Raw genomic sequence first — 72089 nt, 5'->3', positions numbered from 1 at the left:
TCTATTTAAACCAAAACCTGAGTAGTCTGGCACACTCTCTAAACCAACACCTGAGTAGTCCGACATTCCATTTTAACCAACACCTGAGTAGTCTGACATTCTATCAAAACCACCATCTGAGTAGTCCTACATACTCTCTAAACCAACACCTGGGTAGTCCGACATCCTATTTAAACCAAAACCTGAGTAATCTGACATTTTTTGAAAACCACCACCTGCGTAGTCCGGCATTATGTCTAAACCAACAACTGTTTTGTCCGACATTCTATTTAAACCAAAACCTGAGTAGTCTGACATTCTATTAAAACCACCATCTGCGTAGTCCGGCATTATCTCTAAACCAACAACTGTTTTGTCCGACATTCTATTTAAACCAAAACCTGAGTAGTCTGACATTCTATTAAAACCACCATCTACGTAGTCCTACATACTCTCTGAGCGGCAGCTTTCAGCAGTGTCAATGTCAATATTTTCAAGTATTGTCGTGTTGTCGTGTGTAATAACGGTTGTAAGCCTTAATAATATCATTGGTGATTACTTTGTTTTCAACTGAAATCAGAATTAAATTTTGAAAGTTCGTTCTGTAAAAAGGCAATGACTCTTCTTCTCCCAGTCACCTCGGGGGCACGTGTGGCCCAGTCGTCTAAGGCGCCGCGATTCGGTGTCCAGAGTTGCGTCCCTTGGACACGCCAGAAACCTATGATTGTGGGTTCGAATCCCGGTTCGCCCCGATTATGTTTCTAGGTTTTTCAGCACCACACCCGTGCTCGTGAGTGTCACCGAAGTGATAAACGTCTGAGACCTGCATCACTTCGGGCTTTCCTCCCACATTTAGCTGACACGCCGCGATATAACTGGAATACTGTTAAAAGCGGCGTTACACCCAACTCACTCACTCACTCACTCACCTCAGAATCCACAGAATCTGTAAATGTCAACTTCATGATTGCTTTGTGTTACACGTAGCATGACCTATAAACTAGAAATGAGCTCAGCGGCAACTGTCGAAAAAAGGTCAGGGATACAGATCACAGTTTTGTCCAAGGACTTTTGATGGACTTGCATTTTGTGTCATTACAATAAGGTGAGGTGAGGTGAAATGGTGTTTAACGTCGCGTCCAATATTATTGCACTTATATAGTGACGTGCATGCATGATTTATAGTGCTAGCTCACTGAGATACCATGCCTTGTTTTAGCCCCTAAATGCCGAGCGCCAGACAGGGTAACAACAAGTACCATCTAGATATTTAGATCTGAAACTGAACTAAGCGGCAACCATCATGTCTAAGGCACTACAGTTATCTGTGGAGAGTAGTTTCCCTTAGTTGAGTCAGGATCCACTGATCGCGGGTTCGTAATCCCGATGCTGCCATTTATTTTCGGTGATGCCGGTGATAGGTTTCACTAAGGTAATAAACTTTAGTCTGCATGTCTTTGGTCCTTCTGCCTTTATTCATATCTCCGAGGCAAGGGTGTTAACTGTCTATAAGAGTTCAGTTTCCTTCCTTGCCGAACTAGCTTGGAATTTCCGGGCTCGATCGTAGCGCCACCAGCGACTATTACCAGTTAAGTCCCTTCTATGTCCCTCCTATTGACCAGGGGCGGTCGGGTAGCCTAGTGGTTAAGCGTTCGCTCGTTACGCTGAAGACCCGGGTTCGATTCCCGACATCGGCACAATGTGTGAAGCCCATTTCTGGTGTTCCCCGCCGTGATATTGCTGGAATATTGCTAAAGGCGTCGTAAAACCATACTCACTCCTATTGACCAATCAGATTCCACCTCTCATATCACTTGCATTTGCTTCAAACAAAATGGCGACGACAAGTCAGTACGATCTGATCGATAATCAGGATACGACTGTCATAAAATAGGTCTTACCTCACGAGGTAAGATCAAATCACTGAAGCACCTTTAATAAAAACATGGAAAGATTTGCAAAATATCTATTGGCGATACACATGTTTTGCAAATCCTGCAGGCGACCGAACTCTGCAATGCGAAATCCAAGTTGTTTACGAACCGGATGTCTAGTTCGTTACGCGATTTTGATTGGACTATGGATAGACTCGTTAGTCCAATCAAAACTCCGGAATTTTAGCCTAGTTCGACAAGGGTGGAAACTGGACTTTTGTAGTCAGTTAACTCCCTTGCGTCGGGAAGATGGCCTATATTAAGCTGTGACAAGACTGAAATACTATGAGAAGCGGCGTTTAAGTTACTCACTCACTCAGTGTCAGTGGAGCGGAGTGGTATCTCAGACTGGGAGTGGAGTACATTACATCGATAGAAGACTTTTTAAAATCTGCCACATAGATGACGAATCCAGAGGAATCTTCTTGTTCCAATACTATATTTTCCCTTCATCTCGGTGCGGCCCCCGAGCCCCGCGTTTGCAAACTCTACTGATATCATTACTGTAAATCGAAGGCGAACGGGACATGAAAAAATCCGGACATTTGAAAACAAGTCTTTTTGTTTTGTTACAGCATCTGAGAGGATTTGATATTCTTTGTCGCCTTATCAAGCGTTTGCATACACAGCCTCTTCGTGCACCGCCATTGATCTCTACTACAGTAGCATACGCGGGCCCTCGGGAGATGCCAAAGACGGCCTCGTTATAATGGGAGTCAGCATCGACAGGGCTGTCGTAGTGGCAACGGTGTCGGACGTCACAGGACTGAAACACGTAAGTGTCCTCGACAGCGAGTCCAACACCTTGGGGCTTCGTCATATTGATTTGATCTTCTTCATGTCGAAATCCATCAAAGACTAATGGAAAAGCATGCACACCGAAGACATCATTGTTGCCCGTAATTGTCTAACTGTACGTGTGTCTGTGACACAGGTTAATGTTATTGTTTTATTAAAGAAGTATGGAGAGGAAGGTCCACAGTGTTGTGCTTCTAACTGAATGTACAAGTCATGGACTCGTGAGTGATTTGTGTTTAACGCCGTTTTTAACAGTATTCCAGTTATATCGCGGCGTGTCAGCTTAGTGTGGGAGGAAATCCCGAAGTGATGCAGGTCTCAGACGTTTACCACTTCGGTGAAACCCACGAGCACGGGTATGGTGCTGACAAACCTAGAAACATAATCGGGGCAAACCGGGATTCGAACCCACAATCATAGGTTTCTGGCGTGTCCAACGGACGCAACTCTGCACAGCGAATCGCGGCGCCTTAGACGACTGGACCACCCGTGCCCCCCATGGACTCGTGAAGATCGGGGTTAGAATAGGTCTTCAGCAACCCATGCTTGCCGTGAAAGGTTGCTCTTTTCTTGCTTGTTTGTTGTTTAACGCCACACTCAGCAATGTTCCCGTTAGTCGCCTCTTACGACAAGCTCAGTCGCCTGTTACACGGATGGGTTGCTGAAAACGTATTCTAACCAGGATCTTCACGGGTCCGAAAAAGGTGACAATGCTTGTCGTAAGAGGCGACTAACGGTTTAGTGTGGTCATGGTCGCTAACTTGGTTGATGCATGTCATCATATCCCACTTGCGTGGATGATTGTCGTTAGAGGCGACTAACGGGATCGGGTGGTCAGGCTCGCTGACGTTTTTGAAGCATGTCATCGGTCCCAATTGCGTGGATCGATGCCTATGATATCAATCACTGGATTGGTCCAGACTCGATTATATACAGACCGCCGTCATACAGCTGGAATATTGCTGAGTGCGGCGTAAAACAAAAAAAACAACACCTAACCAACCATTTGCGTGGATCGATGCTCATGCAATCACTTGAGTTTTTGGTCCAGACTGTTTTTTACAGACCGCCGTCATATACAGTAAACTACGTTTATAACGAACACGCTTATAACGAACTGACGGATATTACGAATTTAATTTTTGGTCCCGGCCATTTGCTGTATAGATGTTGTATATATGCATATAACGAACTACGGTTATAACGAACTAAAACTAGTGGTCCCTTTGAGTTCGTTATAACCGTAGTTTACTGTAGTTGGAATATTGGTGAGTGCGGCGTTAAACACCAAACAAACAAACAAACAATGTCGTAGGAACGTTTACCTTATCACGGCGTGCGGATCACGTCTTAAAGTTTAACGATTGTTACTGGAGTGTGCGACTCCCAAGTGCTTTAACGTAGTGGCTGGCTCGCCGTGCAATTAGTTTGTTAATCTGGTAATCACGATTAGTTGTAGAGTTTCAGATCGCGAGAGTACAGTGGGTTCTGGATGCACCTGTTGTATACTGAGGTCAACGAGGGTGGACTCCACACAACGGCAGAGTGTTGGGAATCAAACCCACGACGGGGAATCTACGACTCTCTGTCACAGCAAAAAAAGTGTAGGTTTCCGTCTGCCGGAAACCTTCCGGAAACCTTCCGGATACCTTCCCATTTTGGATCCGGCCCGGATACCTTCCGGAAACCTTCCGGAAACCTTCCAAAAAAAATGTCAAAATTTGGGGGGTGCATTTTGTTCACTTAAGTGTGAAACACATAAAAAAATTAACTTGAAAATACCAAGCAATTTGAAGGTTGTTGAAGGCATCTGGAAGGTTTCCGGAAGGTTTCCGGAAGGTATCCGGATGCAAATTTTCTTCATGACTTGCTTCTGGTAAATAATGTTAGCCTGTGCATTACAGGTACCTGTTGTAATATTCTGTGTTATTTTAATGGTAAATATCCTCCTAAAACATTTTTGGAGAAGAAAATTGTTCAATTTCATATTTTGTCCTTTTTGGATGTTAATGGTATTTAATGAACAAACATCAGTTCTTGTATAATGATATCCTTAAATTTCATGTCCAGACTTCCAGTTTGTACTGAGAAAAAGAAAAAGTTACAGGTACCTGTTGTAATATTCTGTGTTATTTTAATGGTAAATATCCTCCTCAAACTGAGACATGTGGGCATGCATTGTTCACAAGTTGTTTTGCGACATGGGTCCAATGTGTGAAGCTTATTGCTGGTGTCCGCCACCATGATATTGTTGCAATATTGCTAAAAGTGGCAAAACAGCATTCTCACTCAGAAAAAAATGGAAAGTCATTGGCTATGTGATTTGGCATTTGGCCCTGGTGAGATTAACAGATTAGTTTGGAACGGTATCAGTACTTGTTATATCGGGACAGTGTAGTTTCATGGGAATATAAAACAGAATACAATTGTCCCAAATTGGTGCATAAGACTAATGGCATCCATAGAAAACACCTAAATAAAGTACAGAAAAAATATCAATGTCATTTGTCTACTATGGTGGAACTACAACTTTTGTTAAGTATTTATAGTAAGAAAACATTCAGGGCATTAGCACATTTTATATTTGTTCAGCACCTATGTTATGGCTGATCAGTATTATATATCTTTATGCTAATGAAGCAAAACAAATCATGTTTTTGGAAAAAAATCTTATTTATTGATTATATGGCATTTCATTGGTACATATCACAAATTGAAATTTGATCAAGCAAGAAGAGGAACTAGCATAAAGTAACCAGTGGTGTTTGCAAGGCCTTACAGAACAGACGCTTCAATGCCATTTTCTAAATAAACAAATTAGTCAAATCTCAGAAGAATTTTATTGAAGAAGAATATCTAAAGTCAATTATGTTTCTGCAGTAAACCACAAAAGTCATTCAGATTTGTATGGTCAGCATCGGTGTACACAACCTGGACATAGTCACAGTGCTTTGGCATAAATTCATTCAGACTTCATTAGTGTCATAATAAAACCACCTACAGTCACATTAGTGGCATTATTCATTCAGAATCATCACTTTCTCAGGTGAATCTGTTGGTTGTTATCAGGAGTACTGTTCATCTTCCGGCGAGTCCCTTGTCTGAATTGTGTGAGCAAGATCTTCTTAAATGTAGCTGGTGTCAGATTGTGAAATCCAGGTACCTGAAACATTTCATAACATCTTTAGAAACTTGTTAGTCAAAAGTTATGAAACACACACATATAAATTTACAAATGTTTAAAGTTGTTTTCTCAAACAGTGAGGTATTGACAATTTATCTTGCAACTGATATTTAACCAATCTTTGAACATGTAAATAAGCCATTGCAAACAGAAAAGTGTTCAGAAAATACAAAAATGTATGCGGTCTTCGAAAACAATACCACAAGGTTCACCTGAATTTTGCTTAGAGTGTTTGCATTACATCAAAATGTAAGGAAGGGTAAACAAGACTATGCAAAACTAAGTTACATAGGTTCTTATACATAAATACATAAATGCAACTATTCATAATTATCAAAACACATGTCATGTAAGTGATCTCAAAATACAACACAATGAGCGAGTGAGTTGGTATAGTTTCATGCAGCTTGTTAGCAATATTCCAGCTATGGGCTTCACACACTGTACCCATGTGGTGAACTGAACCCGGGTTTCAGAGACTGTTTCACCCACTAGGCTACCCTTGCACACCAAATACAAAAGAAAGTAAATTAGGAATTCAGACAATAGATATTCTCACCAAATTCATTAATTCATTAATGGAAGCTATATTGAAATTCAAATTTTGACAAATTAGGATGAGACTGTAGAAGCATTTATCTAAGTTATTATGGATATTAAATATCTACCGTTAATTGGTAGTCCATCATAGACAGTGATAAGAAATTCAACTGAAAAGTACAACCTGAACCATCAACTAAAAACTATGTATATTACATTAAAGGGGCCGGTCATGTATTACCGGTATGTTCTCATTCATTTTTGACACAACCCTCACTGAAAGAAAATGCAAAGCACTTTATATTTTATTGTCCGTTTTGTCAAAAGTCTCCCCTAGAGACTCTCACATTTTGGGGTGACCCTCCCTGTTTGTTCTGATCTGAATTCAAATATTCATGACTCATTATCATATTTTATCATTCATCCTATCTATTTTGAAAATTAACTAAATGAAGATTAACAATAACATGCAAATCTGCCAAAAAATTAGCCTGGCAAAGTTTAAATTAATCATAATTACTGTTATAAAGTTTTGGATCCATCGTCTGTTTCTAAATACAGTGAAACCCAACTTTGACTTGTGTGGCATTGTTGAATCATCTACCCAATGTTCTTTATGCATTGATATGCATCTGCACAGAGTGGTCAAAGTCTGTGTCTGACACATAGTGTGCTACAAGGGAGACATCAGTTTGTGTCTAGCCAAACTGTCTGATAATCTCAAGGGCTGCCTTGGTAGCATCAAGGGATGTAGCTAATCCTAAATAAACATAAAACAAGTGACATCATCTCTTCTACAGAACACATGATCAAAGCCTGCCCCACCTTTGATGTTTATTACCTTGCTACTCTAAAAACAGCTAATTAGCAAAATGAACTCAATGTCAACTCATTGTGGACTAGGGATTAACAGGGCAATTAGTGTCGGGTGGGTATTAGTACTTGCAATTGTCTGTTAATTACTTAATTGAGTAGTGACGGCTTAGTCAGTTGTGCCTTTACAACTGCTATTCAATTATCGAGTCAGTTTACTATGTAACATGCTTCTTGGGACCAAGGAAATTTATCTTGCTGGATAACAGTTTTTTTCTAATTTATCAGAGATCAGAAATAATAATAATGACGTATTTGATGTGCATTTCTTTGTTGTGTTCACTAGGATGATGGTGATGGTGTTTGAATTATTAGACACTATTTATTCCAAAAGAGGAATAGGGTTGGTGAAGAGGCAAAGCTTATTTGAACAAAATATATATTGAATAAACAGAAACTGTACAAAAAACAGATTAACTGTATCTACAGTTGAAACTATCATGATGCAAATTTTCACTGAATCAAAGTCATATCTTTTCAAGACTCAGATCAGGTTGTAGTGATTGAAGGTCACATTAAACTTGCTAATTTCAAATCATTCATCCCACACTTATGATTTGGTTTGCTGTTTTATGCCGCACTCAAGCAATATTCCGGCTATATGTAAATAATCGAGTCTGGACCAGACAGTACAGTGATTGACATCATGAGCATCAACCCACACAATTGGGATCAATGACATACATCAACCAAGTCACCGAGCCTGATCGCCACCTGATGGCGTTAGTCAACTCTTTAGACGAGCATTGTCGCCCGTTACGGAAAGTATTGGGTTACAAATATCCCTTGTAAAACCTTTCAACATGTTCAAATGACACATCGAAAGGCCATTGTGAAAAATTGCACCATGTTAGGATTCTTAAATACAGTTTCAGCTTGACATTGAGTACTTTAAACTTTAAAGTGAAAAATACATTCACAACAAGTGAGCTGTGTCTGCCAATCAGAGTCGGTGAGTAAATTGGAGTAGGGGACTAATTTCGAAGGTAAACTTGTTTCAACGTTTAACAACTACATGCATTTGTGTTTGTGTGAGACGATGTGTGTTTAATTCCATATATTTTACTTCAAAGCATGTTATCACAATAAACTGAGTCGGGTATAGGATAAGTTGGAGTAGAGGCTAATTTCTATTGTAAACTTGTTTTAACATTTCACAATTATTGGTCTTTGCAAGTTATCAATCCTAGTTTAATTTCATTTATTTTACCAAGGTTAAAAAAAAAATAAGGTGTCATTTTCGTCAAGTAGTAATCGCCGTTTTCGCTTTCGGCGAGTATTTCGCCAGTCAGTGCTGTTTTGCTAAGGTGTCGTTTCAGCTATAACCCGCTTATTGCACATTATTAGTTTCAATTTATATTTATAATCATTTTAACCACTGTAATAAGTAAAAAATGAAATAAAAGTATATAGAAAATAAACAAGCACTTGTTATAAAATGTGCATCCGCAGGCAATATTTATAAGATAATCCTGCATGTAGCTGTGGCCATCACACTGAAGATGCACTTCACTTCTTTCTCATATGTCCAAATTACAATGATTTAAGACAGAATATGTACTATTATGTTAAGGGATATGATCTAAATTCAATTCTATTAGGTAATCCTGAAAGGACGTCAAAAATAAACTTAGAAATTCTTAAATCAGTAGAAGACTACATTCGGCTATCCAATAGGTTTTGTGATTGTACATAGCATCTTAAATTTATAATACTATTCCTTGCCGTATATTGCAGTACACTATTACTACTAAAAATGCGACCTGACAGCGCCGACAACGTAGTTTCTATAATAAGAACATGTATATAATTGTATTCCTTGACTGTACTTTTGTCATATCATATTGTATTCTAATTCTGGAGCGGTATTCAAATAAGTTTTTGCTTGTTTACCCATCCAGTTCACATATAAATGTTTAAAACAATATTTAGTAAACAAATAATTTAAACTCATGCAACAACATAGTGTGTGGAGACGATAGACCACTGAAAAGAGCATATATATGCACATCCAATGACCCCTGACATCACAATGCATTGTTTTGCCAGTGTGCCAGGCAACAGAATACTACGAATTACATCACAGGATACTGTGACCTGTTTGAAAAGTTAGGTACTGTATTCTAAGGTAGGCCCAAAATTCTACACAATCCAGTGATTGATCTTGTGAACATCAATCCACACTGTTAGATGGTCACTGTCAGATGCCATGAACCAGGTCACTGAGCCTGATCACCTGATCTATTAGGTTATCTCTTATGGGTGAGGCTAAAACGGCACCTCATCAAAATGTCACCGATTTCTCCAACGAAAACAGCACCTTGATTTGGCAAAAAAGGCTACTAATTGTTGTCTGTTATCTGGAGAGACATGTTGATTCCTGGCCGAAATATATATAAATGAAATTTCTATAAAATTACTATTTATTTCCTACTTACTAAAATAAATATGACATATATAGTATACCTGTTGTCCAGTTTCTTGACATTTTCGCCAGACTCAGGTTCAGCTTGACATTGAGCTAATCTGAGTAAAGCTACTTAAAACTTCAAAGCATGTGATCTTTCAATGATAAGTTTAGTTGCACCTCCCAATCAGAATCATGAGTAAATTTGAGCAGAGGCTAATTTCTATTATATTATATTTTCACAATAAGTTTAGTTGCATCTCCAAATCAGAGTCGGCAAGTAGATGCTAGTTTTTAATGTAAACCTTTTTGAACATTTCTCAGTTATTTGTGTTTACAAGTGACCATGCAAGTTTAATTTCATGTATTCGGGCATATTCAGACCCAAGGTAAAAAAATAACAAGGTGCTGTTTTCACCAGGCAATAGTAGGCGAGGTACTATTTCCCTTTATAGTATAACCCTCTCTTACAACTAGCATAGGTTGATGGGGACCAATTCCAACCCGGAATCCCCAAATGAGTGGGTATGGTTTTACGCTGTTTTTAGCAATACCACAGCAAGGGACACCTGACATAGACTTCACACATTGTACCCATGACAAGAATCGAACCTTGGTCTTCAGCATTTCAACCACTAGGCTACCCCACCGCCAAAATTCCCAACATGATAAAGTTGTCATCACGGTATTCTTCAACAAGTTCAAGTGAAAATATCCATACCTTTCAAATGTCTTATCTTCCACTTCACAATGTTCACTGTTGCAAAACTCCTGTCATTTAATTTGTTCTTGATTATTCACACCTGCAAAAGTAAGTTTAGTCGGTACGGTATGAACTAAAAAAATGAGTCACTATAGAGTATCTAGATAAAGGAATATAAATAAGCAAACATATTTCTACATAATATACATTAGCAAGGATTAACATAAGTTAGGTAGATTGCTTATCCTACAAAAATTAAATCACACATTTACTAACATATATAAAACAGAATAAGTGGCTTACAGAAGATAAATAACTTAAATACGTGATCAATATTATTAACATATTCCTTACCTGAATCAGAGACCATATAACAGTCTATGTATTATGGTCTCTGTCTGAATATGTCACATCTTCAGCTCCCTGCAATCGAGGTTGTGAAACATTTCTGCTGTGGGAATATTACATCCGCTGGGATATCCCTTGTCACACTGCCTGGCATGGTAGGCAAACGCATATTCCATACACCACATAGGTATACTTCCTAATACACACTGTCGAAATCCCCGCGGCTCCCAATATGGCCTGTATGAACTGTAATCGGCCAACCTCGTCTCTTTCCGTAACTGCTGCAGAAATGACCGCTCGTCATTCGTGACCAACTCGTGTTATTCCGGGACAAGCAAGTCTACCCATAATTCCCTGTATGGCCGAGGGCGCCATTTTGGAACACAAATGTAAACAAACACTCAAACCTCGTGTAATCGATGTACACCGTGATGCTTGATTGCGATATGCTTACCTCGTGTATCGATACATTGTTCTCAATCACCTCTAACTCGGAAATCCCGGTCGAAATCCACCTGAGCCATCCACAACGAGGACGTCAAGTATTTCGAAAACTCGATTGACAGCCGAAGGAAGGAAGAGCAGCTTGCAGATGCCAGGTACGTAGCAGGGCTTCGAGACATAATGTTCCATGATTTCTATACAGAGATCTTATGGAATGGATTGATTTAGATATTTTCCTGATCTCAATGTTACTACTGTAAACGTCAAGGGCCCTTTTAGTTTTGTTGTTTTCGGAAATCCTTTGTTATTAATATGATCAAGTGTTTGTTGTGACATGATATTTCTATTTGGGATTGCATAAGAGCTACAGGTGCAGGACTTTTAAGGGTCGTGTCCTTATTCTCAACATAACGCTGGGATTTGATGATGAGGGTTAGTTACCAAGGGTATAAATCTGGCAAAGTGCATGTAAAACAAAACGTGGCATTCAATTCCAATCATGTGTTGCCACCTGAACCACCTGAAAGTGAGATATGGATTACAATGAATAATGACAGCTTATCAATCTTTAACAAATTCACACTGAAACATTGAAAGGATAAAGACAAGTTAGTTGTTTTCTGTTTCAGCATGTTCAGGGTTTGTGGGGAGGTTCACAGACATTCTCAGGGAGGATACCAAGTATTGAGTGAGTATTTTTGTTTGTGATAAATACAAACTACATGTATTCATCATGGTATATTTCAATGTAATGTGAAACATCACACTCACAATAGTCCAGCTCTGTGATGGCAGCCTGTAAATAATTGAACATGGACCAGGCAATCTAGTGATTGTTATTTTCAGCAAAGATCCATGCCCTCAGAGTATGATGACAACCTAGTCTGACCACTCAATTCATTAGTTGATTAGTGTTTGCACTTTCAGTCCACTAGTCCTAAAATGATAGCATATAGCAAGACCTTTAAAATGTCAAAATGACTAGTGCCAATTTCTAACCCTGGTGTTTGGATGTTGTGTTTGTGTGTGTATGTATGAGTGTATTTAGGTTGGTTTGTTGTTTAACGCCGCACTCAGCTATATGACGGCGGTCTGTAAATAATCGAGTCTGGACCAGACAACCCAGTTATTCATATCATGGGCATCGAGCCACGGAATTTAGATCAATGACATGCATCAACCAAGTCAGAGAGTCTGATCACCCGATCCTGTTAGTCGCCTTTTACGACAAGCATAATGGCCTTTTACGGCAAGCATTGGTTGCTGAAGACCTAGTCTACCCCGGAATCTTCACGGGTCGAGTGTATTTAACTTAAATCATGAATCTTATACTTGTTTCTCTGTGCTTTTACTATGTAACCCAAATTTTCTCTGGAATAATAAAGTATTCTCTTATTTATATCATTTCTGAACAAAGTGTCATATCAAGGTTAGATCTCTGTCAAAACAGTGCCATGGAAAAGCCAAACAAATAGCCGAGAAATAAAAGTAAATACTGCATTGCATTAATCTGCATTTCAAGAAAATGTGGCAATAATTCATGGAATGATATTCACCTCGGTGAGGATCTCTCTGCATTGTCGAACAAGTTATTTCCTATGTAATGTATGTGTTGAATGACCCTGACTTTGTTGTCAAAATATTGTTTTAACATTTGTTAAATATGGGGATAAATGTCATCTCTGAATGTTTGACATGAATTATTATGATTAGGGTAGTTCTAAGTCGGAATCACAACCGGGGTTTTTTCATTTGAATCAAATGTACAACATGTACAGTTTGGACATTTCTGTGATGTGAATGCTACTTATGTTTGTAGAATGTCCGGATGAATAAAAGAGACAGTCATCCGTGCAGCATCAATGCAAAGAAAGACCATAGAAGAGCAACAGTGAGTGGTAAATATTTGAAATTATTCTGTTTGGTTCATATGGTTATTTTGCAAATATGTCTTCAGTTTGTTCCTTATCGCTGTAGGCACGGATGTCCTATTATCTAAGGCACTACAATTTTCTGTGCAGAGTTGCATCTCTTGGGCTTAGCAGAAACCTATAGTCATGGGTTCAAATCCTGGTTCTCCCCGATTATGTTGCTAGGTTTGTCAGCATTATACACATACTCGTGGGATTCATCAAAGACCTGCATCACTTAGGACTTTCTTCCCACATCAAACTCACATGCGGTGATATATCTGGAATACTGTTCAAAGCAGTGTTAAAGCCAAATCATTTATTTAACACTGCATCCAGCAATAGTTTGGCTATATGACAAGGATTGTGAATATATATTTTTCCATGTTGATGAGTTGAAACAATCACTAAATGACATCTCTTTAAAAGATTCCAAGCATTCCAAGCCTCATTAATAGATAAGGTTGTGATTGAGTAGGCTCATTGATCACATGTAATCATACCACAGTGATGTGGGATATTGTCCATAATAGTTATCATCGGTTTGTCTGGACCGAGTTCATAACATTAGTCACTGGTTTGTCTGGTTGAGATTTGAGATGTGATTATCTTAAATGTTTAGCATATAACAAGACTCACATATGACAACTTAAGTGATTTTGCTGCCTTCTATCTGTAAGTACATGTGGCAACAATTCTTTTTGATTGCTAAAATCTTTTTACATAATGCTGCAGAAACTGAAGTCCTGCTTGAGATCCCTGGATGAGTACTCCAGGTGGACAGTCTGGAAGGACCAGACAAGGGAGTCCTAAACAGAGGCTGCACCCCTTCAGATATCAGAGGTGATTTGCAGACAGCGATGATGAGGGTCCTGTTATTTCAATGGAGGCCGACTGAGAAATTGTATGCCAAATGGTACTGGGACACACAAAGGCTGGTCTGGCTAATGTGAGAAGACCAACCAATGCCAAGCTTGAGTGTAATTCTTCCAGGACATTCAGGAAATTCTTGTAAACACTTGAAAGGAATGATAAATGGGACTTATTGTCTTTAAATGTGGACCCAAACACCAAATGGAAAGTTCACAATTCTACTAACACAATGCAGCAGAGATAGAGTCTAACTGTTATCCCCTCATCCTGGTTCCTGTTCATCCATGGCAATATAGAAAGAAAAGGAGGATTGAGGGAAAGTAAGTTATCTGAACTGGTGAACATAATCCGTAGGTACTGTCAAGCGAACAGTTATCACACTCTGTTATGAGTATTGAAGAATAGGATGAAATTGCATACTGCATCAGGAACCATCATGTGAACACTGTTCAATGTGCGATATACTATAGGCATATGAATAAAAGAAATTGATAATTTGATTGTTGCTTATGTTTCATTTACCAGCTGTGTAATTGGGGATGTTTCATGATTTTGCCTCAGTTTAATAGCCACACTTATCTTATGAAACCATGCATTGCTTGGGCATCTCAAGATAAATAACACATGTTTCCTTTGCTCTGAAAACGTCTGATGACATATTGATCTGTTATGTCAAAGGTTAAAGTCACAACCAGACAAAAAGTTTGTTTGTGGTCTAACTCTTCCTTTGGGCAGGGGTCGAAGTTGGAAAAAGGTCGTGTGTGATCTATATATACTACATTTTCCCTTAAATTGCCTTTTCTACAGAAGTCTTAGTAACTCTTATACATATACTGGTTACATTACTTCCATATTTTGGTCAATGATATGTTGAATTCTACCAAAGGACTGCATATTTGGTTTATGTGCCGGATAGCTCTTTGAAATGTTTTTGAAATATTTATCACTGATATTGAAGGTCAAATTCACACTCAAAAGTGATAACTCAGTTGAAGTGTAAGATCAAGGCAACAGTGAAGGGGTCATTCATAAAGTATTTCTGCAATTATAACTAAAATGCCTATTTCTGGAGATATTTGTGAAGTATTAAGCACATCGTTGTTATATTATTTGAATACACATATATGTGCAGTGGTTACAACTCCAGTGTCAAATTAACTGTCAATCCCTTTTAATAAAATAATTCACAGTAACTGAGGAAGAGCTTACTGTAGTACCATAAAACTAGGGTGAGGCAGATGTCAATGAAGTTAGTATTTTGGATATAACAAGTACATGTACCGTTACAAATAGTCTTATTATCATCTCACTAGGACCAAAGGCCCAAGTGAGCACATTGTCAATGACTTTTTCTTTTTCTCAGTACAAACTGGAAGTCTGGACATGAAATTTAAGGATATCATTATACAAGAACTGATGTTTGTTCATTAAATACCATTAACATCCAAAAAGGACAAAATATGAAATTGAACAATTTTCTTCTCCAAAAATGTTTTAGGAGGATATTTACCATTAAAATAACACAGAATATTACAACAGGTATCTGTAATGCACAGGCTAACATTATTTACCAGAAGCAAGTCATGAAGAAAATTTGCATCCGGATACCTTCCGGAAACCTTCCGGAAACCTTCCGGAAACCTTCCAGATGCCTTCAACAACCTTCAAATTGCTTGGTATTTTCAAGTTAATTTTTTTATGTGTTTCACACTTAAGTGAACAAAATGCACCCCCCAAATTTTGACATTTTTTTTGGAAGGTTTCCGGAAGGTTTCCGGAAGGTATCCGGGCCGGATCCAAAATGGGAAGGTATCCGGAAGGTTTCCGGAAGGTTTCCGGCAGACGGAAACCTACACTTTTTTTGCTGTGTGTAGTAAACGACGCCAGCTCATTAATAGTCAGAGGATGCGAACCAAGACAGTGCTAGACGGAGATGTTACACGTGCGAGTATAGACTGACAGTAGACGAGGATGAAACATGTGGACGAAGAGCTACACGTGCGAGTATAAACTGACTGTCGACGACAATGCAACACGTGCTGGACGAAGGCGCTACACGTGCGAGTATAGACTGACAGTAGACAACGATGAAACATGTGGACGAAGAGCTACACGTGCGAGTGTAGACTGACAGTAGACGACGATGAAACACGTGGATGAAGACGCTACACGTGCCAGTATAGACTGACTGTAGACGACGATGAAACACGTGGGCGAAGACGATACACGCCCGAGTATAGACTGACTAGACGCGACAATGCAACACGTGCTGGACGAAGACGCTACACGTGCTAGTATAGACTGACAGTAGACGACAATGCAACACGTGCTGGATGAAGAAGCTTCTCGTCCGAGTATAAACTGACTGTAGACGACACTGCAACACGTGCTGGATGAAGACGCTTCTCGTCCGAGTATAAACTGACTGTAGACGACAATGCAACACGTGCTGGATGAAGACGCTTCTCGTCCGAGTATAAACTGACTGTAGACGACAATGCAACACGTGCTGGATGAAGACGCTTCTCGTCCGAATATAAACTGACAGTAGACGACTATGAAAGGCGTGCAGGACATAGACGCTACACGTGCGAGTATAAACTTACACTAGACGTTGATGAAACACGTTGGCGAAGACGCTTCACGTTCGAGTATAAACTGACAGTAGACGACGAAGCAACACGTGCAGGACGAAGAGCTACACGTGCGAGTATAAACTTACAGTAGATGACCATTAAACACGTGCAGGACATATACGCTACACGTGCGAGTATAAACTTACACTAGACGTTGATTAAACACGTTGACGAAGATGCATCACGTGCGAGTATAAACCGACAGTAGACGACGATGCGAGACACTATTTAGAGTACATCAGCAATAAGGTTGTGTCTGCTGTTTGAAGTACATACACCTACATGTATGTCTACTTCCTAGAGAACATCTATCATTTGAAGTACATCATTTTGGAGTTCACATAAATTGAGTACATCCGCTGATTTTGGTACATGGGTATTTCAGAAACCATTTGATATTTACAAGTTTATTTTGATCACACCTCTTTGTACGGTATAGGCATGTCGTTCCCCAACACGAAGTATACAGTGATTGGTCCATGATTTGGAAGGCGGACATTAAACTGTCGTGTTTCTGCCCGCTGTGAGATCTCGATACGTCATTAATCTAGTGAGTGTTTCCATGGCTCGCATGCAATTTGAAAAGAAGTCCGGTAGTCCTTTGTGCCCGTGTTTTATGGCTGGCGAAGCCTCCATTGTGAGTGTAACACTACAATAAAACCGCCGTCAAATAACGGGCACCAGCCTCTCTAAGATGTGAAATAATGGAATTACTAAGTCCTAAAACGGAATCCTTTATAACGGCGGTAGTATTTACATTGAGAACACGGTGAACCGTTCAGACCCGCTGTGTAATGTTGTAACGCGATATCAAAATCATTATCAATCATAGATAAGCTTTAACCTATGAAAAACTGTTCCAAATTAATACCGACATGACATTACGTTATATTTGTTCTCCGATTCAAAGGCTATTTCCTTGGTAAGCAGACAGAGAGCATTTACACGGAACTCCCAGGGGTCTCGTTACTCGGGATGACTGCTGCCGAGCTACAGGCGATCACTGGAGGGCGATCAGACACGGGTCAGACACAGTCATTGGAAGGAGATCAGACATGGGTCAGACACAATCACTGGAAGGAGATCAGACATGGATCAGACACAATCACTGGAAGGAGATCAGACACGGGTCAGACACAATCACTGGAAGGAGATCAGACACGGGTCAGACACAATCACTGGAGGGAAATCAGACATGGGTCAGACACAATCACTGGAAGGAGATCAGACATGGGTCAGACACAATCACTGGAAGGAGATCAGTCATGGACCAGACACAATCACTGGGAGGAGATCAGACACGGGTCAGACACAATCACTGGAGAGAGATCAGACATGGATCAGACACAATCACTAGAAGGAGATCAGACATGGGTCAGACACAATCACTGGAAGGAGATCAGACACGGGTCAGACACAATCACTGGAGAGAGATCAGACATGGATCAGACACAATCACTAGAAGGAGATCAGACATGGGTCAGACACAATCACTGGAAGGAGATCAGACACGGGTCAGACACAATCACTGGAAGGAAATCAGGCATGGATTAGACACAATCACTGGAGGGGAATCAGGCATGGATTAGACACAATCACTGGAGGGATATTAGAATGGATCAGACACACATCAGATACAATAACTGGAAGATCAGACATGGATGACTCACTCACTCACGCTATAACTCTGGTTGATAGATGAGGTGATTTTACTTATATAGATTGGCATTATTAAAAGAAATGATGTCATCAATATACTTGACACCAAGGCTTAACTTCTAGACAATGTGTCCTTTCTTTGATGTCACTGTCACTAGAGTAGTAACCCAATCCGATTCGTATGCAAAGACAAGAAAATCTTTTGAAAATTTCAAGATCCACATGTGATGAACTCCACTTGTCTCATACATTCTCTGATAGTGTTGAATTAGGTCTCGCTTGATTGTTGTCAGAATCTGTGTTTGGTAGTTTTGACAAGGACTTACTGAACCCTGCGATCTCTGTATGGCTTCTGACATCCCGAGGCAAGAGCGTTAACTGACTTTGGGGACCCTTAGGGAACTAGGCTGAAATTTCGTGGCCGGATGGTAGCGGCACCAGTGGTTATTGCGAGTTATATCCCTTCTTTGTCCCTTCTATTGACCAATCAGATTCAAACTCCCATATCACATGCATTGAACAAACAGCTTGGACGCCTTGACTGAAAAATAAATATTTGGAAAATATGAGACACGGTCACCGGAAGACCAAGTATATCCTGGTCACAGTAACACAAAAGGGCAGATGATCGTTAAAATGTTACATACATATGAATAAAATAATTACTCAAAGGGTAGCCCCGAGGTGGAAGCTGTTTGCTCGCCAGGTCTGAGATCCGTGTTCGACTCACTCACTCACTCACTCACTCACTCACTCACTCACTCACAACAATTTATGTTTCGTGAAAACGTACTCCCGATTAGATTAGAAATATATACACTCCGTTACAGCAAACTCAAAATTATTTTTTCCCCTGTCGGCAAAGATGGCGACGTACAGAATAAAGTAGATGAGCTCTGTGTCAGATGCCATTCCTCGACTCGACCTAGATACATTCCGAGAGTGGAAGACGATCTCCTATGTCTCATGGTGCATTGCAAGGCCACATGACAACATGGTCGTTTGATCGCCATCGAGATGACCCTGGTTCCCAAGGGAAGATATTCTAATTCCTTTATTGAAAAGTGATTTGTTAGCCGATGTCCCAATGATTGGCAGGGGCCACCAGCATGGCATTGATGGCCTTTGAAGATCCCCTGTACATAGTACAACCAGCTAGCACTACTTTACAGTGGAGAAACAATAAACATCGCTTGGCCATCTAGCCCGGCTGGTGGTGGGTATTGTACATGTAATATAGTTCATTGAAACCTGTGCCTTTATGCTCATCGTCTGTAGGGCGGCTGTGATATACACATCACCACGGAGCACTGTAGATCATGTCGGTCAGTGTAGGAGATCACGTATATCAGTGGTGGAGATTATGCTGGTCAGTGGAAGAAATCACATAGATCAGTGTAGGAGAGCATGGAGGTCAGTGTAGGAGATCATGCAGGTCAGTGTAGGAGATCATGGAAGTCAGTGTAGGAGATCATGCAGGTCCGTGTAGGAGATCATGCAGTTAGTGTAGGAGATCGCGGAAGTCAGTGTAGAGGATCATGGAGGTCAATGTAGGAGATCATGCAGGTCTGTGTAGGAGATCATGGAGGTCAGTGTAGGAGATCATTCAGGTCAGTGTGTGAGATTATGCAGGTCAGTGTAGGAGAGCATGCAGGTCAGTGTAGGAGATCATGGAGGTCAGTGTAGGAGATCATGCAGTGAGTGTAGGTGATCATGGAGGTCAGTGTGGGAGATCATGCAGGTCAGTGTAGGAGATCATGCAGGTCAGTGTAGGAGATCATGCAGGTCTCTGTAGGAGATCATGGAGGTCAGTGTAGGAGATCATGCAGTGAGTGTAGGAGATCATGGAGGTCAGTGTGGGAGATCATGCAGGTCAGTGTAGGAGATCAGGCAGTAAGTGTAGGAGATCATGGAGGTCAGTGTAGGAGATCATGCAGTAAGTGTAGGAGATCATGGAGGTCAGTGTAGGAGATCATTCAGGTCAGTGTGTGAGATTATGCAGGTCAGTGTAGGAGAGCATGCAGGTCAGTGTAGGAGATCATGGAGGTCAGTGTAGGAGATCATGCAGTGAGTGTAGGAGATCATGGAGGTCAGTGTGGGAGATCATGCAGGTCAGTGTAGGAGATCAGACAGTAAGTGTAGGAGATCATGGAGGTCAGTGTAGGAGATCATGCAGTAAGTGTAGGAGATCATGGAGGTCAGTGTAGGAGATCATTCAGGTCAGTGTGTGAGATCATGGAGGTCAGTGTGTGAGATCATGGAGGTTAGTGTAGGAGATCATGCAGGTCAGTGTAGGAGATCATGGAGGTCAGTGTAGGAGATCATGCAGAGGATGCACACAGGGCATTGAAGGAAAAACCTCTAATGAATCCCTTCTTCGTTTCACACATTCAACAGTTAGACTTTGGAGAATAAAACCTGTTTTCAAAAACATGTCTTTATGTGATTTCTGAAAACAAGGAAAATAAGTATATAAGTGTTACCAGACGATCTGATCAAGATCCATATTGCAACAAAATGCGTCTTACCTCGCGAGGTGCATCAAATCACTTGAGCCAATGATTGAAACATGAAAATATTTGGAAAATATCTATGGAGGCCCAGTTGACGGTATGCATTCTTTGCAAGTCCTGAAGTCGACCGAAATCTGCACGTTGAAATCCAAGTTGTTTAGGAACCGGATGTCTTGTTTCTTTACGCGATTTTGATTGGACAATGACACGTTGATGCAGCAAGAATATAACTCCGGAATTTTGCCTTGTGCGGCAAGGTTGGAAACTGGACTTTTAAATTCAGTTAACTCCCTTGCCTCAGGAAGATGAGCTGCTTATGAAATAGAAATCCAGTGTACGGTTGGAATAGATTTATTCTCAGATGTTACAGACAAATCATGATTGTCGTGTATGCAAAGATCAGTTACAATAATGCTGGACATTTAGGAAAGAAAGTTTGTTTTTTTAAAATAGGTGGGTACATTGTGTTCTGCCCATTTCTGGTTTCACCCGCCGTGTTTTCGCTGGAATGTTGCCCAAAGCGGCGTAAAACCATACTCACTCACTTTTAAAATAGGTTCCGGATCTCCTTGCGGAAAAACTGTCTTGAAGGAAAAATGTTATCACGACCTTACAATACTATTTTAAATATAACTTTATACAATTTGAAATTGCTTGGTAACAAAGGATTTAGAAATAACATTGGATTAACGGAATCTCACTTAAAGATAATTATCAATATATATTATTCGCATATATGGAACCTAGATTTCATTGACTGATATTTAGAAAATCTTAATATTGTTATCAATCATTTAGATAAAAGGTTTTACCGGAGCTATCAACGTCTTCTGCAGCATGTGACTGTCTGATAAAACCTTCAGCTTGTGTCAAGTTGATTTCTAAAAGACACCCCGGCTTCTCGACCAAGCCAATATTTACCATGTCTACATCTTGTGCCTAATGTTATCATATTGTTGGATATGTTACAGCGGATTTCATTAACGTTAGAATAAGTAACTTTGACCGTGTACGTAGGTGTGCAATACTTCCTGCGTCTCGTAACCTGAAAGGAAATCCTAAAACCACCTTTGAACTACGTAAACCAATCAAAAGGAGGGGATCTCACGTTTACCAATCACATTCCTTTAATCAGAATCTACCAGCAGTGCGTAATCTTACTATCATCAAACACACTCGGGCAAGTGGTCTGAACGCCGTGCTGCAGTCGTAGATAGTCGCCGAGCTGCACGTTATTTCAATACATCGGTCTTTGACTTCCACAAAGAGATTGACTTCAAAGACATTGTCCCTTGGCACTGCATTCGGCCAACAGATTGAATTGAACTTCAAACAATTCATTGGAAGATATGAGGTTGTTTAGCTTGACTATATGCGTGACCTAGCATGCCGTGCCATCGCCTGCCTCTGTGGTCTCGCTAGATCTCGCTTCATCTCGCGTGAACATGTTTCTGGGTGTATGCAGAGGCAGAGGTGCATCTTGATGGTGTATATCAACAAAGCCCCGATCAAGCAGTGTTAGTTTCAGTGCGAGATGTGTCGGAGCGAGCACACAACAATTACAGTCGGTGGCTTCATGGCTAACTTAGCCATCTGTGTTATTGCATCATGAACGTTTAGGCGTCTCTGGTGAGTTATATTTATTTACTGTGATTGATGGGAGCCAAGGGCCCTCGTAGCCATCATATCAGGCTAGGAATGGCATTATTGATAAAAAGACGCGGTTTAGGTGGAAGATCATAGTTATTATCCCATAACACAAATGAGTTCGGAGACATCCCTCTTGTCAGCTCAGTGTACCTGTTACTCACAGTACTACGACAGGTTACAAGAAACGGTTAATCTGATCCACATCAAAAGTCAAATGGAATTACGAAGCTGGCCGTAGATCGGGCACAGCTGCTCGCAGGAACTTGGCTTTGAGACATACCTGGCTTTAGTCGACTGTCTAGCTTGTTGGGCCATTGTCTGGCGGTGTCAGTGAGTGAAATAACCCTGGTAAGGCAGAAGACAGCAATGTTACAGATATATACGGAGACATGTAAACAATCTGCACCATACAAACCATTAGTTCACATTTTATAAGGATTGTTTGGTTTGTTGTTTAACGCCGCACTCAGCAATATTCCAGCTATATGACGGCGGTCTGTAAATAATCGAGTCTGGACCAGACAATCCAGTGATTAATATCATGAGCATCGATCCGCGCAATTAGGATACGATGGCATGCATCAACCAAGTCAGCGAGCCTGACCACCCGATCCCGTTAGTCGCCTCTTACGACAAGCATAGTCACCTTTTACGGCAAGCATTGGTTGCTGAAGACCTATTCTACCCCGGATCTTCACGGGTATTTTAAGGATTGACTTTCACTTAGTGAGAGCTCCGATGTCATTCAGTTTGGCCCTTACACTATGAAGTTTCACACTCAAATGAGTGAGTGAGTGAGTGAGTGAGTTTGGTTTTACGCCACTTTTAACAATATTCTAGCAATATCACGGCGGGGGACACCAGAAATGGGCTTCACACAATGTACCCATGTCGGGAATCGAACCCGGGTCTTCGGTGTGACGAGCGAACGCTTTAACCACAAGGCTACCCGACCGCCCCACACTCAAATGAACTCTCACAAAGTGAAATTCAATTCTTATCACTTTTGTCAGTTTATTTTAAATCAAAGGATGTAGGTCTAAATCTATACACACGTTTCTTTATATTATGTGCGACTTCATGGTTACACTGACAGACATACAACAACCAGCTATATCGCGGAATAAGATAGTTCCTAAAAAAGAAAGGTGACATGAGCGTATGTATACACAACTTGCTCTTCAGAGACATCTGACTCAACACATGCATTCAAATAATATCACCGTTAGATGAGAAAGGTATGTTACGAACTACCCCAGTAAGTCAGTCACCATGACAACGCGTCGTAATACATTTACATCAAATACACGTCAAAATGGCCGACAAGATAAACGTGACGGGAGAGGTTTCGGAAGTTGTTAATGAACCCGTGGCGGTGACATCTTTTCGTCATCATTGATCAGTTTGGTCGATCATTGAAAGTTGATTAAAGATTTATCAAAGAGACATAAAGGGAAATTCATAGGCTACACTCAGACTAGACACGGATCGAGTCAAAACTACCATAGTATGAATGTGAATTTCTTCGTTTTGTTCAATAGGATGGGTCGCAGCGATGATATATAATGTATCACGCAGTCAAATTCTCTGACGTTTCTGAATGTAAACTAAAACGCTGAGTTCAAGATTAAAGCGTCTAAATGATCAGAAAGAACTCTTGTGTATGTATTCGTGCCAGGGAATTCCCACGGGTTCCTCTGGGAAGTCTGTCAGTGTTTACATTATTTCGAGAACACGGTCTCTATACTACTACAACTACTACTACTTCTACTACTACTACTACTACAACTACTACTACCACTACTACTACTATTACCACTACTACTACCACTACTACTACCACTACTACTACTATTACCACTACTACTACCACTACTACTACTATTACCACTACTACTACCACTACTACTACCACTACTACTACCACTACCACTACTACTATTACCACTACTACTACTATTACCACTACTACTACTATTACCACTACTACTACTACTACTTCTACTACTACTACTACTACTACTACTACTACTACTACTACTACTACTACTACTACTACTACTACCACTACTACTATTATCTATATTATACTATTATCAAACTCACTCACTCACTACTACAACTACTATTACCACTAAACGTACATCGCCCAGTTAGGGATAACCCCTCGAAGCTGGTTCACTATTAGGTTGAAGATCAACTTGAAGGAAATGGCGAAACCGCATTATCGGTGGTTCGAGAAGGGAGCTAACTCCGCTTGCCTAATCGAAAGTTCCAGGTGGGTCGACATTCGAAACGAAACGCACTAGTTGTACAGAATATGTTCTACGTTAAAAAAACAAACACGTATTACGAACTACTCTTTTGTCTATTTAAAATGAGTATTGTGACTTTTAATTGGATTGGAATGTACAAATACGAAGAAACTACAGCATGACTCACTTCTACCAACATCGCAAAAGTAGGTCGTGTGGTCATTAATATTCATGAGTTATTCCTTTTATGGAACAAGTACCCGCAAATTATTTGAGGTCAAAGGCTTCTGTCATGACTGAGTTCGATTCAATTACAGACATCATTTTTTAGGTTTATATCGCCACCGACAATTATGATTTGATTAATGTGTTATACTGGAAAAAGCAGATTGAGTGATATTGCCTCTCAAATTTAATTTGAAGTACGTTTCTTGCGTTGTAACTATTTTTGCAAATATCTGTTTTGGAACGCGAGTGATCAGTTATAATGACGTTATTCAAACTTCATAGACTTTGTGTATTTCGTTTCCCATCAATATAACAAAATGAGAATAATATATATTGTGACATATCCATGCAACTGTGAGCCCACTAAATGACTTAGTCAACCTAATGAAGCCTAGCCATTTACAAATGTGACCCCACATCTTTGAACATTATATATACGGCGGGAGAAGTTGGCCCAAATGTCATAAAATGGTTTTAAGTAAGCCAACCTAATGAGTGAGTGAGTGAGTTGAGTTTAACGCCGCTTTAAACAATATTTCAGTTATATCGCGGTGTGTAAGCTTAATGTGGGAGGAAAGCCAGTCGTCTAAGGCGCCGCGATTCGCTGTGCAGAGTTGCGTTCCTTGGGCACGCCAGAAACCTATGATTGTGGGTTCGAGTCACGGTTCGCCCCGATTATGTTTCTAGGTTTGTTAGCACCATACCCGTGCTCGTGGGTTTCACCGAAGTGGTAAACGTCTAAGACCTGCATCACTTCGGGCTTTCCTACCACATTAAGCTGACACGCCGCGATATAACTGGAATACTGTTAAAAGCGGCGTTAAACCCAACTCACTCACTCTTGTGGATAGGGGGATGTTCCGCCTTGGTTGTGCAAAGGTCGAACAATACTTCCCCCAAAGAAAGGTGATTTGAGTGACCATAAAAACGTCCTAGAACTTGTCTGAATACACAGTACAAAATATTTACAGGGTGTCTTATAGATCCTGTGTCATCATACTGCACTTCCAATGACATTGTTTATATGCAGCAGAAAGGAGCCAGAAAGGGATTATGGGGTTGTAAGGAACAATTGCTGGTTCAGAAAATGATCCTTGAAGAGGCTAAAACTTACCACCTAACCACCCAGTATGTTGGGAAGAGTGAGTGAGTGAGTGAGTATGGTTTTACGCCGCTTTTAGCAATATTCCAGCAATATCATGGCGGGGGACACCAGAAATGGGCTTCACACATTGTACCCATGTCGGGAATCGAACCCGGGTCTTCGGCGTGACGAGCGAACGCTTTAACCACTAGGCTACCCGACCGCCCCTGTTGGGAAGAGTACAGAAAAGCCTATGATTCTGTACCTCAATAATGGATTTTGTCACTGGAATGCATTAACCTCACCGAGCGGCTACATGTTTTACTTAAGTCTTTAATGAATTGCTGGTCAACTCAACTTGAGATGTAGTTGCAGGTACAGGTTCAGATTCAGAAAAAAACATGGCAAATATGCGGACCTCGCTTTCGAAGTGTCACGCTTGCATCCCAAATACCAAGTTGTCCGACTTCCCATTGTTCTCCGTGCCTCAGGTTTGACTGACATTTGGAGAGTACCCAGGTTTGCAACCAAGAATACAGCCCTTCTGACAATCTGGGTAATGAAGAAGGCTGCAGTGTTGGGGAGTCTTTCCATTCTCCCAAACGTTCTGGGTGGGTTTGACTAGGCTGCGCTTCCTGGAAGAAGTCCCATTCGCTGTCAGGGATGCATGTAGAGGGGGCAAGGGCCCTGAGCTGATGATGTGGCTAACCAGCCAGGTTGTGCCAGTATCACCAAACCCTCTTTCCTGCATTTATTTATCTTAATCTGTATATTATAATAATAGCAACAATATCAATAACACTAATAACAGATCATGTGTAAAGCATATAGTTCTAAACGCAATGTATGATCGAAAATAATTGGAGCATGAACATATTTGTTTTGTGAGTCTAATATTGATTGCATTACCACTGATAGAAAAGCTTTTAATGCCTTTGGCGCAGCAGGAGAATGGCCAAAGGTTACAATGCTCGTTGACCTAATCGGTAGTTATTGATGTCATGGCGCTGTGAAATAGTTTCTGAGTTATTCTTTTCCCACTAATGGTAATACAATTTGATCGTAATCTCCAGCTGATTTCGCTTTATGAACTCGTACCCTGTCTATGAACAAGTGCGCGGTGGACAAGATAACTGTCCATGCGCAGTGTACTGCGAGTTCCAGTTTGGCTTCAGGAGCATCACTGAGAGGTCACGGAAATACTGCCAGCAGGACGCACTGTCACAGAATGATATTTATATGGAATGATAGGATATGTGTCACGTACACTTCATCGGGTGTTACCTGAATACACGGCTAGTCCCTGTACGGTAACGTTGTAGACGTAGCCTGTTTGAAATTAAGCTCAATTAATTTGTAATTTAGCATGTTAGTGAGTGAGTGAGTATGGTTTTACGCCGCTTTTAGCAATAATCCAGCAATATCACGGCGGGGGACACCAGAAATGGGCTTCACACATTGTACCCATTTCGGGAATCGAACCCGGGTCTTCGGCGTGACGAGCGAACGCTTTAACCACGAGGCTACCCGACCGCCCCTCATTTAGCATGTGTACAGTTCAGTGCCATCAGATGTTTCAGGTAGGGTGAGGTGAAATGGTGTCTAACGTCATTGCACTTATATAGCGAAGTGCATACCTGTCCGGACTGATGCCGGTTTGATGAGTGCCACGCCGCAGTTTAACATGGGCACCCAGCTTACACTCTTTATACTGAACCTTAATGTCAAGTGAGTGAGTGAAAGAGTTTGGTTTAACGCCGCTTTTAACAGTATTCCAGTTATATCGCGGCGTGTCAGCTTTATGTGGGAGGAAAGCCCGAAGTGATGCAGGTCTCAGACGTTTACCACTTCGGTGAAACCCACGAGCACGGGTATGGTGCTGACAAACCTAGAAACATAATCGGGGCGAACCGGGATTCGAACCCACAATCATAGGTTTCTGGCGTGCCTAAGGGACGCAACTCTGCACAGGGAATCGCGGCGCCTTAGACGACTGGGGCACCCGTGCTCCCCCCCCCCCTTCCCTCCCCCCTTCCCTCCCCCCTTCCCTCCCCTCCCCCCTTCCCCTCCCCTCCCCCCCTCTTCCCCTTCCCTCCCCTCCCCCCCCCACCTCTTCCCCTCCCCTCCCCTTCCCTCCCCTTCCCTCCCCTTCCCTCCCCTCCCCTTCCCTCCCCTTCCCTCCCCTTCCCCCCTTACCCCCTTAATGTCAAGCGCAAGGCAGGGTTAAAACAAATTCAATCTTTCAACGCCCTTCTTATGACTCTCATGGGAATCGAACCACCGACCTTTCGTTCTCTGGGCTGACGCTCTATCCACTAGACCACGGAGGCGGTCTTTAGATAGGTCTTTCTCTAAATTAGATACTGAATGATTTTTAACCAAACCAAAATGTCGATGGATGAAACAATAATGTAATTAAAAGCAATTTTTCCTTGTCACTTGGAAGAGCCGTTGTTCGGATAGTTTGAAGAAAAGTATTCTGGAAAGTCAATTATTAAAAAAAGTCTTAGATTCGGCGGAAAGAAGTTGCACTCACAATAATGAATCTACATTTTTGAAAGGTTGTGTATGCATGTCCCTAGACCAAGAGATAAAGACAATGCCTTCCTAACCAGTGTGTAACAAACTATTCCCTGCCTTACCAGTTTGCCGCAATGTCTGCAGATTATGCAGAATATCGACTTGAACAACTCATGCTCCGGCATATTTACTCGATTTTGCTTGCCCAAATAACACCGATTATCCCAATATTTGTTTTAGGATTATAGTTATTTTATTTATTTCTATGGCGGTTAATGTTTAACGATAAAGTCCGGTTAAACAGAAATTCAATGAATAAATCTATAAGAAGTTACAGAACAACAACAGTTCTGGAACCCATTGTCGTCAAGATACAGACCTGTCTGTGTCCCTTCGTGTACAATTTATAATACAAAGTCATCAAAGTTTTATGACATTCTCATACTGACTAGATGTCATGCGACCCTACCAACATCATGCACAAACACACACACGTGCACAATACACACACTCAAGCGCGCAGCACACGCACGCACGCACGCAGCAGACTCACTAACTCGCCCGTCCGCCCGCCCGCCCGCCCGCCCCACTCACTCACTCACTCACTCACTCACTCACTCACTCACTCACTCACTCACTCACTCACTCACTCACTCACTCACTCACTCACTCACTCACTCACTCACTCACTCACTCATATCATGACTCAGAAACAAAACACAGTATGACGAACAGTCCCTGCAGTATGTTCAGAATGATCAGTTTGGTGCGGCAAAAACAACAGAATGAAAATGTTTACAACTCTCAGGCGAAAATAACTGTATAATGATTAAAGTTAAATAACTAAGTACCAAATGTTACACATTCCTCATATCAGTTAAAGATCCTGTTTGGGAAATTACGCACTCGACATTGACAATATAACCAAATGAAATATGTCTTGCCATCATCTGTTGTGCATAAGACGAGGGTTATGATCTGAAATGTTGTAACGTTAGATTAGGAAGGAGAAAAAATAAAGTGTTTTATGATACACGAGATTTGGGAACACCACATGAACAAGAGGATTAAACAACATAAACATGCATAAAAGGGTATAGAGAAAATGGTTGAAACATATTTAAAATAGATTTTGATGAAATGTTATTGAGATGAACAACTGGCCTGTGCACAAGCGGTTCCCAATGAAAAGGATATTGCATCGACAACACAAACTTGTTTGACTGTTATGTGTCGTTGTAGACTGACGAATAGCAAGTGTCTTTCATACTGCAGATATGCGCATGCTACTGCTACAAACTACAGACTGCCTCTGTGGTCTAGTGGTAGAGCGTCCGCCCGGAGAGCTGCCGGTTAGGGGTTTGATACCCGGTCGCGTCATCAAAAAAGACGTTAAAACATGGTACACACGGAAACAATGCAAATATTGTGTGGATGCCCTTTCCTCAAAATAAATTTAAAAGAAACACTAAAGTAAATTTATTTTAAATTTTAGTAAATATAGTCATGAATAAATCTTGGTAACTCAAAGTTACTTGGGTGTCTCCGATGGATATATTTTCACTTTATTGACAGCTTTGATTAATAGGGATTATAAGTCTCTTCTGTTATTCACATGCCAATTGGAAATTTAAGCGCGTTTCGATAACTATGTTTAATGACTTGTACATGTAGTAGCACTGTTAATCGAATATTTTATATATGGACTGACTGTATATAATTGATTAATCTATGTAGAGTCGGAGATAATAACTTTTTCGATACTTACACGTACCTCGGTCAACTGATTGCTAATGAAAGCGCACTAATGAATGATATCCCATATACCCGGTAGTGATTAAAGTAGCTAATTATAAATGGGTCGATATTTAGCTGTATCCATAATGCATCCATAATGCTACAAGCACGCACGCACCCATGCACACACGCACACACGCACTCTAGCACGCACACACACACACAGACACACACGCACATACGCACATACGCACACACACATACACAGACACATACAGACACACACATACATACACACATACACATACACAAACACACACATATACACACATACACACAGACATACAGACACACATACACACACATACACACACATACACATACACAAACACACACACACATACTCACACACAACTATTTAACGAGCAACCTACGCTCATATTAGCTACTTGCCTTCAGCTTATCTAGTAGACACACTACAGTCATATTAGCTGCATGCCTTCAGCTTACTTAGTAAACACACTACATTCATATTAGCTGCATGCCTTCAGCTTACCTATTAGACACACTACAGTCATGTTAGCTGCATGCCCTCAGCTTATCTAGTAGAGACACTACAGTCATATTAGCTACTTGCCTTAAGCTTACCCAGTAGACACACTACAGTCATATTAGATGCATGCCTTCAGCTTACTTAGTAGACACACTACAGTCATATTAGCTACTTGCCTTCAGCTTATCTAGTAGACACACTACAGTCATATTAGCTACTTGCCTTAAGCTTATCTAGTAGACACACTACAGTCATATTAGATGCATGCCTTCAGCTTACTTAGTAGACACACTACAGTCATATTAGCTACTTGCCTTAAGCTTATCCAGTAGACACACTACAGTCATATTAGATGCATGCCTTCAGCTTATCCAGTAGACACACTACAGTCATATTAGCTACTTGCCTTAAGCTTATCTAGTAGACACACTACAGTCATATTAGATGCATGCCTTCAGCTTATCTAGTAGACACACTACAGTCATATAAGATGCATGCCTTCAGCTTATCTAGTAGACACACTACAGTCATATTAGATGCATGCCTTCAGCTTATCTAGTAAACACACCCCAGTCATATTAGCTACTTGCTTTCAGCTTATCCAGTAGACACACTACAATCATATTAGCTGCATGCCTTCAGCTTACTTAGTAGACACTACAGTCATATTAGCTTCAGCCTTCAGCTTATCTAGTAGACACACTACAGTCATATTAGCTGCATGCCTTCAGCTTACCCAGTAAACACACTACAGTCATATTAGCTGCATGCCTTAAGCCTACCTAGTAGACACACTATAGTCATATTAGCTGCTTGCCTTCAGCTTACCCACTTGACACACTACAGTCATATTAGCTGCATGCCTTCAGCTTCCCCAGTAGACACACTACAGTCATATTAGCTACAGCCTTCAGCTTACCCAGTAGACACACTACAGTCATATTAGATGCATGCCTTCAGCTTATCTAGTAGACACACTACAGTCATATTAGCTGCATGCCTTCAGCTTACCCAGTAGACACACTACAGTCATATTAGCTGCATGCCTTCAGCTTATCTAGTAGACACGCTACAGCCATATTAGCTGCATGCCTTCAGCTTACCTAGTAGACACACTACAGTCATATTAGCTGCATGCCTTCAGCTTACCCAATAGACACACTACAGTCATATTATATGCATGCAATCAGCTTACCCAGTAGACACACTACAGTCATATTAGATCCATGCCTTCAGCTTATCTAGTAGAAACACTAAAGTCATATTAGATGCATGCCTTCAGCTTACCTAGTAGACACACTAGAGTCATATTAGCTGCCTGCTTTCAGCTTACCCACTAGACACACTACAGTCATATTAGATGTATGCCTTCAGCTTACCTAGTAGACACTACAGTCATGTTAGCTACATGCCTTCAGCTTACCCAGTAGACAGACTACATTCATATTAGCTGCATGCCTTTAGCTTACTTAGTAGACACACTACAGTTATGTTAGCTACAGCCTTCAGCTTACCCAGTAGACACACTACAGTCATATTACCTGCATGCCTTCAGCTTATCTAGTAAACACACTACAGTCATATTAGATGCATGCCTTCAGCTTATCTAGTAGACACACTACAGTCATATTACCTGCATGCCTTAAGCTTACCCAGTAGACACACTACAGTCATATTAGCTGCATACCTTAAGCCTACCAAGTAGACACACTACAGTCATATTAGCTGCATGCCTTAAGCCTACCTAGTAGACACACTACAGTCATATTAGCTGCATGCCTTAAGCCTACCTACTAGACACACTGCAGTCATATTAGCTGCATGCCTTAAGCCTACCTAGTAGACACACTGCAGTCATATTAGCTGCATGCCGTAAGCTTACCTAGTAGACACTACAGTCATACTAGCTGCATGCCTTAAGCCTACCTAGTAGACACACTACAGTCCTATTAGCTGCATGCCTTAAGCCTACCTAGTAGACACACTGCAGTCATATTAGCTGCATGCCTTAAGCCTACCTAGTAGACACACTGCAGTCATATTAGCTGCATGCCGTAAGCTTACCTAGTAGACACTACAGTCATACTAGCTGCATGCCTTAAGCCTACCTAGTAGACACACTGCAGTCATATTAGCTACAGCCTTCAGCTTACCCAGTAGACACACTACAGTCATATTAGATGCATGCCTTCAGCTTATCTAGTAGACACACTACAGTCATATTAGCTGCATGCCTTCAGCTTACCCAGTAGACACACTACAGTCATATTAGCTGCATGCCTTCAGCTTATCTAGTAGACACGCTACAGCCATATTAGCTGCATGCCTTCAGCTTACCTAGTAGACACACTACAGTCATATTAGCTGCATGCCTTCAGCTTACCCAATAGACACACTACAGTCATATTATATGCATGCAATCAGCTTACCCAGTAGACACACTACAGTCATATTAGATCCATGCCTTCAGCTTATCTAGTAGAAACACTAAAGTCATATTAGATGCATGCCTTCAGCTTACCTAGTAGACACACTAGAGTCATATTAGCTGCCTGCTTTCAGCTTACCCACTAGACACACTACAGTCATATTAGATGTATGCCTTCAGCTTACCTAGTAGACACTACAGTCATGTTAGCTACATGCCTTCAGCTTACCCAGTAGACAGACTACATTCATATTAGCTGCATGCCTTTAGCTTACTTAGTAGACACACTACAGTTATGTTAGCTACAGCCTTCAGCTTACCCAGTAGACACACTACAGTCATATTACCTGCATGCCTTCAGCTTATCTAGTAAACACACTACAGTCATATTAGATGCATGCCTTCAGCTTATCTAGTAGACACACTACAGTCATATTACCTGCATGCCTTAAGCTTACCCAGTAGACACACTACAGTCATATTAGCTGCATACCTTAAGCCTACCAAGTAGACACACTACAGTCATATTAGCTGCATGCCTTAAGCCTACCTAGTAGACACACTGCAGTCATATTAGCTGCATGCCGTAAGCTTACCTAGTAGACACTACAGTCATACTAGCTGCATGCCTTAAGCCTACCTAGTAGACACACTGCAGTCATATTAGCTGCATGCCTTCAGCTTACCCAGTAGACACACTACAGTCATATTAGCTGCATGCCTTCAGCTTATCTAGTAGACACGCTACAGCCATATTAGCTGCATGCCTTCAGCTTACCTAGTAGACACACTACAGTCATATTAGCTGCATGCCTTCAGCTTACCCAATAGACACACTACAGTCATATTATATGCATGCAATCAGCTTACCCAGTAGACACACTACAGTCATATTAGATCCATGCCTTCAGCTTATCTAGTAGAAACACTAAAGTCATATTAGATGCATGCCTTCAGCTTACCTAGTAGACACACTAGAGTCATATTAGCTGCCTGCTTTCAGCTTACCCACTAGACACACTACAGTCATATTAGATGTATGCCTTCAGCTTACCTAGTAGACACTACAGTCATGTTAGCTACATGCCTTCAGCTTACCCAGTAGACAGACTACATTCATATTAGCTGCATGCCTTTAGCTTACTTAGTAGACACACTACAGTTATGTTAGCTACAGCCTTCAGCTTACCCAGTAGACACACTACAGTCATATTACCTGCATGCCTTCAGCTTATCTAGTAAACACACTACAGTCATATTAGATGCATGCCTTCAGCTTATCTAGTAGACACACTACAGTCATATTACCTGCATGCCTTAAGCTTACCCAGTAGACACACTACAGTCATATTACCTGCATGCCTTAAGCCTACCAAGTAGACACACTACAGTCATATTAGCTGCATGCCTTAAGCCTACCTAGTAGACACACTACAGTCATATTAGCTGCATGCCTTAAGCCTACCTAGTAGACACACTGCAGTCATATTAGCTGCATGCCTTAAGCCTACCTAGTAGACACACTGCAGTCATATTAGCTGCATGCCGTAAGCTTACCTAGTAGACACTACAGTCATACTAGCTGCATGCCTTAAGCCTACCTAGTAGACACACTGCAGTCATATTAGCTGCATGCCCTAAGCTTACCTAGTAGACACTACAGTCATATAAGCTGTATACCGTTAGCTTACCCAGTAGACACATTACAGTCATATCACCTGCATGCCCTCAGCTTACCCAGTAGACACACTACAGTCATATTAACTGCATGCCTTCGCTTAAACCCGTATGGCATCATCGTCATATTACAAACGTGTCGGAACCAATTTGTTGAAACGACGTAGTTGTCTTCTTTTAAACAAAATCAACCTGTAAATACATGTTTTTATGACACTCATTTCTCAGTGGCAATATTGGCAATTCGCCGCTTAAGCTATGTGTATTCTGGAATCTCATAACCACGAGTGTTTTATGCGGGCGTTCCAGCGGCGTTTAGTGACAACCGGGGAGGCTGAGCGGCCTCTGTTTATTGTCCGGCACCGACCTCAGCCGCGCTCACCACCACAACTAATCACGCGTAATCGACGAGGAAATGTACCGACTGCTTTAAACACATTTGTCCAGCCCGTTCCATCTGAGGCAGCCCTTATGACTGAACGTAAATCAATTCCGGTGAAATTGAATACAGAACATTTTTTTTCAATTTTAGACTAGTTTCTATGATACATCGTTGTCCTCGTGTGTTTTTTTTATCGAAGCATCATTCTTGCAGCATAGTGGTGGAAACAGTTTCTTAATAGCGATGGAATTACGAACAATTTGCCTCATATTAAACAGCATCTTCTGGTTTAGGACTCAGGAAGGAGCCTTCAAGGCTTTGAATCGCCATGGTGATGGGTTGTGTCTTTAAAAGGCTGTATTTCTTTATTAGATATTGACCATTTGCGTGGACGTTGGTGTGTCCCCCGTGCCGGTTCAAGGATAGATTTGGACCCAAGCAACCAAGACTTAATGTAAGATGCAGTTGAATAGATCGGGTGGTCGGAATAGGTAATGGTTAATCGAGTGTCCTCGTACCAATGGCGTTGGCACTTGCTCATAAAAATAATCACTGGATTGTCTGACTCCATTATGTACAGTCGCCGTCATATAGCTAGGATATTGCCGAGCGCGGCGTTGAAGGAAACAAACGTACGGGCTGTCAGATAAATGATCACACAGCTGGAACAACAGTCGACATACAAGCAACGCATACATTGTCGTGCCCCTGTTCAGAGAGGCTGTATAACTGAGGCTGAATAAAGTACAGGGATTGTCTCATTATGCTACTGTTCAGAGAGGTAATTAACACTAACACAAAATACCCCAGCAGAGCGTCGTGTTAAAGTAAGCAGTTTGTATAGAAACAAGTGGGCACGCTTTCTGCCAGATATCACTGTGAGTGAGTGAATATCGTTTTACGTTGCTTTTAGCAATATTCCAGCAATATCACGACGGGGGACAACAGATATGGGCTTCAAACATTTTTCCCCTGTCAGATACAACAGACTGAACACAATTTTCGTAAAAAACGGTAAGCAGCTAGTCACACACACACGGATGGAGTCGACACTCCACAGTCTGGTTTGCTGGAGCAGCTGAGTTTCTACCCTGTTTTAACCGTTTTGGGAAAAAAATAATTTTATCATCAAAGAAATGTTTGTCCTTTACGTCCTAGAAGCGTAAAAACTAAATATAGCTTGGATATATTGTGTCCACCACCGCTTGAAATGAAGTTCAAGGTCATCACATATCTGCATTAACCATATCCTTATCAATTCATTGTTGAACATCAGGGTCGCTATATAAGTGCAATAATCTTGGACGCGACGTTCAACCCAATTTCACCTCACCTCACCTCACATCATGACCCAAGATCAAAAGAAAACATTGTTTTCTCAAAACTTGAACCGTTTTTTTTATTCCATCCTCATTCAAAGCTTACTTTCGATATTTGTTTGGTTGTTGTTTTATCCAACACTCAGTAATATTCTAGTTATATGACGGCGTTCTGTAAATAATCGAGTCTGGACCAGACAATCCAGTGATTGATATCACGAACATCGATCCACGCAATTGGGATACGAAGACATCCATCAATCAAGTCAGCGAACCTGACCACCCGATCCCGATAGTCGACAAGCATTGTCGGTAACCGTAGCTAGGTAATCGATTATTATCGTGGTGAATACACTGCCTTTTACGAAAGAGATCCTGCACATAATAACGTAACTGTTGTTTTTCACCGAAAACTGAGTTGAGGTGAAGTGAAATGTTTTTATATAACGAGATTCTTGCATTTACACGTGCCGGTTTTATAGTGCTATCCCACTGAGATACCATACCGCAGTTTAACTTGGATTCCTTACTAAGACACAATATACCGACCCCGAGCCGACCCCGAGCCGACCCTGAGCCGATCAGTCCTTGTTTTATCCCTCTAATGCGGAGCGCCAGACAAGGTAACAACAAGTACCAACTTTTAACGTCTTTTTGTATGACCGGCTGAAATGTCCGCCCGAGCGATTCTTTCGAGAACACGCGAAGAGACGGTGTAAAACTCAATGGAGACGCGAGGATCAGTCTTGGCAACCAGTGGGCATATAACGTGCAAATATCTCTATACTGGCTTGATTTTAGCCACGTTGAGTTTTTCACATTAAATTGAATTGCAATTTACCCCGGTGGTTACATTAGGATCCGCCTCAGAGATCTACTTCTGGATCTACACATAGACATGTGGCTCGGTCCTACACTATGTGTAGTGGATTCCCGCCAGTGTGGGGCGTCGTGATATAGCTTTATACAGGATAAAACACCCATTGTCAGATGGTCTCTGGAACAGCATCAGGCACCACGACAGAAAGAGAGGATGAAACAGCATCAGGCACCACGACAGAAAGAGAGGGTGAAACAGCATCAGGCACCACGACAGAAAGAGAGGATGAAACAGCATCAGGCACCACGACAGAAAGAGAGGATGAAACAGCATCAGGCACCACGACAGAAAGAGAGGGTGAAACACCATCAGGCACCACGACAGAAAGAGAGGGTGAAACACCATCAGGCACCACGACAGAAAGAGAGGGTGAAACAGCATCAGGCACCACGACAGAAAGAGAGGATGAAACAGCATCAGGCACCACGACAGAAAGAGAGGATGAAACAGCATCAGGCACCACGGCAGAAAGAGAGGGTGAAACAGCATCAGGCATCACGGCAGAAAGAGAGCGTGACACAGCATCAGGCACCGCGACAGAAAGAGAGGGTGAAACAGCATCAGGCACCGCGGCAGAAAGAGAGGGTGACACTTCAGCAGGTAGACACTGAAACAGCATCAGGCATGACGGCAGATAGAAAGGGTGACACTTCAGCAGGTAGACACTGAAACAGCATCAGGCATGACGGCAGAAAGAGAGGGTGAAACAGTATCAGTCACCGCGGCAGAAAGAGAGGGTGAAACAGCATCAGGCATCACGGCAGAAAGAGAGGGTGAAACAGCATCATGCACCACGGCAGAACAAGAGGGTGAAACAGCATCAGGCATCACGGCAGAAAGAGAGGGTGAAACAGCATCAGGCACCACGGCAGAACAAGAGGGTGAAACAGCATCAGTCACCGCGGCAGAAAGAGAGGGTGAAACAGCATCAGTCACCGCGGCAGAAAAAGAGGGTGAAACAGCATCAGTCACCGCGGCAGAAAAAGAGGGTGACACAGCATCAGGCACCACGGCAGAAAGAGAGGGTGAAACAGCATCAGGCACCACGGCAGAAAGAGAGGGTGAAACAGCATCAGTCACCACGACAGAAAGAGAGGATGAAACAGCATCAGGCACCGCGGCAGAAAGAGAGGGTGACACTTCAGCAGGTAGACACTGAAACAGCATCAGGCACCGCGGCAGATAGAGAGGGTGACACTTCAGCAGGTAGACACTGAAACAGCATCAGGCACCACGGCAGATAGAGAGGGTGACACTTCAGCAGGTAGACACTGAAACAGCATCAGGCACCGCGGCAGATAGAGAGGGTGATACTTCAGCAGGTAGACACTGAAACAGCATCAGGCACCGCAGCAGATAGAGAGGGTGAAACAGCATCAGGCACCACCGCAGATAGAGAGGGTGACACAGTATCAGGCACCACGGCAGATAGAGAGGGTGATACTTCAGCAGGTAGACACTGAAACAGCATCAGGCATCACGGCAGAAAGAGAGGGTGACACAGCATCAGGCACCACGGCAGATAGAGAGGGTGACACTTCAGCAGGTAGACACTGAAACAGCATCAGGCACCGCGGCAGATAGAGAGGGTGAAACAGCATCAGGCACCACGGCAGATAGAGAGGGTGACACAGCATCAGGCACCACGGCAGATAGAGAGGGTGATACTTCAGCAGGTAGACACTGAAACAGCATCAGGCATCACGACAGAAAGAGAGGGTGACATAGCATCAGGCATCACGGCAGATAGAGAGGGTGATACTTCAGCAGGTAGACACTGAAACAGCATCAGGCATCACGGCAGAAAGAGAGGGTGAAACAGCATCAGTAATCGCGGCAGAAAGAGAGGGTGAAACAGCATCAGGCACCACGGCAGAAAAAGAGGGTGAAACAGCATCTGTCAGCGCGGCAGAAAGAGAGGGTGAAACAGCATCAAGCACCACGGCAGAAAAAGAGGGTGAAACAGCATCAGTCACCGCGGCAGAAAGAGAGGGTGAAACAGCATCAGGCACCACGGCAGAAAAAGAGGGTGAAACAACATCAGGCACCACGGCAGAAAGAGAGGGTGACACAGCATCAGGCACCACGGCAGAAAAAGAGGGTGAAACAGCATCAGTCACCGCGGCAGAAAGAGAGGGTGAAACAGCATCAGGCACCACGGCAGAAAAAGAGGGTGAAACAGCATCAGTCACCGCGGCAGAAAGAGAGGGTGAAACAGCATCAGGCACCACGGCAGATAGAGAGGGTGACACAGCATCAGGCGCCACGGCAGATAGAGAGGGTGACACTTCAGCAGGTAGACACTGAAACAGCATCAGGCATCACGGCAGAAAAAGAGGGATAAACAGCATCAGGCACCACCGCAGATAGAGAGGGTGACACTTCAGCAGGTAGACACTGCAACAGCATCAGGCCCCACGGCAGATAGAGAGGGTGAAACAGCATCAGGCACCACCGCAGATAGAGAGGGTGACACTTCAGCAGGTAGACACTGAAACAGCATCAGGCATCACGGCAGAAAGAGAGGGTGAAACAGCATCAGTCACCGCGGCAGAAAGAGAGGGTGAAACAGCATCAGGCACCACGGCAGAAAGAGAGGGTGACACAGCATCAGGCACCACGGCAGATAGAGAGGGTGACACAGCATCAGGCACCACGGCAGAGAGGGTGACGCTTCAGCAGGTAGACACTGAAACAGCATCAGGCACCGCGGCAGAAAGAGAGGGTGAAACAGCATCAGGCACCACGGCAGATAGAGAGGGTGACACTTCAGCAGGTAGACACTGAAACAGCATCAGGCACCGTGGCAAATAGAGAGTAACACTTCAGCAGGTAGACACTGAAACAGCATCAGGCACCACGGCAGATAGAGAGGGTGACACTTCAGGAGGTAGACAACATTTGCTCTAAAGCATTCCGCTGAACTGAACATTAAAGTTTCACTTTCATTACTCAAAAGTGCAAAAACTTAAACTTACCATCTTCTCCTTTTTGCATTTGATATATTAATCTTACTGCCATTGTTATATGGGTGTGACATCTAGGGATTGAGAAATGTCAGCTGACGGAACGTGTACATCTCATGTGTCTGAAACGTGCTCATGGCTTACGAAACAGCACACTTAATTTCATGGCTCACGGATACCTTGGTAAGGTATTCAGATTATAATATCTACGTCTGGTGTCCTATTGATATTAATTATTTTTTTCTAACCAAATAATAAAGTTGCATGTGCTGTGCTTGACTATATAACTCAATGCGACAAAGCACGTCCCCTGGTCGAACCCTATACAATATAGTCTTTGTAAATGCGGTTAACCTGGTCTTTTAGTTTAGGACAAGTAATCATGGACTCCTTATAGAAACTGGAAGACAGAACGTCCCAAGGGAACAGAGATTACGCACTTCATAGGTGAGGTGAAATGGGGTTTAACGTCGCGTCCAAGATTATTGCACTTATATAGCGACGTGCATGCACGTGTGTGTGTGTGTCTGCTTGTACTAGACTGGACTGATGCCGATTTATAGTGCTAGCCCACTGAGATACCATGCCGCAGTTTAACATGAATACCCCACTCAGACACAGTATACTGACTCCGAGCCGACCAGTCCTTGTTTTAGCCCCTTAATGCCGAGCGCCAGACAGAGTAACAACAAGTACCATCTTTTAACGTCTTTTGGTATGACGCGGTCGGGGATCGAACCCCGGACCTTCCGCTCTCCGGGCGGACGCTCTACCACTAGACCACAGAGGCGGCCACGCACTTCATAAGTCTCGCAAGCGACCGGAGTGAGTTTCGCCCTTATATACATGTCCACAATATATACTCACCGCCAAAAGAAACGCGAATACCATACGTGTTGGTATGACATGAAGACTTACTCATATTCAAGAGATATCATATTGGTTCGATGCACAAACGGACATACTTGTATAATGTGTGACCCGATGCTCATGAACGCATCACATGTGACGTCATAGATCCATGACTCGACATGCGCCATTTTTCTCGTGCAGGATTAGCGTGTACAGTTTTGAAATCGTGCAACATATCGTGATAAGAATAAAGACACTCTGCGGTAACACTTGACTGGTTGTTAGTGTTGTCATTATGTGGTACATGTTGGAAACATCCCTTCTTAACGTACATGGGCGGTCGGGTAGCCCAGTGGTTAAAGCGTTCGCTCGTCACGCCGAAGACCCGGGTTCGATTCCCGACATGGGTATAATGTGTGAAGCCCATTTCTTGCGTCCCCCGTCGTGATATTGCTGGAATATTGCTAAACGCGGCGTAAAACCATACTCACTCACTCACTTTAACGTACATACTTCTCTATATGTTTCTATGGTTCGCGTTTTTGGCTGTTAGTATATATACGGTCGTACATCACTTTTAAAATAATATTACAGGAAATGGCCTAGACTTGTAAAATATCGTTCTTAAATACAAAATTCATTCACAAAGAACTTTAAAACAAGGTCTAAACTGTATTAACAACCAATTTAATACACTGTAGTGTTGCTGTCAACTACTATTCAATACATTATTTTATTTGTACTGATGTATCTCCGACGGTGGTTTGTTTACTTGAGTGATAATGTATTGCTATTGCAGTAACTGGACAATGATTATCAACCGGCATCTGGCAGAAAAAGAGGATGATCTTTCTCACATGCCAACAGGTGAACGTTTAAATACATATTTGGACTCGACTATATATATTAGGTACAAGACGACACCTGGAGACTGATTCAAGCATGTGTAGTAGACCCTCATCACGGATGCTGCGGGACCTCTGGATGAGGAGCCATCTCTGAGAGGACATGCCAGGCGTACGTACTCTGTGTTGTTCTGAGTGAGTGAGTTGGGTTTAACGCCGCTTTTAACAGTATTCCAGTTATATCACGGCGTGTCAGCTTAATGTGGGAGGAAAGCCCGAAGTGATGCAGGTCTAAGACGTTTACCACTTCGGTGAAACCCACGAGCACGGGCATGGTGCTGACACACCTAGAAACATAATTGGGGCGAACCGGGATTCGAACCCACAATCATAGGTTTCTGGCGTGCCCAAGGGACGCAACTCTGCACAGCGAATCGCGGCGCCTTAGACGACTGGGCCACCCGTGCCCCCTCTGTTGTTCTGAAGCGAGTAAGCGCAGGAAAACTAACGCAATTGAGATCAGCAAACCGCTTTCTCGAAATTCATGAAATTAGATAAATGTGGATAATCGTTGGCTTTAGTCTCCAGAGAGTATTGATTGAGAGTGACGGCTGATACAGAAAGGAGATGCCATCAAACGCGAATGCAGCCATAATTACGACTTGAGATATCCTACACGACAAGCCGAAGGGAAAAGGTAATGGGCTGTCCAGCCATTTATCAAATATTAAGTTGTGATCAGTTTTATCATAATGTCGATGTGAAATGAGAGTAATTAGACGCTTTATCGATTAGTTTTGCCTTCTTTCCAAAAAGCAGGTTAGGATAAAAACTATTACTTCATTAAAAGAGCAATTCTGAAAAATCGATGACATTACGGGAGAAGCGAATGGTTAAACGCCTTCATATATTGATATATCTTAAGAAGGAATTGTATCTGCGAAACTAAGTGCGTTTTTATTTGCATCAATATCACGCGTTCTTCATAAGTTGGTTATATGTTATGGAAGTCTATCAGCGTAGGGGATGAGGCATCGGGTTAGCAATGAAAGGGAGGTAACTCGTGCAGTCGCGGTTTTGAGAATAACCAGGTTATGACAAAAGACTGGTGCAGTTCAAAGCCTAATGTAAAAGACAGAATGTTAAGGAATATTTGCTTTACATTATCTTTATCGTTTGTCAAAAACTGGTACAAGGACAGATTGTGTAAAAGTCATTAAACATACAAACGGATGTTTCAAGTGAATTGCAAAGTGGAAACTTGTTGCGCACTTTTACAAACGTTCTAAGTCGTAGATCTGTAGGGGACGTTCTTTGAAATGCTCTCTGTGCGTGATGTGCACTCGTGGATGCTGTAACGTACTGACAACGCTGGTGCGGATCAGTGTCAGCCACTAGAGTCGTGTACCCGTGAAGGTCCGGGGTAGAATAGGTCTTCAGATACCCGTGCTTGCTGTATAGGGAGACCATGCTTGTAAGAGACGACTAACGGGATCTGGTGGTCAGGCTCGCAGACGTGGTTGATGCAAGTCATCGTATCCCAATTGCGTAGATCGATGGTCATGATATCAATCACTGGATTGTCTGGTCCAGATTCGATTTTTTACAGACCGCCGTCATATAACTGGGATATTTCTGAGTGTGGCGTTAAACAACAAACAAACAAACAAACAGTAGAGTCGTGACACACTGATGTAGTTAATGTTGCACACAGAAGCAGTTGCACACTGAAGCGGTACAAGTCGGTCGTTGATGCAGTAGGCGTGTATAGTGCATGTTTCAAGCTTTCACAGATGTAGATGTTGCATGCTGATACTCTATATTTTTGCACACTAGTGTATTACTAATGTGGGGCACGTGTGTGTGTGTTGGGGGGGGAGGTGGGGGGCAGAGCACGTTGGAGGTCGTAGTCATGATCGACGTTATACTTACACGGTGGTTAACACACTGGAGGGCGTGGTCGTACGTTATACATACACCGTATTTCACACATTGGAGGGCGTGGTCATACGTTATACTTACATCATGGTATTTCACACATTGGAGGGCGTGGTCGTACGTTATACATACACCGTATTTTACACATTGGAGGGCGTGGTCGTACGCTATACACACACACTATTTCACACATAGGCGGGCGTGGTCGTACGTTATACATACACCGTATTTCATACATTGGAGGGCGTGGTCGTACCGTTATACATACACCGTATTTCACACATTGGAGGGCGTGGTCGTACGTTATACATACACCGTATTTCACACATTGGAGGGCGTGGTCGTACGTTATACATACACCGTATTTCACACATTGGAGGGCGTGGTCGTACGTTATACATACACCGTATTTCACACATTGGAGGGCGTGGTCGTACGCTATACTTACACCGTTTATCACACATTGGTAGGCGTGGTCGTACGTCATGCATACACCGTATTTCACACATTGGAGGGCGTGGTCGTACGTTATACATACGCCGTATTTCACTTATTGGAGGGCGTGGTCGTACGCTATACTTACACCGTTTATCACACTTTGGTAGGCGTGGTCGTACGTTATACATACACCGTATTTCACACACTGGAGGGCGTGGTCGTACGTTATACATACACCGTATTTCACACATTGGAGGGCGTGGTCGTACGTTATACATACACCGTATTTCACACATTGGAGGGCGTGGTCGTACGTTATATATACACCGTATTTCACACATTGGAGGGCGTGGTCGTACGTTATACATACACCGTATTTCACACATTGGAGGGCCTGGTCGTACGTTATACATACACCGTATTTCACACATGGGAGGGCGTGGTCGTACGTTATACGTACACCGTATTTCACACATTGGAGGGCGTGGTCGTACGTTATACATACACCGTATTTCACACATGGGAGGGCGTGGTCGTACGTTATACGTACACCGTATTTCACACATTGGAGGGCCTGGTCGTACGTTATACATACACCGTATTTCACACATGGGAGGGCGTGGTCGTACGTTATACGTACACCGTATTTCACACATTGGAGGGCGTGGTCATACGTTATACTTGCATGGTATTTTACTTATTGGAGGGCTGGTCGTACGTTGTAATATTATATTCAAAGTTTAACTTGTGAGGAAGAGATGTGATTCTGGAACAACATAGCTGGAATATTACTGAGTGCGGCGTTAAACAAACAAACAAACAAACAAACAAACAAACAATTATATGTCAAGAGCACTGTAACACAGGTCTCCATCTGTTGTATAACTTTAATGGCCCTTGTCTATTGCACTGTTTGCATGTCATTGATCAGTACATAACATACATGAAGCTAAAGTTTCACAGTGTCGTCAGTGCTCAGTGCTCTGATCTCTTGCAACTCGCAAAAACTCAAGACCTCCCTTAATGCCCGATATATGAAACACCAAAAATCACACTGCTTTATCTTTCAATTAAAGTTCCTTGTTCTCTTGTTAAGATCAGGGCCCGGAGCTGACCCGGGAGCTCTTAATGGCCATAGCTCGCACGGTAGTCGCCATTTTGACTACGAGCGTACTCGGAGCGAGTTTGGTAATCCGGGTACCGTGGCTTGCCCGTAGATGTCTCACTGCGCACGCGTGGATTTGTTCTCCGGGAATCCGTGCTAGCTCCGCAGCGGGCGAAACAGACACCCATGATCTCCACGAAAAACTGTCCGATCTCAAAGATACTGATCACAGACAAGCCGATCCACAGCCCGAGCGTACCACCGATGTCGGACAAGAACTGTGCTTCCTGAAAACAAAGTGATGATATGAGAAGCATGGAACGCCAACCTTTGTATGGTGTTCTGAGACGTATGGCGTGAAATTGGGGTTAAACTCCATCACCTAATATTTTCATTAAAGCCGATCTAACTTTACGGTTCCAACATAGTCCATATTGGCGAAATGGTAACTTGGCGCTCCTTTCACAGACACTACCCGGGCTTTTGGGCTACTACATACAGTACCCGATCTTGGCTACTACAGACACTACCTTGGCTACGACAGACACTGCCTGGGTTACAAAGACTACGGGTCAATACCGAGATTACTAAGACTAGGGGACAATACCGAGATTACTAAGACTACGGGGACAATACCGAGATTACTAAGAATACGGGGACAATACCGAGATTACTAAGACTAGGGGGACAATACCGGTATTATTAAGACCACGGGGACAATACCGGTATTATTAAGACCACGGGGACAATACCGAGATTACTTAGACTACGGGGACAATACCGAGATTACTTAGACCACGGGGCAATACCAATATTACTGAGACTGCGGGGACAATACCGGGATAACTAAGACTACGGGGACAATACCGGGATTACTAACACTACTGGGACAATACCGGTATTATTAAGACCACGGGGACAATACCGAGATTACTAAGATTAGGGGTAAAATACCGAGATTACTAAGACTAGGGGGACAGTACCGAGATTACTTAGACTACGGGGACAATACCGAGGTTACTAAGACTAGGGGGACAATACCGAGATTACTAAGACTGTGGGGACAATACCGAGGTTACTAAGACAAGAGAACGATACCGAGATTACTTAGACTAGGGGGACAATACCAAATTTACTAAGACTACGGGGACAATGCCGAGATTATTAAGACTAGGGTGACAATACCGAGATTACTAAGAAAACGGGGACAATACCAAGATTACTAAGACTGCGGGGACAATACCGAGATTACTAAGACTGCGGGGACAACACCGAGATTACTAAGACTGCGGGGACAATACCGAGATTACTAAGACTGCGGGGACAATACCGAGATTACTAAGACTACCGACTACCGACTACCGATACTATCGTGTGTAATAGTATTATCGATGTGGTTGTTAATGAGAATGTGAAAGAGCATGTCAAAGACTTTCAATGTGATGATCGGCCCGTGAAGATCCGGGGTAGAATAGCTATAGGTCTTCAGCAACCCATGCTTGTCGTAAAAGGCGACTAACGGGATCGGGTGGCCATGCTCGCTGATTTGGTTGATGCATGTCATCGATTCCAATTGCGTGGATCGATGCTCATGATATCAATCGATGGATTGTCTGGTCCAGACTCGATTATTTACAGACCGACGTCATATAGCTGGAATATTGCAAAGTGCGGCGTTAAACAACAAACAAACAAACAAACATACAATGTGATGATCGGCCCGTGAAGATCCGGGGTAGAATAGCTATAGGTCTTCAGCAACCCATGCTTGTCGTAAAAGGCGACTAACGGGATCGGGTGGCCATGCTCGCTGATTTGGTTGATGCATGTCATCGATTCCAATTGCGTGGATCGATGCTCATGATATCAATCGATGGATTGTCTGGTCCAGACTCGATTATTTACAGACCGACGTCATATAGCTGGAATATTGCAAAGTGCGGCGTTAAACAACAAACAAACAAACAAACATACAATTTGATGAGCGATGTCTTCATAATTCTCATTAACAAACACTTACCGCATAATCCGCTTCCTCCGTGATATTTTCATAGTTCAGATCTTCGTAAAATATGTTTAGTTTTATGAAGTTTTGTCTGTAAATATAGATATGAGGTTTGTAAACATTCCAATCCATCAATAATTTACTGAACGTAATCAGGTAAGACAAGACGAATGACAACCATTAAATGGTTCCTTCATGGAATAATTCTCCCACTGTGACTCCGTGCACTAAATGTCACGTTTCTAGAAATATTATAATTTAATATTGACATCCCGCTTCTCAGCAGGTTCACATGGTCAGTAAGTGAATATAGTCACGCCAGGAGCATGTTCAGACCAGGGTTGTAATCACATAATGCATTTGGGGGGTGTGGGGGGTGGGGGGGGGGGGGGGGGGGTGGGGGGGGTGGGGGGGGGGGGGGTGGGTGGGGTGGAGGCCCCGGGTGGCCCAGTCGTCGTCTAAGGCGTCGCGATTCGCTGTGCAGAGTTGCGTCCCTTGGGCACGCCAGAAACATATGATTGTGGGTTCGAATCCCGGTTCGCCCCGATAATGTCTCTAGGTTTGTCAGCACCATACCCGTGCTCGTGGGTGTCACCGAAGTGATAAACGTCTGAGACCTGCATCACTTCGGGCTTTCCTCCCACATCAGGCTGACACGCCGTTATATAACTGGAATACTGTTAAAAGCGGCGTTAAACCCAACTCACTCACTCACTCATAAGACATGTTTGTCCCATTTAGTACGTTATATCTCCGCTGACTGAATATGTACCACTCGACCTTTCTTTGACATTTGTGTTTTGTTTGTACGTTTGTTGTTTAACGCCGCACTCAGCAATATCCCAGCTATATGACGGCAGTCTGTAAATAATCGAGTCTGGACCAGACAATCCAGTGATTGATATCATGAGCATCGATCCACGCAATTGGGATCGATGACATTAATCAACCAAGTCAGCGAGTCGGACCACCCGATCCCGTTAGTCGCTTCGTACGACAAGCATAGTCGCCTTTTACGGCAAGCATGGGTTGCTGAAGTCCTACTCTAACCCGGATTGGACTTTTGTGAGTATACAGGGCTGGGACCTTAGATTGATTGGCGATGGTGCCATACGATTGCGTAAGATATTAAAATGGACCTGACGAATTTTCAGTTACTGTAAGTCAATACATTAACATAAATTGTTTCTGTTTCGTTACAGAATAAACCTTATCATTATTCCTATAAGAAGTTGGGTCGTATATTCCCTATCACACTGAGGTGCACGAGGTTGAACTCACGACAACTGGAAGCCATCGTATTGCCGGAGTTTCCTGCAGTGTTCGGCGTCCGACCTGGCGCATATCGCCTCCACCAGTACTTTCTGAAACAAACGACAAGCTATCAGTGTGACCCGTGAAGATCCCATGCTTGCCATAAAAGGCGACTATGCTTGTCATAAGAGGCGACTAACGGGATTGGGTGGTCAGACTCGCTGACTTGGTTGATACATCACATCGTATTTCAATTGCGTTGATCGATGCTCACGACGTCAATCCCTGGATTGTCTGGTCCAGACTCGATTGTTTACAGACCGCCGTCATAGAGTTAGAATATTGCTGCGTGCAGCGTAAAACAAGAAACAAACAAACAAATACCTTAGCAAACTTTTGATCACGAGCGGTTGTAAGTCCCAACCAACGTGTCATGGCAAGGCAAAGACCACACCTATGCAGTACAAGCTACATCGGAAATGTTGTCCGAGATGAGGATGAATGGGTATATTAAGTAAGTGTTATATCGTGGATGTACACAATGTCGTAAGGGATGCAGGCATCTTCACGAGTCAAGGAAGTTAACCGACTGTAAAAAGTCCAGTTTCCACCCTTGCCTATCTAGACTATTTCTGGACTCGATCGTAGCGTCACTAGTGGCTATTACGAGTTATCCCTCCTATGTCTCTCCTATTGACCAATCGGATTCCACCTCTCATTTCACTTACAGTTGTTTCAAACAAAATGGCGGCGCCCAGTCAAGGCGATCTGATCGATAATCACGATCTATAGTGTAATAAAACGGGTCTTATTTTGCGAAGTGCATCAACTCACGTCAGCACCTTGATTAAAAACATGAACAGATTTGGAAAATTTCTGTTGACGCTGAGTTGGCGGAACCGTGCTTGGCAAATCCTCCAATCGACCGAAATCTGAACGGCAGTTTACGAACCGGTTGTCGATTTCGTTACACGATTTTGATTGGACCATGCATAGACTCGTTAGTCCAGCCATTTTGTAACTCCATAATCCCAGCCTTGTTCGGCAAGGGTGGAAACTGGACATATATAATCAATTAACTCCCGTTCCACGGGAAGATGACATGAAAAGGCCATCTGTTGTGAAGAGGTGATGGACGCTTACCCCATATTCCACGGACGGCCATTGTCGGCTAGAGATGCTTTTCTCGAACAAGGATTCACTGGAAGAGGATCATATGGCAAATTGTCAATCGCGAAAACATTGAATGTACATTTCATACAATTTTCAGGGCTGGCTATACTTAATCACCGTGTGTTTTACTGAACCAAGCACATTTCTTGACACACTTGACACAAGACCCGTGAAGATTCGGGGGAGGAATAGGTCTTCAGCAACCCATGCTTGCCGTAAAAGGTGACTATGCTTGTCGTAAAAGGCGACTAACGGGATCGGGTGTCAGGCACCCTGACTTGGTTGATGCATGTCATCGATCCCAATTGCTTGGATCGGCGTTCATGATATCAATCACTGGATTGTTTGGTCCAGACTCGATTATGTACAGACCGCCGTTATATAGCTGGAATATTGCTGAGTGCGGCGTTTAAAAACCAACCAACCAACCAACTTGACACTAAATTTAGCGTGTCACAGTGAGCGAAGCTCTCCTCGAGATACATGGAGATTGTTACATGGTTTTATTGTCAGTTTGTGTATAATCGTCAAATATTTCCTGTCGTGTTTCGGTAACCCAAAAACTTGACAGTAATTGTGTTTTCAGATAAAGGAATGTGTACATTGAAGCTACATACACTGATATAAGTATATGCAGGCAAATGGAAGAGAACTACTCACACACAGGGGCTGTAGCACGTGCACTGGGAGGACAGGCGACCGAACTCGAAGTCCTTCTCAATCTTGATGACGCACTGAATCTCTGTTTGAATCATCATATTAGAAGTCAGTGTTGAATACAAACAGGGTAAGAATTTCTTGAAAGAATACAAGCATGAGGAAATGTTGACAGATGATATGTCACACAGAAGTACTGCATAGATCGCTCTGTCGGAGGACAATACACTACCTCCTTCACCGGCCCCTCTGTCTGAGGACAATACAATACCACCTTCACAAGTCCCTCTGTCTGAGGACAATACACTACCACCTTCACAGACCCCTCTGTCTGAGGACAATACACTACCTCCTTCACAGGCTCCTCAGTCTGAGGACAATACACTACCTCCTTCACAGGCCCCTCTGTCTGAGGACAATACAATACCACCTTCACAAGTCCCTCTGTCTGAGGACAATACACTACCACCTTCACAAGTCCCTCTGTCTGAGGACAATACACTACCTCCTTCACAGGCCCCTCTGTCTGAGGACAATACATTACCACCTTCAAAGGTCCCTCTGTCTGAGGACAATACCATACCACCTTCCCAGATCCCTCTGTCTGAGGACAATACACTACCTCCTTCACAGGCCCCTCTGTCTGAGGACAATACACTACCTCCTTCATAGGCCCCTCTGTCTGAGGACAATACACTACCACCTTCACAGACCACTCTGTTTCAGGACAATACACTACCTCCTTCACAGGCCCCTCTGTCTGAGGACAATACACTACCACCTTCATAGGCCCCTCTGTCTGAGGCCAAAACACTACCACCTTCCCAGGCCCCTCTGTCTGAGGACAATACACTACCACCTTCATAGGCCCCTCTGTCTGAGGACAATACACTACCACCTTCACAGGCCCCTCTGTCTGAGGACAATACACTACCACCTTCACAGACCCCTCTGTTTCAGGACAATACACTACCTCCTTCACAGGCCCCTCTGTCTGAGGACAATACACTACCACCTTCATAGGCCCCTCTGTCTGAGGCCAAAACACTACCACCTTCCCCGGCCCCTCTGTCTGAGGACAATACAGTACCACCTTCATAGGCACCTCTGTCTGAGGACAATACACTACCACCTTCACAGGCCCCTCTGTCTGAGGACAATACACTACCACCTTCACAGGCCCCTCTGTCTGAGGACAATACACTACCACCTTCACAGACCCCTCTGTCTGAGGTCAATACACTACCTCCTTCTAAGGTCCCTCTGTCTGAGGACAATACAATACCACCTTCACAGACCCGTCTGTCTGAGGACAATACACTACCTCCTTCACAGGCCCCTCTGTCTGAGGACAATACACTACCTTCTTCAAAGGTCCCTCTGTCTGAGGACAATACACTACCACCTTCAAAGGTCCCTCTGTCTGAGGACAATACAATACCACCTTCACAGACCCCTCTGTCTGAGGACAATACACTACCTCCTTCACAGACCCCTCTGTCTGAGGACAATACACTACCACCTTCAAAGGTCCCTCTGTCTGAGGACAATACACTACCTCCTTCACAAGCCCCTTTGTCTGAGGACAATACACTGCCTCCTTCACAGGCCCCTCTATCTGAGGACAATACACTACCACCTTCAAAGGCTCCTCTATCTGAGGACATAACACTACAACCTTCAAAGGCCCCTCTATCTGAGGACAATACACTACCACCTTCAAAGGCCCCTCTATCTGAGGACAATACACTACCACCTTCAAAGGCCCCTCTGTCTGAGGACAATACACTACCACCTTCACAGACCCCTCTGTCTGAGGACAATACACTACCACTTTCACAGACCCCTCTGTCTGAGGACAATACACTACCACCTTCACAGACCCCTCTGTCTGAGGACAATACACTACCTCCATCACAGACCCCTCTGAGGACAATACACTACCACCTTCACAGACCCCTCTGTCTGAGGACAATACACTACTACCTTCACAGACCCTTCATAGTCTACTAATGAACAAGCGGTGTTCGTATTTGCGACCCTTATAATCGTGCCAATGCATAGGTAGTCTTTCATGTTTGCAACTCATATTTCTCTCGGGTCCAGATTTGACATAGTTACAATAACCGCGGCATAAAACATACTTCACGTCAGTTCAATTTTACCTGTCTGAGTCGTACAGTCGTGAACATCTGAGATGCGGAATATCATGTTGATTTCTCCTTGACGACCATCGTAGCATCCGCACGAGTCCACGATGAAGCGCACGAGACAGTAGTCCTGACACGCCTAAAACATGAGTAGAAATACAGCTGCGGGATGCAGCGATCAACATTCTCAAGGGATGCAACAGCATTTGGTCACATGTATCCTTTCCAGACTGGGAGCGTTTGATCAGATCACATAACGGTACTTTCACTAATTGCTGTGCCTCACCAAGAATAGTTTATGACAAGCTTTGCCGTAGAAATATTTATGACGTTTTTAATGGGATTGGCCTGTTTGTCTCACCTGCCGTGTGTATGTGATGTTGAACCTACTCCTGAACTCTGCGCCGTCGTCACATAAGCCGTAGGGTGTGTGGAGGCGTTCGATGTTCACCTGTACACAGAAAGTATTGCTATGTTCATGACTTCTGGTGTATATTTGGAAATGAAACTGTCTGGCAGTTGTCCGAGTTTGTCCGAGAGCGGACTGAGCTTTAAAGAAAAAGACAAAGACAAAAATATGCACAGAATATTACAAATATATCTTTAGCATCTGTGCAAGAGGGCGCATGAAATTAACGTACCAAGCACTGAGGTGTGTTCACTGACATGTATGTACAGGTGTGTTCACTGACGTGTATATGCAGATGTGTTCACTGACGTGTATGTGATATGTGTTCACTAACGTGTATGCGATGTGTGTTCACAGACGTGTATGTGCACGTTTGGTCGAGTCTGGACCAAACAATCCAGTGATCGATATCATGAGCATCGATCCACACAATAGGGATACGATGACATGCATCAACCAAGTCAACGAGCCTGACCACCCGATCCCGTTAGTCGCCTCTTACGACAAGCATAGTCACCTTTTACGGCAAGCATGGGTTGCGGAAGACCAATTCTACCCCGGATCTTCACGGGTCACGCTGATTCCCTCTCGTTTGCTTCAGAAAGTACTGTTGGAGGCGATATGCGTCAGGTCGGACGCCGAGACCTTTTCTAACCCGGATCTTCACGGGTGACGTCAGTGTAAAGACATGTTCACTGACGTGTATGTGCAGGTCTGTTCACTGACGTCTATGTTCACGTGAGCTTCACTCATGAACTGAACAAAAACCAAACGTGAAAATTTCTCGTTTATGTAGACGTAGAATACGTCGGATCAGTATGACGTGGCTTGTTGTATGGAGACTGATAACGACAGTCAGCGTTAGACACAGAGCCCCGCAGTGCTATCCTACCCTTGCCCCTTAAGCCAAACCCAGTTCAGAAAATAATTTAAGTATTATTAAAGTACTTTCTGTTGAAGTATAGAGAGTATTGTTGGTTACCCTCTTGAGGCCGATGAAGGTCTCCGTTCCCCCCGAGATTGCCACGCCATCCTGCTCCACGAGGGGCACGGTGCTTCTGTCGTGGACAACGAGGTGAGCACCATTGCCGTTGGTCCAGCCACGAAGATACTCATAGTTCTCAAGGAACAACACCATCTCGACGCCTAGGGGAGAAAAGTCAGTGTCACATCACTCGCACTGTCACCTTAATACTACTTGATATGAAAGGAGTCTCACACTGCCATCTTTATACTATTGGATATGAGAAGGGTCTCACTCACTTACGCTGCCACCTTAATCCTATAGGCATGATAGGGGTATCTCTCACTCACTCACTCACTGCCATTTTAACAGTGTTACTAATATACATGAAATATGTCTCACTCACTCACTTACGCTGCCACCTTTATACTATAGGCATGATAGGGGTATCTCTCACTCACTCACTCACTCACTGCCATTTTAACAGTGTTACTAATATATATGAAATATGTCTCACTCACTCACTCACACAGCCATCTTAATACTAATATATATGAACTACATGTCTCATTCACTACATCACACTGCCATCTTAATACTAATATTCATGAAATATGTCTCACTCACTCACTCACCCACTCACACAGCCACCTTAATACTCATATACATGAAATATGTCTCACTCACACTGCCATCTAAATACTCATATACATGAAATATGTCTCACTCACACTGCCATCTAAATACTAATATACACGAAATTCATGTCTCACTCACTCACACAGCCACCTAATACTCATATACATGAGATATGTCTCACTCACACTGCCATCTAAATACTAATATTCATGAAATATGTCTCACTCACTCACTCACCCACTCACACAGCCACCTTAATACTCATATACATGAAATATGTCTCACTCACACTGCCATCTAAATACTCATATACATGAAATATGTCTCACTCACACTGCCATCTAAATACTAATATACACGAAATTCATGTCTCACTCACTCACACAGCCACCTAATACTCATATACATGAGATATGTCTCACTCACACTGCCATCTAAATACTAATATACACGAAATTCATGTCTCACTCACTCACACAGCCACCTAATACTCATATACATGAGATATGTCTCACTCACACTGCCATCTAAATACTAATATACACGAAATTCATGTCTCACTCACTCACACAGCCATCTTAATACTCATATACATGAAATATGTCTCACTCACACTGCCATCTAAATACTCATATACATGAAATATGTCTCACTCACACTGCCATCTAAATACTCATATACATGAAATATGTCTCACTCACACTACCATCTTAATACTCATATACATGAAATATGTCTCACTCACACTGCCATCTAAATACTAATATACACGAAATTCATGTCTCACTCACTCACACAGCCATCTAAATATTATTACTAATATACATGAAATATGTCTCACTCACTCACTTACTTACACAGCCACCTTAATACTATTATATCTCGCTCACTCACACTAGATATGTCTCGCTCACTCACACTGCCATCTAAACACTAATATACACGAAATACATGTTTCACTCACTCATTGAAATTGCCATCTTAATAGTATTACTAATATACATGAGATATGTCTCACTCACTCACTCACTCACACTGCCATCTTAATAGTATTACTAATATAAATGAAAAAAGTCTCGCTCACTCACACTGCCATCTAAACACTAATATACACGAAATACATGTTTCTTGTCACTCATTCACATAGCCATCTTAATAGTATTACTAATATACATAAGATATGTCTCACTCACTCACACTGCCATCTAAATGCTAATATACACGAAATACATGTTTCACTCACTCTGATACCATCTTAATAGTATTACTAATATACATGAGATATGTCTCACTCACTCACTCACACTGCCATCTTAATAGTGTCACTAATATAAATGAAATACGTCTCACTTGCTCACACTGCCCCCTTAATACTAAAAGACGTGATAGGGTCTCACTCACTCACTCACTCACACCGTGGTCTGTGCACTAACCGTCGCCTGTTGCTACTCACCGTCTACTGGTCCACTCTTCCGGCTGACAAAGTCCGGGTACTGCAGGGTGAAACAGTTTCCGTAGGCCATGGACGGGTGGACGATGTAGTTACTGAAATACGCGTGTCGTTTGTCAGACAGAATAGGTGGCGCACTAAGTCAAGACCTGCAGTCCTTCTCGCTGGAAGGAGGAGTCGGACAATGTTTCCACATCATTTCTTTACGTTCACCCCCTCCTTCACACACACACACACGCACACACACACACGCACACACACACACACGCACACACACACACACACACACACACACACACACACACACACACACACACACACACACACACACACACACACACACGCACGTACACACACACACACACACACACTCCATACAGACACACACACAGCGACGCACACAGAGATACACACACACAGACACACAAAATAAAACCACACAGAGATACACACACAGACACACATACACATACAGATACACATACACACACAAACATACAGACATACACACGGACATACGCACACAGACAGAGACAAACACACAGGCGCACACAAACAGACACACGCAGATACACTGACACACACAGACAGACAGACAGACAGACACAGAGAGAGACACACACAGACACACATACACACACAGAAACACAGAGACACACACAGAGAGAACAGAGAGACACACACACAGACGCACACACAGACACAGACAGAGAGAAACAGACAGACGCACACACAGACACACACACATACGCAAACAGAATAAATCTTGCGGACGGTTTCTTACTCGATTAACCGACATTTAAAAAGACGAAGTGCTCACATGAACGAAAGACATCACTTCCAGATGCGCAAATGCCCAATACTTACACTTGTGTGGAGATAAATAGTTGGGTGGGAAATTGCATCAAGACAATGTCAATGATCAAACTTACTTGCTTTTAATTGTCCTTCCAGAAAATGAACTTTTCACCATAAAATCCTTCAGCTGGTGGCCAATTCGGATACGTTTTTCTCTGTAGGGAATACATAGAAAAAAGCGTTCAGACAAGGACAGGTTTAGATCTGCGGGGAATAAATCATTCAGACAATGACACGTTTGCAACTGGGTTGGATAAATCGTTCAGACAGGGACACGTTTACATCTGAAGGAATGAAGCGTTCAAACAAAAACACGTTTTCCTTCTAAAGTGGATAAATCCTTCAGTGAAGGATGCGTTTACATCTGAAGGGGATAAATATTTGGGTAGTGTGCTGGGTTACGTAAAGTGGACAGAGTATGGTGTTACATGTAGGATGTTAGTATTTTGCTAGTATATGGGTTATAACACGTGTGATGATGCACGGTTTAATACGTTGGCTTGGTGGTTGCATGGCGGTCGACTATTTGCTTTTTGTCTGTTATGCCAAGTGCAACAGCTAATGTTCGGTTTAATACTTCAGTATTGAAGTCTATATACCTTGAATGCTGGGGTGTAGTGAAACCCGGATGTTATGGTAATCGTTTGGTTCAGTACCTGGGTATCTTACTGTAAAGGTCTTCAAACTCATGCTCAATTCTTGATTCTGTCGTTCTTGGCGAAGCTTTTTCCCAATCGTCGTTGTAGTCGTCCCTAAGGCTGTCGGAGATGTTGAGGTAGGAGTTTGTGACGTTCACGGTAAAGTCGTCCAAATAACGTTTGCGTCTCCGCTTGCCGGTGCTACCTGTCAGGACATAGTGACCCCCTCTAGTGACAGTATACAGATTACAAAAAAACAGTTGGTTTCTTCTGTGAGATGAGGTTAAAAGGGGTTTAACGCCGAGTTCAAGCTATTTCGCTTATGTAACTGACGTGTGTAATGTGTGTTTAACATGGTTACCCTAGCAGAATACTGTCTCCGAGCCGCCAAGACAACAGATAGCATCTATTAACGTCTTTGGTATGACCCGACCAGAGGATCGAACCACCGACCTGTCGGAAGAGGCGACTAACGGAGTCGGGTGGTCAGGCTCTCTGGCTTGGTTGATGCATGTCATCGTATCCCAATTGCGTGGATCAATGCTCATGATGTCAACCACTGGATTGTCTGGACCAGACTCGATTATTTAAAGACTGCCGTCATGTAGCTGGAATAATGCGGCGTAAAACAACAAACAAAAAAACTATGCACAGAGGCTGTCTGTTCCCTGTCTTTTCTCTGTACTACAGCACTGTCCCACACCATACGGTTAGGAAAATATACAAAAAGAAAAAGGTTAAGCACACCCCTATGTCTGAACCATGACAAGTGGCAAAAATCATGGCATGGGATGACTGACCACAGGAACTGGGCGATACCAATGTCATCGGATAGAACAAACATTTGGCAACAAATAAAGGAGATATTGGTGAGTTGTGATTGAAATTTACTTACAAAAACATCATGGTAACACAGGTACTGTTTTTGACCTTAGGCAATACCTAAAAACGTATGGAGATGTGTTACGTTTGATGTTTCATGTGAAAATGTTACTTAAAGTCTCTCCTTGACATGACACGTGAAACAGATCAGTAGCAGGGTATAACCGACACGTGCCAGGATGACGCATTCCACCCAACGTCTCATGCCTCCAGTCAGATTTGGATCTGTTGATGGGTCAACAACAACCACTCCTGATGCAATGCTGTTTCCAATTGGCGTAAATCTAGTAAAGGATGATCTCGTGCCTGTATGCGCCGCCCCAGAATATCCCAAACATGTTCAAGGGGGTTCAAATCTGGGGTCATTGCTGGCCAGGGTAGAGTCGTTATTGCATGTAATCCACGACTGCATGCGAACGATGATGCCTGGCGTCGCCACCCTTGTACTGGGGTCGAGTAGCAAGAGGGTGGTTGTCAAAATGAGGAACGACGACTGGCCTCAAATCGTCCTGGATGTACTGAGCCCCTGTTACGTTGCCCCTTATGGTGACCAAATCCAAATCATGAGAGATACATCCCCAAACCATTACCGAGCCTCCGCCGTATGCAACAGTCGGTTTAATGTTCCTGGGGGTGTAGGCCGTGTTCCGGTGCCTCCACACTCTCGTTCTTCCATCAGTGACGTGGAACGGATAGCGACTTTCGTCTGACCAATGGATCCGGATCCGTTCTCAGATTCCAGGTTCTGTCGCGCAATACACCATGCTAAACGAGCAGCTTTGTGGTGATCTCTCAACAAGGAACGCTTTATGACTCGTCTAGCCCTCAGTCCTGCTGCTTTCAGCCGGTTCCTGGCAGTTCTGGTTTCTGAGACGACGATTGGGTAACCACAGCTGTTCCAGACGAATACTTGTTAAAAAGGGTTCACGGCGTGTGAGACGAAGGTCCCTGTCTTCGCGATGTGTCGTCACAGGAGGTCATCCGGATCCGGGACGGCCCTGTACATCACCGGTCTGAGCTTACGTCGGTGTGCTGATACCCCAAATTCCGACCAGTGACATTACAAGACATTCCTGCGTTATGCGTGCCGATTATTTGCCATCTCATGGCGTTTGATAATCGCCTTCGTGCCATGGTCACACAATGTCATGGAATAACTGTTTAAAACCGAGCTTAAGAAAGCACTTTTAATGTTTGGATATACTGCTTTTACTGCTATTCGAGGGTAGCATGCTGCACGGGCATGCCATGCATGGTACGTGAGCTTTCGTCTCGCATGACTGATTACATCATCCTTCTTCCCGTAATTATATTTTTCATGACTGTTTTATATACTGCTACCAAACAATAATGAAATATATTAGGGTGTGCTTAACTTTTTTCTTTATGTATACATTCCTTGATCTATGGGACATTTGTCACTAAACGTGGTGACGATATAGAGTCTTACACCGCTATCTTAAAACTGAGTGAGTGAGTTGTGTTTAACGCCGCTTTTAACAGTATTCCGTGTCAGCTTAATGTGGGAGGAAAGCCCGAGTGATGCAGGTCTCAGACGTTTACCACTTCGGTGAAACCCACGAGCACGGGTATGGTGCTGACAAACCTAGAAACAATCGGGGCGAACCGGGATTCGAACCCACAATCATAGGTTTCTGGCGTGCACAAGGGACGCAACTCTGCACAGCGAATCGCGGCGCCTTAGACGACTTGGCCACCCGTGCCCCCCAAAATCTTGTGTCATGACTAATTGATAGTGATTCGTAAACACACGCTAATGATATAGTCGTATAGTATCGTAAAATAATATTCTTATGAATTAGGGTTTTGTCGCTTTTATTTCTAAATCTATTTCTTATTATCTATATCATATATATCTTTAAATGGACAGTGTTCAAAATCTTTACTTACTTCCTGGAGGTGGGGAACTTTGGGGCCTTGACGCTTGGGTACTTCTGGTTCTTGACGCTTGGGTACTTCCGGTTCTAGACGCTTGGGTACTTCCGGTTCTTGACGCTTGGGTACTTCCGGGCCCTGACGCTGGGGTACTTCCAGGTCCTGACGCTGGGGTAGTTCCGGTCCCTGGGGTACTGCCACTCTGGGCTTGTGTACTCCCGGGTTGTGTTGCAGCGGGGTTTCCATCACTTAAATCAGTCTCCTCAAAAATAAAACACATATTATTAATTATGGTGTCTTTAGTTGCCGGAAACGGTGTCATATTAGGTTAGGGGAGACATATTTGGCGAGGTGTCAGCTAACGAATTTATTATGCCGAAAAGTTTACACTATTTGGTATCCTTGTCGCACATGTCATGTCAAAACTTAAAACTCAAAACTAAACACTTACAACCAAAGACGTTAAGCATCAAAGGGAGACTACTCTTCAAACCTCAGAGGCCAAACCTTGTTGATAATTTTAACTTTATTTCATCTTTATTAAAGTCACGAACGTGATCCAAAAACACATTAACCTCCTCGCACATAAAAATTAATGACATTAAAGCACAAAACAGTGTCGAATAACACATTTCTGTACCAGAATTTTCATGTGAAAATGTGAGGTGGGTGTTGGAAAATACAAAATGGCTGTTACTGACTGCGGTCTCATATTAGGTCAGTAGCTACCATCTCGGATTTTTACTGACGGTATACGGGCTCGCATTGGGTTGGTAGTTCTGCTCTCTGATTGGTCAATCTCAATTTGAGGCATAAAAATTGTGGAAAATGAAGGACTATCAAAACAAAAAAAGGGAAAAGTATTTGTGCTGTCACACTCACGTTGAAGAATCTGATGAGGTTAGTGGTGTTGGTATTCTGCATAAGGGCTTGCATGAGGGGGCCAGACTCCGCCAGCTCAGAACCCCGTATAGGGTTGATGTTACACACGGTGACTGCTGGGAATCTCAAGCTGTCGAAACCAAGTACAATTTTTGTCTGCTTTGGGAATGCAAAGAACACACTGCAGAGGTAGTAGAGATGGAAGATCATAGCACCACATCCTCCGAGAACAATGAAGAGCCAGAATCCCTTCGCCCACAGCCTCCGGGAGTGATGGATATAGTTCACGCCCATCATCGATGTCATATCTGCAAACTCGGCCGATACAGACTTGGCCGTTTTTTTCGGCTCCTCTTCCGGCTCGGAATTCTCCGACTTTGACATCTTGTAGTGAGGATCGTACGATCCGGACAGCTGCAACACAGGGTCAGTAGTGAGTGAGTGAGTTGGGTTTAACGCCGCTTTTAACAGTATCCCTGTTATATCGCGGCGTGTCAGCTTAATGTGGGAGGAAAGCCCGAAGTGATACAGGTCTTAGACGTTTACCACTTCGGTGAAACCCACGAGCATGGGTATGGTGCTGACAAACCTAGAAACATAATCGGGGTGAACCGGGATTCGAACCCACAATCATAGGTTTCTGGCGTGCCCAAGGGACGCAACTCTGGAAAGCGAATCGCGGCGCCTATACGACTGGGGCACCCGTGCGCCCCCCGCCCCCCCCCCCCCCCCCCCTCCCCCCAGGGTCAAGAGACACTGAAACCAACCCTGTCATTAAGACCTCTATAGTCGACAATATATACATTAACAAAATACAACTATTTTCGGGAAGAATGATTTTGGATGATGAATAGAATCTCAGTCTCGTGTCGTTTGACAAAAAATATCAACACTCGTCCATAAAATTTAAAGACTCCTCGGCAGGCGACGACAGTTTCAAACATTGAGCGATTACTGTTGATATATCTGATATAAAAAAAACAACACTCGGATCAGATTGTTTATTGAATATCATCTTCCCGAGGTAAGGGAATAAACTGACTGTAAAAGTCCCGTTTTCACGTGGATACTGGACTTCTATAGTCAGTTTTTACGCCCTTGCCTCGGGAAGATGATTCTTCATATGTTTTGAAAATGTCACAGGAATCGATAACTGCCACAGTATGTTAAAGAATGATCGCATGTCGTAATTTGCTACGGTAATGCGGCGTGTTATGCCACATTATATTAACGAATGATGGCATGTCGTAATTTGTTACAGTAATGCGGCGTGTCATGCCACAATATTTTAACGAATGATGGCATGTCGTAATTTGCTGCATTAATACAGCGTTATGTCACAATACTGATAACGGATGATGGCATGTCGTAACTGTAGCCATACAGATAGTGGTACTTACTGATGTGCTGAGGCGCCGAGCTACCTTCTGGCCCCACGTGGCGCTCTCCATGAATGATGAAACTGCGTTTGTGTTGCAGTATCATACATCTTCCTTTTAAGCATCGCCTATATCACACAGGCTGGTCATGTGACCTATCACATAACTGCGTGTGCAGTAAAAACGGGCACTCTGTGAAATCACTTTTGTCGCTTAACGCATTAATCGGCTTTCAGGCGCTATTAAGTGACCCGAATGCCAAGGTAGGATGTGTGGCCTGAAACCGTCCATATACATAAGCTCAAATGATCGGCAACGGTCACAAACAATCTGGTGTTAAATATTTTATCCTGAGTGGTGTTGATACTGTGTTTGTTAATACTGGTACAGTAAACTACGGTTATACCGAACACGCTTATAACGAACTGACGGATATAACGAACATTTTAGTCCCGACTATTTGCTGTAGTTATGATGTGAATATGCTTATAACGAACTACGGTTATAACGAACTAAAAATAGTAGTCCCTTTGAGTTCGTTATAACCGTAGTTTACTGTACTTTGTTGATTACTGTAATCTATTAATTTGTTCCATTTACCAGTATTAGTGTCGCGAATTCTATATTGCAGTTTTAAAAGTAGATATCAATATTACTTTTTGATAATCGTTAAGTTACAAAGTAATTCATTTATTTAATCGGTACTTTTAAACATCGTCCTCCAAAACTCATATAAATGTGTATTTTTAAGTCTATTCAAGTTGAAATTTTACGAGACCTTAAAACCGATCTCAGTTCATGTCCTTGGGGCTATGACTGTTTCACGATGATAATGTATATTTATAAATATAGTCAGCGAAAAATATTCTGTTAGTGAATAATGATTCTTTCTTGCCCAGCACGAGTTCTTTCACATCACTGTGCGGTATCTGCGTACAGCTTGGTGTCCCGGAACATCGAAAACCGCGATCACTCTCGTGGTAGTCATTTAACTGCAGGCGTAGCGCACCCTTGTTTCCCACAGTCAACTTTATGTAGTTTTATCTATTTAGCACGCGTTGATAGATTACTGACATACATCATTGATTTTGTCGGGATTTGATGAATGCCGTTTACACTGGTACAATGGAGCTATCATTCATTTACTTTCCTCGCAAGAGGGACTGGGAAATTGTCACACTTCGTGATGCCTTGTATTATTTAAAAAATAGAAAACATTTATAAGCTTAAGCATTTTAGCCAGATTAAAAATAGGTTATCGACAGTATCATGTCATGATTAACGTTTTCTGGTCTAAAAAACATAACGTGTATTGCAAGTTATATGTAGCAGCTGTTGTTGCCATAGCGACACGGACTCTTCACCTATATACAATAGTACAATGCGTGCACCCTCATTGTTTAAAGAGATTGAGTTGCATTAGTGATCGTTTGATAGCACTGTCAAGTTAATCGAGGGGACGAAATAATAATCAAGGCAACGAATGTTTTTCACTCAACCCTCCTAAACATGTGGTTCATGCAAGTAATAGAGTATAAACAAATATATTCATGAAATCTCCCGTGTACCGTTATGTCATTTGTAACAGTAGAACCAAACCGCTTAGAGTAAATAAGATGAAAGTTAGTTGACTTATCGTTCTCGTTCCCAGACATGAATTGAACTTTTATTTACACTCAGGTCGCTATCACCGGCATCAGGGGTACAAACTTATTAAAAAACATAATACATATACATAAAAATATAGAATTGATACAAAAACACCTTTGCGAACATGTAAGCATATTTATACAGAATCACTACGGCAGCAATATATGTGCAATTCAATAAAAGGGAGAGTTACTTGATAGGTTAAACAATGACATGATGATTTTACAGAATTTGGACAGTTTTCTCAATGTTCCTAATCGTGAATTATTGAAAAGTAAATTATTTGATACTTATTGGGCTCGATCTAGAAGTATATGTGTAAAAGTGGTTTCTTTCGTTTTCTAAAGATGGACAAAGAAACAAATGTTGGAATTCATCACCTATGTCATATAGTTTACAAAGTGGACTTTTTCTTTCGGTTAAAGCTATTTTCCTTCATCCCAGTTTCAATAGGTAGATTATGGTTACAAATTCTAAACTTAAGTAGGGGGCACGGGTGGCCCAGTCACCTAAGGCGCCGCGATTCGCTGAGCAGAGTTGCGTCCCTTTGGCACGCCAGAAACCTATGATTATGGGTTCGAATCCCGGTTCGCCCCGATTATGTTTCTAGGTTTGTCAGCACCATACCCATGCTCGTGGGTTTCACCGAAGTGGTAAACGTCTAAGACCTGTATCACTTCAGGCTTTCCTCCCACATTAAGCTGACACGCCGCGATATAACAGGGATACTGTTAAAAGCGGCGTTAAACCCAACTCTCTCACTCACTAAACTTAAGTTAAACTCGTTAAAGGTATGTTTAGGTAATATTCAAAATTTAGGCTATCAATCTTTATGATACTATACATTGTTCCTTTTGAAACCTTATCTCTTGCACTTGACCAACTCTGTAGTTTAATGTCATTTGATTTTTCATGGACTAAATGTTTTAGATAAGTAAAACTTTTTAAAATTGTGAAAGGCAGATGTAGCTATGTCCAAGTTCGTCAAAAGTTCATTTGATATATGAAACCCATTTAGGTTTACATTTGTCAAATAAGTCGTCATTAAATAATAACTTGTATACAAGAAAGGATAATTTAGATGATTTACCGGCGATATTTTTGCCGAAAAACGTATCATTCTCATTTTAGCGATGTGTGATAAATGGTGTCTTCCAAGTTCCCCATGTCCCATGAACATTGAAGTACTTTTTCTTAATGATGAAATATATTTTAATTAGAAAGTACAATGAAGAAATTCATGAAGTTAACCTTGACTTGCCGAATGATGATTTTGACGACCAGTTTATGCAGTAAATATTGACCGCCGGGCGAGGCGGTAACCTCTAAACGTAGGGAGCTGCTTGTATTAGCCCAGACTAATGCTTGTTTTGAGTCTAGCTAGTTCCGTGTGGCTGCTCGCACGAGTCCGGACTAATGCTGATTTTATAGTGCAAGCCCACTCATACACCATGCCGCAGTTTCATCCCAACTTAGACACGTTTTACCGACCCCAAATCGACAAGACCGTGTTTTTATGCCCCTAACGCCGTTCACCAGGCAGGGTAATAACAAGTACCATCTTTAAACGTCTTTCGGCAGGACGCGGCGGGGATCGAACCCCGACCTTCCGCTCTCCCGGCATACGCGCTATCCACTAAGCCACGCAGCAGTCAATACATTATGGAAAGAGATGATAATAAACTTAGATAATGATGTATTTGATCTATATTTTATAAGCAAAATACCCTTCAAAACTCTGAATTTGATATAATTTTATTTTGTAGGTTTGTATCTCAGTAAAGACCTGTAGAAACGTACAGAAAGCCAGAGGAGGATGACACAAAATATAACCTGCGAAGGTGCGAAACAACTGCATGATTATGATTAAATTGGACAGACATACAATCATAGCTAGATAATTTGGAATTTGCGAGCAATGTGTTTTAGATATGATGAAAAATGAGTTTCATTTCAGTCATTCGGGGCTCAGTGACATATTCAGGATTTTTTCTGCCGTCCTTGATAGGACTATTCCCGATTAAAATTTGTCAAAAGTCTGAGCAATATCCTGGGATTCGTGGCGGGAAATTCACAAACAATCACCTATTGTTCAGGAAGCTTCCCGATTCAGCCGTTTCCAGCCGAATTCGTCCCGATTCTCCGGTTCTCAGTCCGAATCTGATCCTATTTGTATCTTCCACATGGTGAAAAATGACCGAATCTGTCCCGACAGCGTTCCGATTCTCCCGAATGCGATCCGACAGAGATCAGACAGTGACCAGACAGTGAACCGACAAAGACGGTTCGCATTCGGCAAGATCTGGACACAATCTGGACTCAATCGACAAGAAACGGCAATGAACAATTCATGCCCGTTCAACACGACAGCGCTCCGATCCACAGGACAGAGTCCAGACTACACAGGACATTGTTACGATTTTGAGCCGATACAGCAGAATCTGTCACGACATACAGTCACGATTGTAATCCGACTAGACAAAATCGGCTGAGTTTCCCGAATGTTACGGGACGCACCATACTGTCGGGAGTGCTTGGCCGACCTCTCTGGACCTTTCCCGATCTGTAGGACACTATTACGAACGTATACGACAGCCTTCAGACCATGATAGGACATTCCAGATCATTGAGGATAGTAATCCGACTTTTTCCCTTTTCGTGTCGTAGCGCTGTCTGATCTCAAACGGGAGCCATAATCGACACTGTGTGAACCTGGCCTAAATGTATAGAACTGCTTATTATTGTACATCCCACTCAACGAAAGGTTATATCGAAAATGACAACAACCGATAATTCAACTCTTAAATAAATACATCGAAAATGACTACAACCGATAATTCAACTCTTGAATAAATACCAATTAAGAGTTTGAGTTGTTGGTGATATTTACAGCCACTCCCGAAAATTGATTTGCACTATGGGCCTGTGTTTTTTTAGCGTAGAATATCTTTTATCTAACTGGATTGTTATTTGTAATGATATTGATTTCATAAGAGTGAAAGTATAAAAATTCGTTGACTCTTTTAGCAAAGAGGGATTAAATCTGACATGACATGTCCTATTCTTCAAGTCGAAGTGTACATACCAACTCAATGAACGCGATCCTTGGTAAACGCAAGCTATTTTCATATTTTGAAAACACGTGAAAACACGTGACGATCACATATACACGAGCTCTTCATGCATATCTTCACCACGATGCAACCCTATTTCGAACGCTGAATATTATGTACGAGTATGATAACTTGCAATTCGAACCTTTATTCCAATGGTGAGATTTCGATTTTATTTAAACATTCCAGCTCAAATTCGATTCCCACTATCGGCAAAAAATATAATTGCCTGTGGTATTCGTCATATCATAGCCCGTCCCTGCCAGATTATCCGATAACCCACGCTCGAGGTTACTTTAACTCCAACGAACAATAGAGCTGACAATGCAGTGTTGTTATATCCGCCAACATAGAGGTTGACTGGGTTAAATTACCAACAACTGGCTACGTGTCGCATCGGCTATAACAACACGTGACTCTGGTTTTAAGGACGTATGGGAACAACAATCTATAAGAAACATTGCCATGTCTTAATTAATAGGGGGCACGGGTGGCCCAGTCGTCTAAGGCGTCGCGATTCGCTGTGCAGAGTTGCGTCCCCTGGACACGCCAGAAACCTATGCTTGTGGGTTCGAATCCCGGTTCGCCCCGATTATGTGTCTAGGTTTGTCAGCACCATACCCGTGCTCGTGGGTTTCACCGAAGTGGTAAACGTTTGAGACCTGCATCACTTTGGGCTTTCCTCCAAAATTAGGTTGACACGCCGTGATATGACTGGAATACTGTTAAAAGCGGCGTTAAACCCAACTCACTCACACACTCTTAATTAATACTTCGTCTAGCAAGAGAGAGGGCACATAACACTATCATTAAGTTCAAACTTAGCCCATTAGCCCAAAATTAATTACGGTTTAGAATCATATTTAAAAGAAATAACTATATTTAAGTATAGGACTGCAGTTGCTAATTAGGTGATATGTAGTTCGAATGGAGACAGAAAAAAGCTAAAACATCAAAGGTTGTGTTTGATTTGTAACCAGGGTCAAGACCTGAGGTGTTAATGCATACTGGATAAATCTTATTCGTTATATGTAAACATGAGCTATAGTTTAAAAAATGTGATTGTGTTAAACGAACTATGTATCAAACATACGACTATTGATATGCGCTGTATATCAAACATAGGACTATGTGATATGAGCTATATATCGAACATGTGATAAGGTGATATGAGCTATATCAAAAATAGAAATGTGTGATATGAGCTATATATCAAACATTGGACGATGGTATATGACCTATGTATCAAACAAAGGACTATGTGATATGACCTATATGTCAAACATGGGGCTCTGGAATATGACCCTAAATCAAACATGGGACTATGGGATATGACCTATACATCAAACATGGGACTACGGGATATGACCGACATATCAAACATAGGACTACGGGATATGACCTATATATCAAACATGGGACTATGGGATATGACCTATATATCAAACATGGGACTATTGGATATGACCTATATATCAAACATGGGACTATGGGATATGACCTATATATCAAACATGGGACTATGGGATATGACCGATACATCAAACATGGGACTATGGGATATGACCAACATATCCAGCATAGGACTATGGGATATGAGCTACATTTCAAACATAGGACTATTGGATATGATCATTAGATCAAACATAGGACTATGGGATATGACCTTTACATCAAACATCGCTCTCTAATGGTCTACTGTCACTGCAAGCATGTCAAATTACACACTTATGTACACATAGGTACGAGTTCTATCGATTGTCGTTTTGAGTGTTCGGAGAGAGACGCGGGGTGGTGGGTCTCAAGTAATAGGTAGCCTCACTTAGACACGGTTCGATTGTTCAGGCGTAGCAATCAAGGCAAAGGCGCAACTAAAAAGCCCGTCGCAAAGAATTCGACCTTTGGTTTGCCTGAGAGTATATAGAATGTAGATGCGAGTGAGAAAGGGTTGTTGGTAGAGGGACAAAGAGGGTACTGAAAAGCAGGAGGAAGGAATAAGTTAAGCCAGTGAGAGTGGATAAGAGTGCAAGTGGACACAGGGGGGCGGGGGTGGAGTAGGTGAGGTGGATTATGTATCGACATGACACATATATTTGCTGTAAAACTATGCTTCAATGCAATTTTTGTGGTAGGCAGTTTTTGTTGTTCAACAGTCTGAAGCATAATTACTTTTCAAGGATTTTTGGGGACAATTTATGTTTTTCCCCAAGAGTTAGACTAATTCCGTCTCTGGAGTCCCACAGAGATACAAGCATGGGATACTGAGGACATATTCGGTTTCAGTAACCATAGAGACAAGCATGGATTCTAGTGACGAATCTGACTCGTGATCCCAACACAAACAAGTATGAGGGTTTTGTGACCTTGTGCGTCCCCGGATCCTTTCAAAGAGACAAACTGGGGACCTGATCTGCCACGGGATCCCAACACAGAGACAAACACGGGGTACTGTGGACCTGATCTGCCACGGGATCCCAAAAGAGAGACAAGCAGGGGGTACTGGGGACCTGTTCTTTCCCGGGATCCCAACAGAGAGACAAACACGGGGTACTGGGGACCTGTTAAGCCACGGATCCCAACAGAGTGACAAACACGGGGTACTGGGTACCTGTTCGGCCATGGGATCCCAACACAGAGACAAACACGGGGTATTGGGGACCTGTTCTTTCCTGGGATCCCAAAAGAGAGACAAGCAGAGGGTACTGGGGACCTGTTCTTTCCCAGGATCCCAACAGAGAGACAAACACGGGGTACTGGGGACCTGTTCTTTCCTGGGATCCCAACACAGAGACAAACACGGGGTACTGGGGACCTATTCTGCCCCGGGATCCCAACACAGAGACAAACACGGGTTACTGGGGATCTATTCTGACCCGGGATCCCAACACAGAGACAAACACGGGTTACTGGCCATGGGGACCTATTCTGCCCCGGGATCCCAACACAGAGACAAACACGGGGTACTGGCCATGGGGACCTATTCTGCCCCGGGATCCCAACACAGAGACAAACACGGGGTACTGGGGATCTATTCTGCCCCGGGATCCCAACACAGAGACAAACACGGGGTACTGGGGATCTATTCTGCCCTGGGATCCCAACACAGAGACAAACACGGGGTACTGGGGACCTATTCTGACCTGGGATCCCAACACAGAGACAAACACGGGGTACTGGGGACCTATTCTGACCTGGGATCCCAACACAGAGACAAACACGGGGTACTGGGGACCTATTCTGACCCGGGATCCCAACACAGAGACAAACACGGGGTACTGGGGACCTATTCTGACCCGGGATCCCAACACAGAGACAAACACGGGGTATTGGGGACCTATTCTGACCCGGGATCCCAACACAGAGACAAACACGGGGTACTGGGGACCTATTCTGACCCGGGATCCCAACACAGAGACAAACACGGGGTACTGGGGACCTATTCTGACCCGGGATCCCAACACAGAGACAAACACGGGGTACTGGGGACCTATTCTGACCCGGGATCCCAACACAGAGACAAACACGGGGTAGTGGGGACCTATTCTGACCTGGGATCCCAACACAGAGACAAACACGGGGTAAAAGGGACCTATTCCTGGGAACCCCGATACTTTGTAAAATACTCCCGAATCTTTTTATGGTAAAAGTCCAGGCAGCTGGTTGCAAGAAAGAGTATCGTACATGAAAACGTTCATGCGGTAACCACGGTACGCCCGTATCTACGATCGGAACGTTTTAAGCACAGTACTTTTACTGGCAACCAGTTGCCAGGACGTTTACCACAGGAACGAGAGATGCCATTTTTTGCCATAAAAAATGAAGGTTGATTTTTACCAATAAAAACCTCATAAGATGCCTGAATTGACAAAACAATTGTTTTATTTAGAACTTTTACGTAAGTTGGTGACAATACCAAAATATTCATTGGAAGTGAGGAATTCGCACAATAAAAAGCCAAATAGAATAAGTAACATAGTGAAAGCATATTTGCAAACAAACATATTGGTTGATGTCCGGTCCAGACTCGATTATTTTACAGACCGCCGTCATATAGCTGGAATATTGCTGAGTGCGGCGTTAAACAACAAACAAACAAACAAACAAACAAAATCATGATGTCAATCACTGGATTGTCTGGTCCAGACTCGATTATTTACTGACCGCCGTCATATAGCTAGAATATTGCTGAGTGCGGCGTTAAACAACAAACAAACAAACAAACAAACAAAATCATGATGTCAATCACTGGATTGTCTGGTCCAGACTCGATTATTTACTGACCGCCGTCATATAGCTAGAATATTGCTGAGTGCGGCGTTAAACAACAAACAAACAAACAAACAAACAAAATCATGATGTCAATCACTGGATTGTCTGGTCTAGACTCGATTATTTACTGACCGCCGTCATATAGCTAGAATATTGCTGAGTG

General features: G+C 42.8%; 5 protein-coding genes and 1 long non-coding RNA gene across 6 annotated transcripts in view; 2 read left to right on the top strand and 4 right to left on the bottom strand.

The window, feature by feature from the left end:
- Positions 1 to 2733, bottom strand: part of LOC139479596 (uncharacterized) — a 12964-nt gene extending 10231 nt beyond the window's left edge. The window contains exon 1 of the mRNA XM_071262436.1: positions 2585 to 2733. Within this exon, the coding sequence (XP_071118537.1) occupies positions 2585 to 2733 (149 nt within the window). The remainder of the gene's footprint in view (positions 1 to 2584) is intronic.
- Positions 2734 to 5777: 3044 nt separating this feature from the next.
- LOC139480326 (uncharacterized) lies at positions 5778 to 11007 on the bottom strand. Its single transcript, XR_011654415.1, has 3 exons — positions 10773 to 11007; positions 10437 to 10518; positions 5778 to 5874 (listed from the first exon to the last, which is right to left on the bottom strand). It is a non-coding gene; the product is annotated as an uncharacterized lncRNA (long non-coding RNA).
- A 26617-nt stretch (positions 11008 to 37624) lies between these two features.
- On the top strand, positions 37625 to 38125 carry LOC139479595 (sodium/potassium/calcium exchanger 1-like). Its single transcript, XM_071262435.1, has one exon. The coding sequence runs from the start codon at positions 37625 to 37627 to the stop codon at positions 38123 to 38125; it is 501 nt and encodes a 166-aa protein (XP_071118536.1).
- A 71-nt stretch (positions 38126 to 38196) lies between these two features.
- LOC139479594 (autotransporter adhesin BpaC-like) lies at positions 38197 to 40301 on the top strand. The gene is made up of 3 exons (XM_071262433.1): positions 38197 to 38662; positions 39301 to 39810; positions 40015 to 40301. The coding sequence occupies exons 1-3, from the start codon at positions 38197 to 38199 to the stop codon at positions 40299 to 40301; spliced, it is 1263 nt and encodes a 420-aa protein (XP_071118534.1).
- A 5151-nt stretch (positions 40302 to 45452) lies between these two features.
- LOC139480064 (degenerin unc-8-like) lies at positions 45453 to 62968 on the bottom strand. Its single transcript, XM_071263044.1, has 14 exons — positions 62916 to 62968; positions 61516 to 61929; positions 60649 to 60895; positions 57874 to 58060; positions 57292 to 57372; positions 56363 to 56454; positions 54289 to 54452; positions 53259 to 53348; positions 52913 to 53036; positions 50751 to 50832; positions 50061 to 50118; positions 48945 to 49027; positions 47679 to 47754; positions 45453 to 45945 (listed from the first exon to the last, which is right to left on the bottom strand). Exons 1-14 carry the CDS (start codon positions 62964 to 62966, stop codon positions 45679 to 45681), a joined length of 2016 nt encoding a protein of 671 aa, XP_071119145.1. The 5' UTR covers positions 62967 to 62968; the 3' UTR covers positions 45453 to 45678.
- Positions 62969 to 69330: 6362 nt separating this feature from the next.
- The window catches only part of LOC139479593 (uncharacterized), a 2999-nt gene continuing 240 nt past the window's right edge, over positions 69331 to 72089 (bottom strand). Inside the window, exons 2-3 of the mRNA XM_071262432.1 lie at positions 70626 to 71149; positions 69331 to 69361 (exon numbers count right to left, since the gene is read on the bottom strand). Of these exons, the coding sequence (XP_071118533.1) occupies positions 69331 to 69361; positions 70626 to 71149 (555 nt within the window). The remainder of the gene's footprint in view (positions 69362 to 70625; positions 71150 to 72089) is intronic.

This window comes from Haliotis cracherodii, unplaced genomic scaffold, assembly GCF_022045235.1.
Source record: "Haliotis cracherodii isolate W230 unplaced genomic scaffold, xgHalCrac1.p SCAF_4, whole genome shotgun sequence".
NCBI classification, from domain to species: domain Eukaryota; kingdom Metazoa; phylum Mollusca; class Gastropoda; order Lepetellida; family Haliotidae; genus Haliotis; species Haliotis cracherodii.
Note: the sequence above shows the minus strand (reverse complement) of the source record. Positions and strands in the feature narration are given on the sequence as shown.

Bases quoted from the DNA above. Each gene is read 5' to 3' on its own strand.
- LOC139479595 (XM_071262435.1), top strand. From the start codon at position 37,625: ATGGTCTCTGGAACAGCATCAGGCACCACGACAGAAAGAGAGGATGAA.
- LOC139479594 (XM_071262433.1), top strand. From the start codon at position 38,197: ATGACGGCAGAAAGAGAGGGTGAAACAGTATCAGTCACCGCGGCAGAA. The intron at 38,663-39,300 runs GTAGACACTGAA...ACACTGAAACAG, and splicing joins AGAGGGTGACACTTCAGCAG to CATCAGGCATCACGGCAGAA. The intron at 39,811-40,014 runs GTAGACACTGAA...ACACTGAAACAG, and splicing joins AGAGGGTGACACTTCAGCAG to CATCAGGCATCACGGCAGAA.
- LOC139480064 (XM_071263044.1), bottom strand. From the start codon at position 62,966: ATGGAGAGCGCCACGTGGGGCCAGAAGGTAGCTCGGCGCCTCAGCACA. The intron at 54,453-56,362 runs GTGAGTAGCAAC...TTTCTCCCCTAG, and splicing joins GAAGAGTGGACCAGTAGACG to GCGTCGAGATGGTGTTGTTC. The intron at 50,833-52,912 runs GTAAAATTGAAC...TGATTCAAACAG, and splicing joins CGACTGTACGACTCAGACAG to AGATTCAGTGCGTCATCAAG.